The following is a 60,948-nucleotide window of genomic DNA, read 5'->3' as shown; positions in this document are numbered from 1 at the left end:
TTTCATGTGATTGCTTGGCAATCACACTGCTCAGGTATTTCATTAAGAAGTCTTGCGTACCTATAAGTTGCTGTTAAATCAGTATGGCTATGTGTTTGTCAGGCATTCAGCCTGATGTGAAGTTGAACCAAAAGTGACGGGAAACAAGTTCTTTAGAAATGCTCTCCACGGGAAAGGTGACCTCATGACTCTTGATGGGGAGGTATCTGGGGATTCCAAATCCACGCTTGGAAGAAGGGGGGAAGAATGTGGCAAACAGCAGCTGGGGAGGCCATAGCAGACCGGGGGGGGGGGGGGAGGAAGCAGTGCAAATGCAATACAAGAATGCATATCACAAACCACAACATTTTGGTGGCTATTTCAACCATACTGGTGGCAATTTATGTTTAGGTCATAAACAGATGATGACTTGGATAGCATCAGATCTAGGATTCAAAGCAAGGTTGGTCCTGGCTAGCATTTGGAATTGGAAGGGATGACCTCCAAGGAAATGCAGGGGACATAGGGGAAGGCAATGGCAAAGCCCCTCCAAATGTCTCTTGCCTGGCAGCCAGATAACCTTAGGATCTCCTGGCTATATTGCACACATGTCATATCCAGCCCTCGTCTGCCCCACTTGATCCAACTGCGAGCTGCGGCCCAAAGCCACCTTAAGCTGCCTGGCCAGGGACCAGGGGAGGGGACCCTTTCAGGGCCCGTTCTTAGGAATAGGCTTTGAAGCTAATGACTAATAATAATACCAGAACTGATGGGTGGACAAACATTCATACTTCTCACTTTAAAAGTAGCAGCTCCTAGCTATTGAGGGGAAGCAGCGAGGACACCTGGAGCCGGAGCACCTCTGCACAGCATGGTGGGCGCAGTCACAAAATGGCTGCCACAGGAAGTGGAGCCCAGCACAAGATGATTGTCACATGGCTGTAACCCTCAGTCACATGTCAAAGATCCTTGTGTTGTGACTGCAGCACCTGCTGTCAAGGCAATATTTTACAAAAGTCTACACAGCCCATCATAAACCTTGCTGAACTAAAGCCTTGCCCATCCATTGGACTGAAACACTGGTTAGCTTCTTCTGGAATGGGAGGGAATTAAGACGAGTCATTAACTGACATCAGTAGAGATGAACAATGTATTTATTAGTCAAGATTGATTTTACAGGCAAGAAAATCTCTAAGGCAAACAAGAAGACCATTTCCCCGCTATTGGCTATCTGAAGGAGTCTCAAAGACCCTAACAAAGACATTCCCTCCCTCTCCCCACAACGTCAGGAAGGTGTGGCTGATGAGAGCTCGGAATGAAATGTGACTAAGGATGGGCATAAAGCAGGAAAACGTGGTCTGGTTGGGTTTGTGGCATGCCTGGTTTGGAAACCAAACCATCACGAATGGTTCACGTTTGTGGTGTGGTAGAATAACCGATTGGCATGCTAGAGGCATGCTGCTCTCAGGAGTGGCAGGCTAAGAACCAAGCATAAACAAACAAGCAAATGTGCAAGGATCTGCAGTTGATTCTCCTCTAACTCCAAGTTTGGTGAGGATTGGATTTACGGGGCCAGAGGTAGGGCCTCCCAAGGAAGGTGCTCTCAGAATGGGCATTCTGGGGCAATGACCACCTCTTTTTGACAGGTGGTTATTTTGATAGGAAGGGGTCCTGGAGTATATAGAAAGGATCCTGTGCAAGCTAGAGATGTCAAAGTCAAAGGGAGTATCCCATGAATGCTGCTCTGCATGCCCTCCAAGTTCTGCCCTCCTGTTGCTTTGAAGTTTTAAAAATATTTATATTGACTGGAGACAGTCTGTCTGGAAATGTATCTTTCCATGAACTGCCACAGTCCTGTGATCAGTGCTGTTCCACAAACAGCTGGAAACGTTGTGGAAAGTTCCTGCCAGCTGACATGCCACGAACTTCACTTTGCAAACAACAAACCAGGCAAAATTTATGAAATTTAATTCAGGAGATAGTTTGTGCCCATCCCTAACCATGACTGCCCCAAGGTCACCCAGCAGGCTTCATGTGGAAGAACTGGGAATCAAACCTAGTTCTCCAGACTAGAACTTGTCACTCTTAACCACAACAACATGCTGGCTCTCAGCGAATGGAAGTTAATCAAGTTAAGCCAGTCGTTGCAAGGCAAATGGCATTGCAATGCAGGTCTGCAAGTTGCAAGTGTGTTGCCAAGTTCAGCATAACAACCTTGCTTTCCCCACCCATTGTTTCCCAGGTAACAGGAAAGAGGGGAGGTGGGATTTTGCAAAAGGATTTTAGGTTAGGGAGAAAACTGCTCTTTGGCCAGTCAAAGAAGTTGGCTCTTTTTTAAAATCCTTCTGTGCACAGGGCAGGGAGCATGCAAGCAAGGGTTTGGCTGTGCCTGACTCGGTTTGCTGTTTGCATTGGAGAGAGTTTGGCTACAGGGGCTGTCTCCTATGCAAACCTGGACAAAGAGACTTCTGATCAGTGCTGAAGATCATTTTTTAAAGTTTCCCTCTTTTCTTCTTTTACTGCCAGTGTTCTTTGGGCTTGGTTATGGATGGGGGGGGGGGGGGTGGGAGGCTAAAGCCAAAGGCCTCGAGCTTTTTAAAAATTGTTTTTCTTTCTGATTCTGTTCTGCATATTTCGAGTTACTGTCTGGGGCTGGTTTGGGGGCAGGGAGTTACGGCCAAGGCCACAGGACTTCTTTGTGAGTTTGGCTTTGGTCTCTAGTTTGATTATTTTCCACGGGGGGGGGGGGTGAGTTCTCCTGGTAGGGTGGCCAAAGTTCTGTTCCTGGTCATTAACATATTGATTGGACTGAGTCTGCTGTCCTTGCAGAATGCCCCCTACCCTTCATTTTCTACTGATTTGACCTTAGTCCTTTTGCGTTTGGCAACGTCGCAGTCCCTGGTTCTGTTGGGCACATTGCACTGATTCTGCTTTCCTTGTCACACCCTGCTCCCAGTCCACCAGGATCATGATTCTGAGCTACAGTCCTGTGGAGCTGGCATTTTCCACAATAGGGCTGCTGGGCATTAGAAGAAGAAGAGTTGGTTCTTATGTGCCGCTTTTCTCTACCCGAAGGAGGCTCAAAGCTGCTAACAGTCGCCTTCCCTTTCCTCTCCTCTCCCCACAACAGACACTTTGTGGGGTGGGTGAGGCTAAGAGAGCCCTGATATCACTGCTCGGTCAGAGCAGTTCTGTCAGTGCCTTGGCGAACCCAGGGTCACCCAGCTGGTTGCATGTGGGGGAGTGCAGAATCGAACCCGGCTCACCAGATTAAAAGTCCGCACTCCTAAACCACTAGACCAAGCTGGCATTGGGTTCTGCTGCCCTTGCAGAAATGCCCCCTCCCTCTCCGCTTTACTTAAGAAATCCCCAAATTTGGCCCTAGTCTTGTTGGGTCACAATGGCTCTGGTTCTGCTGAGCTGGGCTTACACAGCTGCCTGTTTATTTTCCCCCATTGGAAACAATGGAGGGATGGGGACACCTTCTTTGAGTTCCCATTAAGTTGGACCCCCCAATCCAATCTTTTTGAAACTTGGGCATTCTTTGGAGGAGAGGCTGCAGCAGGTATGACACAAATTTTGTGCCTGTACCTCTACCCATCCCCAGACCACTGAATAGAATTTGCTAGATTTGCCGTTGATTTTGATGGGCCCATAGGGCATAGTGGAACTGAAAAGATTCAGTTTCCTGAATATTGTCAGATCCGAATACCAACACAGGTATTGGTATTTGGGGATATCAGCCAATACCAATATTTTTGTGGTCCACTATACCTGAATTTTTTTTTAAATACAACATTTATTTTACTTTCGCGTTCCAATTTGTACATGTTTTGCTCCCTCTAGTGGCTGATTCAGCATTCCACCACTTCATGTCTAGCATATCTTCCTGCAGATTAAACTGCTGGTTTTCATGCCAGATATAAAAAGGTGTAATATCAAATTGACAGAGGGTGCAAAACACTTGCAGAGCAAAAAGAAATCCTGAATCAACAGGAATATATGAGTGAGGAAAGGGAGAATGTGGAAAGGCTAGGGCTACACATTTTGACTTATCACAAGTGGCTACCACAATCATTTTCTTGCCTTTCTATTTGTGCAAGACTTCTAATACAAGGATAATTTTTCCTCCTGCATTGACAAACTGATCATCTCTTTGCAAATACGTTCTGGAGATGGTCTTATTTTGCGATACGAATATATGACACAGTCAATATTGACCAGTTTTAGGGAGGAAATTGTGACTTGCCTTTTGATGCAAAGCCTTTGAGACTCTTCCACCAAGTACAGTTGTTGGAGGGTTGATCTTGTGATGTTCATGTGCATGCTATATAATTTCTGTTTTGCACCTACAGGTAGCCCTACATGATCTTTTAATGGATTTTGATTTGCAGGTGTACAGGTTTTTCAGTACTGTGCAGTTGGAGCCACGATTCCGATGCCGGCAGGGGTTGGCTGAAAAGGAACCCAACCAAAACAAAGTTAGGAAACTGACGTTTATTTAAATTACTCTCTTTAGGGTTACCGACCTTTAGGTGAAGCCTGGACACCTCTCCGAATTACAGTTGGTCTCCAGACTACTTTGGTGCTTTGGAGGTGGGCTTTATGATACTACTAGAAGTTAAGCCTGCTGTAGGCTAAATACAGCGGACGCTAGCATCCTCTCCACCCGTCTCCCTCACGGCCATATGGCTGGGCTCACCTGTTGGGCTGCTGCCGATAGAGAAGGAGGCATGCACGGAGGAGGAGGAGGAAGAGGAGGAGGAGGAGGAGGAGGAGGAGCTGTGGCAGGGACTGCGCGGGGAAACGCGCAGCAGGTGGCCTCGGAAAAGCAGAACAGTGCAACAAGTGCATTTCCTCCCCCCATCCCCTCCCTGTTCCTGGCATGCATTGCGCAGGGACGCAATGCATGCTGGGGCTGATAGTCCGGGTGCCGCCGGAGCACAGCAGGTGCTTGTGGGAACCCATGGCGAGCGCTGGGAGTGCTGGGAACTTTGTCCAGCCTGGAAGCTCGCCCAGCCACACCCCCCTCGTGGGTGATTTTCCGGATTCAGGCTGGGCACAGGAGCTGGGGCACTGTGTATCTGACGTGGCAGTGTGGCACCTCTGGCCGCCCTGAAGCCTCTCGCAGCCCTGCCGATTAAGTGGCTGCAGGGTGGGCACAGGAGCCAGGCCGGAGCGTCTCCAACACAGCAGCCAGGCTCCTGGGGGTAGAAGGAGCAGTTCAGAATGCGGTGGACAAGGCGGTGCGTGAAAGCGGCGGCAGAGGTGAGCAGCAATTGCGGGGGCGAGGAGTGGGTGGGTGGGTGGGGGAGGAGCGCGGTGGCTGTGTGGCTGTGTGTGTGTGTGTGTGTGTGTGTGTGTGGTTCTGGGCAGGGAAGCGCCGGTGGAGCGGTGGGAGATCTCAGGCCGCGGGGCCGATTCCAGGGATGTGTGAAGAGCACGTTGGGTGGGTGGGCATGGGGGCCAAGCTGCAGCTGAGCATGGTCCCCCTGAGGGATGAAGGGGACGTGAAGCTGTGTGGCTGCTTACCGCGGTGAGGCTGTCCCTTTAGCTGGCACGGGCTGGCTGCAGGCGGCTTCCAGCCTTCAGGAGCGGCAAAGGGACAGGCCCGGCGTGCCATTGATGCAGCGGGGCTGTTCCTTGGCCGTGGCCGATGGCTCCCGGTGCTGGGCTGGCTGCAGGCGAGCTGCGCAGCTCTGCCTGGTTGCGAGCATCCTCCTGTTGCTGCTTCCACCTGCTGCTGCCTCCAGCAGGCTGCTCCTGGCGGGCGGCTGGCTGGTGCGGCGGTCAGTGTGGTAATGGCGGCATGGGTGGCAGGCGGCAGAGTGGGGGGGCAGGGCGGGAGGTGCAAAGCACCTCCCAACCCGTCAGCTCGGTAACAAGGGGCTGATTGGCCCCTTGGGGCCGGAATGGCAAGCGGAGGGCCCAATCGGCAGGCGCCATTCCAGGGGGGAGGGGCCAATGGCTACCCTTCCTCATCCCAGACAGGGCCCACCTCAAGGGCTCTTAGCGTTTTATTTATACCACTTCCGTGGAGCGATTACAGATACCCCACTTAGATCCCTCCCTTCGCCAAACTCCATTTTCTCCAGGCTTCACCACTGAATTTCCAGGCATTTCCTAACCTGGAGTTGATGATCCTATTTCTGTGTGATTCCCCACTCCTCCTCTACATGCAGCCAGCTGATCTTGGGCCAATCACAGTTCTCTTAGGGCTGTTCTCACAGAGCAGTTCTCTTTAAAGCTCTCTCAGCCCCAGCTTCCTCACAAGGTGTCTCTTGTTGGGAGAGGAAGGGAAAGGTGTTTGTAAACCACTTTGGCATTCCTTCAGGTAGTGAACAGTGGGGTGTAATAAACATCAGCTCTCTTGAGTTAAGAGGAAGAAGAGTTGTTTTTTCTACCCCACTTTTCTCTACCCTAGGGAGTCCCAAAGCAGCTTACCATCCGCCTCCTTTCCTCTCCCCATAAGAAGCAGAGAACTGTAACTAGCCTAAGATCACCCAGCTGGCTCCATGTGGAGGAACAAGAAATAAACCCAGTTTCCAGATTAGACTCCCCTGTTTTGCAACCATTACATCAACCTGGCTCTTCTCTGAAGACCTTCTCAAAAGGCCTCGTTTCATTTTTGGGTTTTGAACCCACAGGATAAGATTGCTAAACAATGAAGGGCTTGGAGCTCTCCTGGAATTGCAACATCTCCAGACTACAAAAATCAGTTGCCTTGGAGAAAATGGCTGGCTATTCGGGAGGACGAAGTCTGGGCATTATACCAACATGAGGTCCCTCCCCTCCTTCAGCTCTACTCTCCCCTGGTTCTAATACCAAATCTCCAAGAGTTTCACCACTTAGAGTTGGCAGACCCATCACAGGGGGCTTCCTTCTGCAGATGCTCATATCACCGTCTAGTCTGAGATGGATCTGCTTGAAGAAATAGACTCCTTAAATCCTACGTAGAATCCCTGTAGGAGGAGGTAATTTTCACAGGTTCTTCCACTCGGGTGACTGTCCAAACATCCCAGAAATATTGATTCTGAGGAATGCTCCCCCCCCCCGCAATAGCTCATGAAAGAAATCAGTGGGGGAGGGGGGGGGGTGGCAGCAAAAGTTGCCCTGCTGCATAACCCCACAGAAATTCCAGGCAGGATTTAAGCTTCAGTTTCAGAGGATCACTTGTCATTAGTCAACAGTGAGCTTTGTGGTAAAAGAAATTTTGCTTTACAAGAAGCTTTTGAAAACTGCTACAGATTATTTATAAGATGTTCATTAGTAGCCAGTGATGCAAATTCAGAGCTTTGGTAACTTACTGCAGAGTCCATCCTCACAGGCCTTAGGGCAGTCTGCGCATGGCGGGCCTGATTTGTAAGGTTTAGCTATGAAGTCTTCTCGGTTCGCTCTGGAAGCACAGAGTAGTACAATAAGCTTCTGAGAACAGTTCTTTGACTGGACACAGTTACTTCTAGTGCTGTCATAGCTAGTTGGTGCTGGTTGTGTTCACATTTTAAAAACAAACTGGAGATCTAAAAACGCGATATGCCCAGTTGGTTCGGGATTATGGGCTAGGGTGCCACCAATATGCGGATGACACCCAGCTCTATCTCTTAATGGGCAGCCGGCCGGACTCCCCCCCAGATACATTCGCCAGTTTGTTTGGAAGCAGTGGCTGGATGGCTCAGGCAGAGTCGCCTGAAACTCAACCTCTCCAAGACGGAGGTCCTGTGGCTGGGCAGAAGAGGGCAGGACCAGGAAGCGCACCTCCCATGCCTGAATGGTGTACAATTAACATCTACACCAGTGGTCAGGAACTTGGGAGTGACTTTTGATGCCTCCCTGTCTATGGAGGCTCAAGTCACGAAAGTAGCCCAGACGGCTTTTTTTCATCTTCGCCAGGCCCGGGTACTAGCGCCCTCCTTGTCCTCGGAACACCTAGCCACTGTGATCCATGCAATGGTCACTTCCAGACTAGACTACTGTAACTCGCTCTATGCAGGCCTACCCTTGACTCTGATCCGGAAGTTACAGCTGGTACAAAATGCGGCAGCTAGGGTCCTCAGTAGGACACCTTGGAGGGCCCATATTCAGCCGGTACTCCGTCATCTTCATTGGTTACCAGTCTGTTTCCGGGTCAAGTTTAAGGTGTTGGTATTAACCTTTAAGGCCATACGCGGCTTGGGTCCTACTTACCTGCGGGACCGTTTGGTTGCTTATGCCCCCCGCAGGGCTCTCTGCTCTGCGGGTATGAATCTATTGACTGTCTCAGGCCCCCGGGATGTTCGCCTGGCCTCGACCAGGGCCAGGGCCTTTTCAGTCCTTGCCCCAACCTGGTGGAATGAGCTCCCGGAGGAACTAAGGGCCCTGTCGGAACTACCATCTTTCCGCAGGGCCTGTAAGACAGAGCTCTTCCGCCAGGCGTATGGTTGAGGCCAGGGCAGAGCCCGGGTTCCATCCAAGATCCCTAATCCATCAGCCAGCCTTTCTCTCCTATCTCTCTTACAGAATTAACGTCCGACCTCTCTCTGAACAAGCGGGGAAAATGGGGAAAGTTATAGAATAGAATGCCATCTTTTTACTGTAATAAGGGGGTATTTATGGGATTTTATGTGATTTTACTTTGATTTTATATTTTATAGTGAACCGCCGTGAGACCTTTTGGCGAACGGCGGTATATAAATCCAATTATAATTGAATGAATGAATGAATGAATGAATGAATGAATGAATGAATGAATGAATGAATGAATGAATGAATGAATGAATGAATAGTCACAGGGGTATCCCAGGGTTGTGTGCGGCGGCATCCAAATCGGCTGTTCAGGACACTGTCAACCTCCAAGTGGGGATATCCTGCCTTTTCAATGGACCTCCAAAGATCAGTTCCCTGGAGAAAGTGGCTCCTTTGAGGGGTGTGAGTGGAGAATCTCAAGGCTTCACAGCTCCATTCAACACCCTCCCTTGCCCAAATTTAGCCTTCCCCAGGCTCCATCCCCAAATCTCAAGGAATTTCCCAGTCCTGAGTTGACAGTCTTCAGTGGAAGCCAGGGGTTGGGATTTTTCAACAGTCTCCCGCCCCAAAGAAGTCCGACTGGCCTCACCAGGGCCAGGGATTTTTCAGCCCTTGCCCCCACCTGGCAGAATGAGCTCCCAGAGAACGTCAGGACCGTCGGGCCTGCAAGGTGGAGCTCTTCCACCAGGCTTATACCAGTTTGGACAAGTGAGTATGCTAAACATTAAAGGGCCTTTAATGAGAAGAACTGTAAGGGGGATGTCACCAATTGTTTGGTTGATTTAAATTGTGTAATGCTTTTATTGATTTTAACTGTTTACTGTATTTATTGAATGCCGTAAACCACCCGAAATGGCAGGTCCAATAGGGGCGGTCTATACGTGTGAGAGTGAATAAATGAATGAATGAATGAATGAATGAATGAATGAATGAATGAATGAATGAATGAATGAATGAATGAGTTTATTGAATGTGATAGCAACTGGGGTCCAGAGAAGTAAGTACTCTCATTCTAACTTAACTGCATTGGGGGCGTATAAGGGGCGACGGGGCGACCAATGCCTGCCCCAGTCCTGTTCTTTGCCCTGCGGAGTGGGCTGCTGGGCCATTTCTGTTGTTTGGGGGTGGGGACAATGGAGTGTGATGTCACATCCAGAGGGAGTGTTTGGGTGATGTCACTTCTTGTGACATGTGACTTCTGGAGGTGTGGCAGGGAGGTGTGGCTTGCTGACATCACTTCTGGGGTTTCTCAAAGCTTGAAGAATGTTTCACAAACCCAGCATGAACCGCCTGAAGGTGCTTGGGTCAGAGGCCTTCACTTACGTTCTCAAGGAGAAACAAAGCAAGATGAACATGAGAACTGAGCAAGGCATTTTTGCAAGATATGCCTTAGGATGTAAAGGATACAGGCTCCTTAACCCATAACTGGAACTATAATGATCTGTAACACAGTCTACATTGACAAGAAGGAAAAACCTACAAATGCAGAAAAGGTAAACTTTAAAGAATCCACACTGATGAAAGACAACAGCAGATAGAAGCAGTGACAGAGCATCACGAACCTTGTAGATGAAGCACCAGAAGAACCCCAAGAACCAGGAGAGGAGTGAACTAGAGCAAATAAGGAAGTACTACCAAGATGACTACCATCTTTTAACTAAATCAGAGGCCATAGTGGAACTTTCCACATGGGAAGACATAGAGAAGATGTCCAACAACCAAGCAAAAGAGTGGAAGAAGACTGTAGAAAGGGAAATTAGAGCTCTGATTGAAAACCAAACATAGACATTCATAGGCCTGCCTCCAGAGAACTGTGCAGCAGGATGCAGATGGGTTTTCTAAGAAGAATCTCAGAAGATTTTACAGAAAAAGATGAACCTGAAGGACTTTGCACAATAGATTTTGAGAAAGGCTGTTTAAATATGCAAAATCTGTAGTGTGCATTATTTAGCAGCATGAGAATATCCCGCAGGGGGAATTAAAGGAGCTGTGCATTTAGCATCATTAGATTAGGAACTTCCTGATGTTTTTCAGATAATCTCCTCTGCTATCTTGATTGATTAATTGACTTGAATACTTCCTGCTCCTTTGAGAACACCTCTTCCTTGCTTGCCTCCAGAACAATCAGAATGAGTGCAGAACAACAGTTAGATGGTTAGAGGGGTCTCTCTCTCTCTCTCTCCTCTCTTTCTATACAAAGATGCTTCTCTCTAAATAATACTATTTTATTTGTTGAAGCAACCTGGTGCTTTACACCTCTTTGCATATGTTAACTCTGCTAACAACAAGACATGTTTGATACTTACGGAGGACAGTATTGACAGACATAAAAAAAGAAAGCATGCTCGGGTCCAGGGCACAAAGAAATTCCACATCCAACCTGGTATGAATTATACCAAATAAGCTGTAAATGACAAACAAACATTAAAATGCTGGTTAATTGTGTCACAAAGTTCAAGACTATGGTCTGAACAGAAATTGTAATTGTAAAAAAAATTACACTTGGGAACTCATTTATTACTTCTTATCACCCTTAGTTAAGACTTTCTAATATCAACATTATTTATTGTTTGTTTCTTGTTTATATTATTTTTATACTGCCCTTCACAACAAGCAGGCTCGAGGCAGTTTATAATACTAAAATACTATAATAAAACACAGTTTTAAACCAATTATAAAAGTATAGAAAGAACCCAGAACATCCAGGAAAGGTGTCTCTCTCCCCTCCCTCCCTCCCTCCCTGCCTAAAAATCCTCCAGTGGCTACCTAGAAAGGAGATGGTGTAGAATGCAGGGAGATGGTGAGACGGAGGAAGGAGCTTCTTCAGTTGCCAAGAAAACACAACAAAATCAAAGTCCAGTGGCATGTTTAAGACCAACAAAGATTTATTCAAGGTGTGAGCTTTCGAATGCAAGCATTTTTCCTCAAAAAACACACTTGAAGCAAAAGATAGGTTTATTCTAGAGCAGTGGTCCCCAACCTCTGGTCCCAGGACCGGTTCCGGTCCGTGGATCAGTCGGTACTGGGCTGCGGCTCCTCCTCGTGTTCCTCCCTGGCTGCTGCCTCGGGGGCTGCCCTGCCACTTTGCCGCCGGCTCACTTTTGGTGCTCTCCAGCAGCCGCCATGGCTGGGGCTCTCCCTCGGTGTGTCACTGTGCAGCTGCTGCTGGCAGCGCCCCCCAGTGGGCAGCGGGAAGTCAGGGGTGCCGGTGGGAAAGGAGGAGGGGCTCAGGTGGCGACGACATCCCTCGGCAAAAGACTACCGCCCCTCCCCCTGGGCCTCAGTAAAATTGTCAAGTGTTGACTGGTCCCCGGTGATAAAAAGATTGGGGACCACTGTTCTAGAGCAAGAAAATGAACTCAACACAAGTTTTGAGGGAACTTGGTTGCAGGAAATTAAACACAGCATATATCCCCTTCTGCTACTTCCCCCCCCCCCACACCCGTGAGAACCCAAATAATGCAAGAAGCTTCAAAGGGAAGACAAACCCAGCAGCTGGATGATAAAAGGGGGCTCAAGGACAGGGAAGAGGGAGGAAGGGGGGAGGTGTGAATGGAGCAGGAAGGGAATGAACAGTACATTCTTTAGAGTCAATCTATACATCTAACCACAGTAAACCAAATAGCATAGGCATGCAGATGAAAAAGAACCAATATTCCACGTGGTTTAGAGACAGTGCCCATACCCAGGAATCTACAGGCGAGAACTGGAAATTTCAAAGCTCTTACAGTCCAATGCGTCAATGAATTCCAATCTGACTTACAACACAAATGCAGTTCTCCACAGGAAGGCAAGGCAATTAACACATCAGTTGGTCACTCTTCAAAGGCCAATAATAGTGATTACATGCAGAATAAAGTGGGTGGTGGGTGGAATGATATACATTGGAGCTACAATTTGACAGAACCAGACTGGTCCTGATGCTATCATTACCAGACATCCCTGACCTCAGCCATAGCCTGGAGGAAGAGTGACATTTTAGGCCCTTAGAACTTTGATAGTTCCATTGGAGGCCATATTTCAGCTGGCAACTCATCCCACCAGGCTGGGACTGTGGCTGAAATGGCCTTGGCTCTGGTCAAGGCCAGGCAGACATCTTTGGTGCCAGAAATGGCCAACAAATTGGTGTGGACAGAGGGCAATGCTCTCTGGGAAATATACTGAGCTAGTCCCTCAGGTACTCTTTCAATACGTTCTTTCTGGGTTCCTGTACTCTTTGCTCTTGTTTTCTTGAGCTAGATCATAGCACCTTAAAGATCAACAAGACTGGGGTGGTGGTGGAATAAGCTCCCTTTGAAAGTGTTGCTGGTGTGTAAGGTGCCACTGGGCTTGATTTTGGCTCTTCTACTGCAAATCAATATGGTTATCTAACACATGCTCTCTCGGTGTGTTCTTTTGGCTTCCGTGGGCTAATTCACAGGGCAGTGCTTTCATGAAGATTATATTTGTATTATTTATTCTTTCTCAAATGGGAAAGTATTTACAAATGGAGCAATGGAGGAAAATAATAGAGAGGAATAAAGCAGGGATTCGTGCTTGCCAACAAAATGTTTGAATTTATACGAGACCAAACTGTGAAATACAAGGCATCAACTGTAGATAAATATCAGACTTGGATTACTGTAACTCACTCTATGCAGGTCTACCCTTAACCTTGACCCGGAAATTGCAGCTGGTACAAAATACTACGCAGCTCCTCAACAGCAGTGGTCCACAACCTTTCTAAGGCTGCTTTCCGGTGTGGGGAGGGAGGGTGATCCGGCGGCTGCGAATGCACGGCAGGACCGCGCATGCGCATTTGCGCCATGCTTGGCCACAAACGTGCATGCGTGGCACTTCCGCGCATGCGTGCATGCGTGAAACTGCTGCACATGTGTGTTTGCGGCAGCGTATGGTGCAAACGCACATGACACCCATATCTCCACACCCATGCCCTCATTTGTCACCACTTCACATTCCAAGATGTCTGGCTCCAGGCCTGTTATCCCCATCATGGTTATCAGGAATGGTAAGCTCGCTCTTGAACAGTTCTTCTGTATAATTTTGCCAGCTTTTAAAAATATCTTCTGCTTCTGTGAGGTCCCGACCATTTTGGTGCTTTATCATACCCATCTTTGTATGAAATGTTTTCTTCATATCTCCAATTTTCTTGAAGAGATCTCTGGTCCTCCCTATTCTATTTTTGATAGAATCATAGAGTTGGAAGGGGCCATACAGGCCATCTAGTCCAACCCCCTGCTCAACGCAGGATTAGCCCTAAGCATCCTAAAGCATCCAAGAAAAGTGTGTATCCAACCTTTGCTTGAAGATTGCCAGTGAGGGGGAGCTCACCACCTCCTTAGGCAGCCTATTCCACTGCTGAACTACTCTGACTGTGAAAAACTTTTTCCTGATATCTAGCCTATATCGTTGTACTTGAAGTTTAAACCCATTACTGCGTGTCCTCTCCTCTGCAGCCAACAGAAACAGCATCCTGCCCTCCTCCAAGTGACAACCTTTCAAATACTTAAAGAGGGCTATCATGTCCCCTCTCAACCTCCTTTTCTCCAGGCTGAACATTCCCAAGTCCCTCAACCTATCTTCATAGGGCCTCCAGAACTGTACACAGTACTCCAAGTGTGGTCTGACCAGTGCCGTATACAATGGGACTATGACATCTTGTGATTTTGATGTGATGCCTCTGTTGATACAGCCCAAAATGGAATTTGCCTTTTTTACCGCTGCATCACACTGCCTGCTCATGTTTAGTTTACAATCCACAAGTACTCCAAGGTCTCGTTCACACACAGTGTTACCTAGAAGCGTATCCCCCATCCAGTAGGCATGCTTTTCATTTTTCTGACCCAGATGCAGAACTTTACACTTATCTTTATTAAATTGCATCTTGTTCTCATTTGCCCATTTTTCCATTGTGTTCAGATCTCGTTGACCTCTGTCTCTATCTTCCGGAGTATTTGCCAGTCCTCCCAATTTAGTGTCATCTGCAAACTTGATGAGTAGTCCCTCCACCCCCTTATCTAGATCATTAATAAATATGTTAAAAAGTACCGGGCCAAGCACCGAGCCCTGAGGTACCCCGCTACTCACCTCTCTCCAGTCTGATGAAACACCATTGACAACAACTCTTTGAGTGCGGTTCTCTAACCAATTCCCTATCCACCTGACTATCTGAAAATCCAGATTGCAGTCCTTCAATTTATCCATCAGAACATCATGGGGAACCTTGTCAAAAGCTTTACTAAAATCCAAGTAAATGACATCAACCAAATTTCCCCGATCCAGCAAACCTGTTACTTGGTCAGAAAAGGAAACCAGGTTGGTCTGGCAGGACCTGTTGGAGACAAATCCATGCTGACTTCCTTGGATCACCAAATTGTCCTCCAGATGTTTGCAGATCGCTCCCTTTAATATCTGCTCCATTATCTTCCCCACAACAGAGGTCAGACTCACTGGTCTGTAGTTTCCCGGGTCATCCTTCCTCCCTTTTTTGAAGATCGGAATAACATTTGCTCTCGTCCAGTCCTCCGGGACATCTCCAGTCCTTAAAGAGGTTCCGAAGATGATGGACAAGGGCTGTGCAAGTTCTCTGGAAAGTTCTTTGAGTACTCTCGGGTGCATTTCATCCGGACCAGGGGATTTGAACTCATCCAGTGCAGCTAAATGCCTCTCGACAACCTCTCTATCCATGTTAACCTGCCACCCAGACACTGTCCTTTGGCTATGGCCATCTCTAGATGTGCCTAAACACTTTGGCCTGTGGGAAAAAACATATGTAAAATAGGCACTAAGCCTTTCTGCTTTCTCTGCATCTTCCGTTAGAGTTTGTCCATCCGCACCCAACAGTGGGCCTATTGCCTCCTTTACTTTACGTTTGCTCCTCACATAACTGAAAAATCTTTTCTTGTTACAATGGGCTTCCCTGGCCAATCTTAGCTCACTCTCAGCTTTGGCCTTTCTGATGATTTTTCTTCTTCTACTTGTTTGCATTGTTCATTTAAGAAGGCATTCTTATCTAGCTTTTCTCTGGAATTCAGTGTTCAGTTGGGTGTATCTTTCTCTTTCTCCCTTGCCTTTCACTTCCCTTCTCTCCTCAGCTATTTGTAACGCTTCCTCAGACAGCCATTTTGATTTCTTGCATCTCTTTTTCTTTGGGATGGTTTTAGTTGCTACCTCTTGTACAATGTTGCAAACCTCTGTCCATTGATCTTCAGGCACTCTGTCTATCAGATCTAATTCCTTAAATCTATTTGTCACCTCTACTGTATATTCGTCGGGGATATGATTTAGTTCATACCTGAGTGGCCACGTGCTTTCCCCTACTTTCTTCAATTTAAGCCTAAATTTTGCAACAAGAAGCTGATGTTCTGAACCTGAATCAGCTTCTGGTCTTGTCTTTACTTGACTGTATAGAACTTCTCCATCTTTGGCTGCAGAGCACATAGTCAATCTGATTACTGTTTTGAGCTTCTAGTGTTGTCCATGTGTAGAGTCATCTCTTGGGTTGTTGGAAAAGATTGTTTGCTATGACCATTGTATTCTCTTGACAAAATTTTTCCAGCCTGTGCCCTACTTAACTTTGTACTCCAAGGCCAGACTTACCTGTTATCCCGGTCATCTTTTGGCTTCCTACTATAGCATTCCCCATGATGATAAGCACATCATTTTTGGTGTTGCTTCTAGAAGGTGTTGTAGGGCTTCATAGAACTTCATACAACTTCATCCTCTTCAGCAGCAGTGGTTGGGGCATAGACCTGGATTAATGTGATATTGAATGGCTTGCCTTGGATTCAAACTTGGATCATTCTGTTATTTTCGGCATTGTATCCCAAGACTGCTTTTCCTACTCTTTTATTGATTATGATGAAGGCTACTCCATTTCTTCTGAGAGATTCTTGCCCACAGTAGTATACCTGATGGTCATAGAATCATAGAATCATAGAATCATAGAGTTGGAAGGGGCCATACAGGCCATCTAGTCCAACCCCCTGCTCAACGCAGGATCAGCCCTAAGCATCCTAAAGCATCCAAGAAAAGTGTGTATCGAACCTTTGCTTGAAGACTGCCAGTCATCTGAATTAAATTCACCCATTCCTGTCCATTTTAGTTCATTGATTTCTAAAATGTGGATGTTCAGTCTTGTCATCTCTTGTTTGACCACATCCAGCTTTTGTTGATTCATGGATCTGACGTTCCAGGTTCCTATAGAATAAAAGTCTTTACAGCATCCAATTCCATCCACAACTGAGCATCCTTTCGGCTTTGGCCCAGTTGCTTCATTCATTCTGGTGCTCCTCATATTAGCCGTCTGCTCACCCCCAGTAGCATATTGGACACCTTCCGACCTCAAGGGCTCATCTTCTGACGTCATATCGTTTTGCCTTTTGGAACTGTCTATAGAGTTTTCATGGCAAAGATACTGGAGTGGTTTGCCATTTCCTTCTCCAGTGGATCACCTTTTGTCAGAACCCAATGCCCTGCACGCCATGGCTTCACTGAGCTACGCAAGCCCCTTCGGCACAACTAGGCAGCGATCCTTGGTTTAAAATGATACCCCCAAATATAAGATGACTGGCCAGATGTGGATAATGTTAGTGCTCATACCTGAGTGTAGCTAGAAATGAGTTTTCCTGGGTCGATAGCCCCGACACCATATTGGAAAAAAGCTTTTCTTTTCTCCCATACATCAATAGCTTTGGTCCAGGTGGTGAGGATATTTGTATAGAAAATATTCTCACTACACATTATTCCTGCAAGGAAAAGAAAATAAATAAGGCCAGTTATAAGGATCAGATTATTTGATGCAGATCCATGAAGACTGACTAGTACTCCGCATACTTTAAAAATACTTGTTTAAAAAGCTGAAGAAAGTTCAAAGCAACCCCTAGGCTGATTCTGCACTTTGTTTATTCCGTTGTTGATCCTGCTGAATCCAGATCGATTTGGACTTGGGTCTTTCCCCCACCCCCCATTGAAACAGAAAAGTGTTCTGCACTTGGTTTGGGAAGTTCAGAATGGGAGGGGGAGCCAAGCACATCTGGAGCCTCTTTCTTTTCTTGAAGGGGGGGGAGGAGAGGATTGGAAAATAGCAGATGAGGGAGGGAAAAAAAACAGCGAGGCAAATCTCTTCCCACAGAAGTTAGGGCTTCTAGAGCTTATGGTGAGAGAAATTTAGGGCTTCCTCTTTAAAAAAAAGCTTACAGTCTTGGCCAATGAGGGATTCTCTACCATGGAGCTTCGGCAACAAATGTGAAACAGCCGGAGATACACACGGTTTCTCATGCTTCCTCAATCCAATTCCTCAAATATTGAGGGTTGAAAGCACTCTAAGATATTGCAGGATAAAGTTAGGGTCACTCCGGATCAATCATGCTTGTTGCAGAGGGAAAATTTAAATTGGACAAAAGCAAAATGGAAATTGCATTCAGTGGCAATGAATCTACTTGGGATTGGGATAAAAGCTCCGTGCAGACTCCACCCTAAACTATAGCATCCTTTCTCTTTTTACCGTTACAAAACTCCTGAAACATTCTCAGGCTTCAAGAAACCCCAGAAGTGGTGCAATCCTGCAGAATATGGTTGGGACACAGAGCTGTGGACATGTCTACCTGGATCCCTTCCCTTCCCAGCCCCTCCTGGCCTATCATTGGCCAGTTTGAAGAAGACGAAAAATTGGTTCTTATATGTCACTTTTCTCTACCCAAAGGAGGCTCAAAGCAGCTTACAGTCGCCTTCCCTTTCTTCCCCCCACAACAGACACCCTGTGAGGTGGGTGAGGCTGAGAGAGCCCTGATATCACTGCCCAGTCAGAACAGTTTTATCAGTGCCGTGGCAAGCCCAAGGTCACCCAGCTGGCTGCATGTGGGGAAGCGCAGAATCGAACCTGGCATGCCAGATTAGAAGTCCGCACTCCTAACCACTACACCAAACTGGAAGGGGTGGGTAGGTGGACATGACCATATATGGTCATAAAGGTAAAGGTAAAGGTATCCCCTGTGCAAGCACCGAGTCATGTCTGACCCTTGGGGTGACGCCCTCCAGCGTTTTCATGGCAGACTCAATACGGGGTGGTTTGCCAGTGCCTTCCCCAGTCATTACCAGTTATATATGGTCATATCACTCAATAAATGTTGAACAAATTTTATTGTTGTTGTTGTTGTTGTTGTATTTATATCCCGCCTCCCCCCCGAAGGCTCGAGGGGGCTTACATAACCCCATCCCCTAAAAACCATAAAAACCATAAGATCCAATAAATTTACAATAGTGGCAACAATGATGGCTTAATCTTACTCATTTAGTCTCCGCATCCTCAACTACAGGAGGGGGGGGGGGTGTGACACTCTCTACCGCCAGTTTGTGAGGGGGGGGCTGATCTTCTTTCCACCCGGCCTCAGCTATAAGCCTGGCGGAAGAGCTCCGTCTTACAGGCCCTGCGGAATGCTGGTAATTCCCGCAGGGCCCTCAGCTATTACGGGAGCTCATTCCACCAGGTTGGGGCCAGGACCGAGAAGGCCCTGGCCCTGGTCGAGGCCAGGTGGGCTTCCTTGGGGCCAGGAACGACCAATAGGTTAGCCCCCGCAGAGCGTAAAGCCCTGCGGGGGATATAGGGCAAAAGGCGGTCCATCATATATTTATATTTATATTTATATTTATATTTATATTTATATTTATATTTATATTTATATTTATATTTATATTTATATTTATATTTATATTTATATTTATATTTATATTTATATTTATATTTATATTTATATTTATATTTATATTTATATTTATATTTATATTTATATTTATATTTATATTTATATTTATATTTATATTATTGAGTAATACAGCTCCAAGAGAGCTACAAAAACCTCACAACTTTCAAACTATAGTGTAGGAAATCATGGGAATGTATTAATGTCCAACAATTTTAAAAAAACTGCCCCACCAGTCTTTCAAGTCTGCCCTCACACTCTGGAGGGTGGGAGCAGCCTCAGAGACATAGTGGAGGTGGCCGCAGCCCAGCGATGCAAAGCGCTGTGTCACACTGGGCTGCCCCTGCCCCTGCCCATGCCCCTGCTCCTGCCCCTGCCCCTGCCAAGGCTCTCAGGTGGGCTGGAGCATCCTTGGAAGACTGGCAGCAGTGGTGACGATGCCAGAGCAATGAGTGTGCCTCAATGCTCTGGCACTGCTGCTGCAGTCCATCTAGTGGCGTGGTCCCTTGGGGTGGGACTGCGGACATCATGTCCATAGACTTCCATTGGAGGGAGCACACTAGTAGATGTTCTACATCAATAACACATGCAGAAAAACCCTCTGACCAAGAATCAGCTGAGGATATGTAGAACACAATTTAAGTTTTACTTTTTCTTCGATGCAAGAGGAGTCAGTGTAATAGACTATATCTTGATTTCTCCATCTTTACTTGACAGGACTCCTCAGTTTAATAGACACAACAGACCTGAGAATGACCATTTGCCTAAAGCTATAGCTTTGTCCCCTTATGTCGAATCAACTTATCTCAATCTCAAAATAGTATTTTCACCAACTAGGTCACACGTAGACCAACAGTATCTAAATCCATCTGATTGACTAAATCTGAGAGAACAGCTGATTGCTGACAGTTCAAATGCTACTAATATATTTTTAAAAACACTGCCTCCCTATTGAGTTGATATCTGACCCAATATGCAGAACAGGCTCATCAAAGATCTGCTGACTTGTACTTGGGGCTCAGTTGGACACAAGCATCCCTTTCCCTGTTCACTTACCTTTGAAAGTTCGATTCTCTGCGGGACTGATGGTTAGTTGACATTCAGAGGCCCATTTCATAGCGCTTTCAGCAGATTTCTCGTTCCATACCTTAGTAAACCCAAGAAAGAAACATCACATGAAACAAGGTATGTCATGCTCACGGGACATCAAATCCTTCTGCTCAGCCGTTTGGTGGGGACGGAGGGCAGAATCCAGACCACCATTCATCACCCCCTGAGGAACCTAACTTGTTAAGAACCAACTCTTCTTCTTCTTCTTCTTCTTCTTCTTCTTCTTCTTCTTCTTCTTCTTCTTCTTCTTCTTCTTCTTCTTCTTCTTCAAAAGTGCTCAGGATGCCCAGCTCCAACTGATGGAGTGGAGAAGATGAACCAACACCAGAAGCATGTTGGATGCAAATATGGTTCTTCATGCAGGTAAAGACAACTGCGGAAAGTGCTGTCAAGTTGCTGCTGACTTATGTCTACCCTGACTAGTTCTGAAGGCACGAAATGAACAGAGGTACTTTGCCATTAACTGCCTTTGCATATCAGCAATGGACTTTCCTGGATGTTCTCCCATCCAGGCCTGACCATGCTTAGCTTCCGAGCGCCGATGAAATCAGACCAACCTGGGTGATCTAGGTCAGGGTCTGAGAGAGATGCGCTTGTGGAAATCATAAGCAAATAACTGTTGCTGAATGCAGGATAGGTAATTACAAGCACTGTGCATACACTTCCCAAAACAATGCTACAAATTATGTATTTGCTTCCAAATTGTGAACATGGTTTTCGAAGCAGTTGTATTTGCTTACCAATCAATCCTATACATTTCAACCTGAAATAATTTTGCATTTGAAAGTTGTAAGTATGGATGAGGCCCTCTTCTGGGTTGTCATCTGCCAAATCTCAGAATCAAGACTTCTAAAGGTGAGTGCAGTGCTTGTGTGGGGGCATGTTTATGTATTTTATGCCTGTATGTTTTTAGATTATTGCTGACAAAAATAGTTCAAGACACAGCGTTGCTTGTCTGATATTGTATTTGTGTGTCAACCTACTGGTATTGCACTTGCATATTAATATTTACTGTTGAAATTTACAGTACTGATTAGTAAACAAATACCACTGTTTACTATTAGTAAACAAATACCAAATACCACATGCTTACAATTTTGCAGTCAATGTATAAATGTAAAGGTAAAGGTATCCCCTGTGCAAGCTGCGAGTCATGTCTGTTCCTTGGGGTGATGCCCTCCAGCGTTTTCATGGCAGACTCAATATGGGGTGGTTTGCCAGTGCCTTCCCCAGTCATTACCGTTTACCCCCCTGCAAGCAAGCTGGGTACTCATTTTACCAACCTCGGAAGGATGGAAGGCTGAGTCAACCTTGACCTGGCTGCTGGGATTGAACTCCCAGCCTCATGGGCAAAGCTTTCAGACAGCTGCCTTACCACTCTGCGCCACAAGAGGCTCAGTAAATGCATAGTTTGTAGCATTGTTTTGGACAGTAGTTTCCTTGAGCTTATAATGTATCTTACCTGTTACTACTGTGCTCTGTTGGTTTGAATGCAGAATAGAGACAGGAAGTCTGAAATGAGCAGGTTGCTCTTTAAGATGACTCAATCCTTCTGATTTTATCAGTTTACCATACTTGATCCAACCAAATGGATTACACGCTAATTTCTATGGGAGACCTTTGAGGATACACCTAAACCTTTTTTACGCTGAAATCTATGTGCCTTAAAATGTTTAGCTTTCCCACTTCATTGACTGCAGTCTGATAGGGACGCAGCATGTATCCTCGTCAACTGGTAGAGAATACTTTAGCCAGGATGTTGAGGTAGGGATTGTATCACTCCAATCTTAGCCCATCTGCACTGGCTTCTCAACCTTCAAAGCTTTATATGGTTTGGGACTCCTCTATCTGAAAGACTACCTACTCCCTTCTGAACCTACACAACTACTGTGAAACCTTTAGTGGCATGCCACATGGCAGTAACCTTCAGTGGCCTTGCTTCAGGTTCCCCCACCTTCTGAGTGTAGGCAGGTGACTGTCCAGGAGAGGGCCTTCTCAGCTGTGGCACCAAAATGCTGGAACTCTCCCACCAAGATAGATTCAAATGGGTCACGGTGTTCGTCTGAAGTAGCAAAATAAAATTTGAGTCCATTAGCAACTTTAAGACCAACAAAGATTTATTCAGGGCATGAGCACTCGAAAGCTCACGCCTTGAATAAATCATTGTTGGTCTTAAAGGCTACTGGACTCTGATTTTATTGTTCTCCCATCAAGGAGATTCACCAATCTCCTGCTGTCGCTATCTTCTTCCAGCATATGAAGACATCTTTATTTTACTTGGCATCCCTTCAGTGACATTGAATTGTTTTTTTTTAATTGTTTCTTTCTATGATTTTATTTATTCCACTTCTGGATTTATTTTAATGATTGCTAGGGTTAATGGCCTTTAAGATGAGATTGTATGTGTGTTTTAATTTGTTAGTTGCCTTGAAGGCAGAAAGATAGGGTAAAAAAATAGAATAAAGGAGGGAAAGTCATTCTAAACCCCTACAGGACTTCCTAAAGGGGCTGGAAGGACAAAGAGAATTACTTTATGCAAAGAGTGATTACATTATGGAATTTTTTGCCAGAGAATGAAGTCATGGTCTACAGCAGTGTTCCCCAACCCCCGGGTTATGGACCGGTAGCGGGCTGTGGACCCTTGGTACCAAGCCGTGGCGGGGGGGGGGGAGGAAGATGTGGGCACTGGCGCCCCAGCAGGGGTACCAGCGGGGGTGCCTCCCTCCCGCCCATGGTGCGGTGCTCACTGCGCCGGGAGCAATGGGCTGCTTCAGCGACTGAATCACTCATGCTGGGGGGAGGCTTGGGCGCAAATGCACAGGTGCAGCAGCTCTGTGCCTGCACCTTTGTGCCCACCAGTGAGTGCCACACTGCAGGGGGGAGGCGCGGGGGCAAACGGGCAATTTCCACCCCCCGGCGAGTGCTGCTCTCCCTCTCCCCCCCAGGTCCCCGGACCTCCCTCTCCCCAGTCCCCGGCCTGAAGAAGGTTGGGGACTACTGATCTACAGGGCATGTTCTCCTTCACTGTCCCTACCATAAAGAGACACTGTCCCTACCATAAAGAGTTTACTCAGCCTTTCCTAGGTAAGCTCCATAACTCCTGAGAAGAGACTCTATCTGAAGGAGTCTCAAAGCAGCTTACATTCGCCTTCCCTTCCTCTCCCCACAACAGATGCCCTGTGAGGTGGGTGAGGCTGAGAGAGTCCTGAGCTCGGTCAGGCTGAGCTTGGTCAAAACAGTTTTATCAGTGCCGTGGCGAGCCCAAGGTCACCCAGATGGCTGCATGTGGCGCAGTATAGAATCAAACCCGGCTTGCCAGATTAGAAGTCCGCACTCCTAACCACTACACCAAACCGATTTTATTTTTATAATTGATTTTAATGGTGGCTCGAGCATATTATGATGCCTAATATTTCATATTCTTTTATGTGATTTTTTTATTCTGGTGGCTTTTCACTGTTTTTACCTATACTTGATATTTAATGGTCTATGAGCATAATAATAAAATACATACATCTTACCATTTTCAACATATTCGCAGCAGTTGGTTTCACATTTCTCCTGATTTTATTGTGCTTGTCAAGGATTTCCTTCTGAACCTCTGGAGTGATACTGAACTCTGGAGTTCCCTCTTCCTCTTCCTCTTCCTCTTCCTCCTCATCCTCCTAAAGATAAAAACATATTTTACCACAGGTGTATTTGATTCTTTCTTTTTCTATCTACCAAGAGTCATTCATCTTGTATATTCAAATATAGGTGTTTCAGTACAGCTCTTCCAGATAATGGGGCATGCTACAGGGTTAATGAGACCAAGGACTGAGGGCAGGAGAGAAATATAGTGCCAGAGGAAGTGGCAGCCACTCTGGGCAGCCTCAGAACAACATGGAGGTTCACAAAGATTAATATTTCTTTCAGAAATCAATTTGTCTGTTCTGCTGTTGAGACCAAGCAACAACAATCTGTCTAGTCCCCTTTACTACATTCATGAGAGCTGCCTGAAAGAATGGACTTGTTCCCAGTTGCTTCAGAATCTGCCCTATTGTGGTACTGGGTGCTTCCTTTTACCCAAAGAGGTAGATGCCTAATTAGTGAGTAAATTAGCCTTAATGGACATATAGCTAGGGGGGGAGGGTTGGAATTTTTCTCCAATGGTTATGAGACACTTAAGACACTCAAAACAAACCAAGCAGATGTTCTACTCAAAAAGTTTTAATTAAAAGAGAATAAAAGGATAAAACTCACATATAAACATGCTGAAAACACATACAAAACTAGCTGAATTGTATGTATACCACGAACTGTAGTCTACCATGAGTGTCCTGCATAGTGCAGGGGGTTGGACTAGATGTTTCTGAGTTCACAAAGATTGGGACAATCCCATAATAAGATCAATCAAACAATCAGAGAGAAGAGAGGGGAAAGCAATTTCAGGAAAGACTATGATAATTTCCTCATGCAAGGGTAAAGCACGAGTGGCTTCCTGCTTGCAAACAGGGGATGGTAAATCTCACATTTGCAGCCCTCCTCACAGGGAGACCCCTCCCACATGTTTCCTCTGCCCCATTGCAGCTTTTTGCTTCCTGATGAGGCTGCAAGGGAAATGGAGAGGGGAGAGCAGGTATGAGGATGGGACAAAGCTGCTGAGACTATCACACATTTCCCCCTCCATACCATCTTATACCTGGTTGTTTACTGATGGTACATGTGATTTGGGTATTAAATCCAGTTTTGCCAGTTCTCAAAATCACGAGTTAAAAATGACCAAATCGCAACCTGGCTAGTAGACAGCCTCAGGATGCAGGCGACATCAGGTGGAGGGGACTCTAAAAGCCACTTTCAAAAGCTCTCCAGAAACATATTCCTCATGCGGAAATGGTCTATAATTACCCATCTCAAAGAAAGCAACGAACATTTCACAGTGAGAAGGATTGTGGGTGCATGAACACACAATGTACAGTTGGCTAAGGATTCTAGAAATGTTCCCTGGAGCAAGCTATTTGGCCCAAAAGTAATAGCTTGATTGGTTTTCCAGAGGTGAACAATGATTGAGAAGAAGCTTGATGCTTTTTTTCTGAGGTGGACTATAACTGTAAATGGAGCTTGATGACACTGTAAGTACTGGATGGGAAAAGCTACCAGGTTTCGTGAATTGAATTAAATGTTGCTTGATTAGGGTAAACGGATGAAGGGAAGTGAGGATCAAAGTTAATGAGATTAGTGCCTCTAAGTGAGAGGTGAGGCCTGACTGCTAACACATGGTTACTTGCCCCAAGTTTGATTCTGTTTGGAAGTAGTTGGGGTTTTCTCCCTGCTTCCCTATAGCAATGTCTTGCATTCATGCACCTCCTGGGGTTTCTCTGATCTCTCTCTGGTTTTCCCTAAACCTGTCCTGCTCTGAAGATTAGTAAAATATTATTATTATTATTATTATTATTATTATTATTATTATTATTATTATTATTATTATTATTATTTTGATTTATTTCCCGCCACTCCCAAATGGCTCACGGCGGGTTACAATGTCTTAAAAAAACCATTAAAACTCCCATTAAAAGACTTTAAAATGTCACAACATGGCAGCACAATAATAAGATCCCCTTCCTACCCCCCATTCCTAAAAAAAGGGGGGGTGGAGGAGAAGGAGGTCAACGATGTTCAAGAAGCCCGGGGGAGAGCAGTCGATGTACCCCGGCAGCCCCAGCCTCAACCATAGACCTGGCGGAAGAGCTCCGTCTTGCAGGCCCTGCGGAACGTTAAAGGGTCCCGCAGGGCCCGCAGCTCACCCGGGAGCTCATTTCACCAGGTGGGGGTCAGGACCGAAAAGGCCCTGGCCATGGTCGAGGCTAGGCGTGCTTCCCTAGGGCCGGGAACGACCAGAAGATTCTCACTCTCAGAGCGCAGAGCCCTGCGGGGGGCATAGGGCACTAGGCGGTCCCTCAGGTATGTGGGTCCCAGCCCGCGTAAAGCCTTAAAGGTTAGAACCAGAACCTTGAACCGGATCCGGACAGCAATTGGTAACCAGTGCAGCTGCCTCAGCACAGGCTGGATGTGGGCCCTCCAAGGTGTGCCGGTGAGGACCCTAGCGGCTGCATTTTGTACCAGCTGGAGTTTCCGGATCAGAGACAGGGATAGGCCCGCGTAGAGCGAGTTACAGAAATCTAATCTGGAGGTGACCGTTGCATGGATCACAGTGGCCAGGTGTTCGGGGGACAGGTAGGGCGCTAGTAGCCGAGCTTGGCGAAGATGGAAAAATGCCTGGCCGGCTACTTTCCTGACCTGCGCCTCCATAGTCAGGGAGGCATCAATGGTCACACCCAAGTTTCTGGCCTGGGACGCGATGGTAAGATGCGCCCCTGCCAGGGTGGGTAAATGCGTTTCCTGTTCCCGCCCCCTACTTCCCAGCCACAGGACCTCCGTCTTGGAGGGGTTGAGTTTCAGGCGACTCTGCTCAAACCATTCTGTCACTGCTTCCAAACATCTGGCGAATGGTTCCGGGGGGGGAGTCTGGGTGGCTGTCCATGAGGAGATAGAGCTGGGTGTCGTCAGCGTACTGATGGCAGCCCAACCCAAAGCTCCGTACCAGCTGGGCCAGAGGGCGCATGAAGATGTTAAATAGTGTGGGGGAGAGAACCGCGCCCTGTGGGACCCCACAAGGGAGTCCATAAGGGCGCGAGAGCTCATCCCCCACTGCAACCCTATGGGTCCGGTTCTGGAGGAAGGAGCGTATCCAGCGCAAGGCTGTACCCCGTATCCCCATACCGGCGAGGCGGTGGCCCAATATCTCATGGTCCACGGTGTCGAAAGCAGCCGACAGATCCAGAAGGACCAGCACAGCTGACCCGCCTCTATCCAGCTGGCGACGGAGATCATCCAGCAAAGCGACCAACACCGTCTCCACCCCGTGGCCAGGGCGGAAGCCAGACTGATATGGATAGAGTGCCGAAGTTTCATCCAAGAAAGCTAGGAGCTGGTCCGCCGCAGGCCTTTCCACCACCTTGCCCAGGAATGCTAGGTGCGACACCGGGCGGTAGTTGGCAGGGTCCTGCGGGCCCAGCGTTGGTTTTTTCAGGAGAGGGCGAACCACTGCCTCCTTCAGCCGCTCGGGGAATTCCCCGGAACTCAGGGAAAGGTTGATAATATCCCTGAGTTGGCCTCCTATCCCCTCTCCGCTCCCCTTGAGAAGCCAAGAGGGACAGGGATCAAGGGGGCAGGTGGTCGCCCTGACCGACCCCAGCAACTTGTCCACTTCGGAAGAAGAGAGCCGTCTGAAGCCATCAAACCTCGCTGCCAAAGACGGCCAACAGGTCTCCAGTTCGTTTACTGTATTAATTGTGACAGGAAAGTCATGGCGAAGCAACAAGACTTTATCCGCAAAAAAGCTCGCTAATGCCTCGCAGCCAAGTGCCAATTGACTAATATTTTGGTGCCCCTGAAGGGCGGTAAGGGATCTAACTACCCTAAATAATTGGGCCGGGTGAGAGCTTGCGGACGCGATTTCTGTGGTGAAGAACTCTTGCTTCGCCACTTTCAGCCCCATCTCATACACCCTCATAAGCGTGCGATAAGATGTTCTTGCAGCTTCATCGCGAGTCTTCCGCCACACTCGCTCTAGTCATCTCACCTCCCTCTTCTTTTCCCGGAGCACCCCCGTGTACCAGGGGGCCCGTTTGAGTCGAGGGCAGAGAGGACGCTTAGGGGCAATCTCATCTATAGTGGCTGTCAGACGGGACTGCCAGTCCTCTACTAACGCTGCCAGTGAGTTGCCAGGAGGCATCGGGTCCCGCAGAGCATTCCGGAAACCAATTGGATCCATGAGTCTCCGCGGGCGGGCAAAAGTGCGCCCGCCGCCCAACTCGGGAGGGGGTGGCATCCCAAGCCGGGCCCGCAGGGCATAGTGGTCTGACCATGGCACGGCCAAAGCTGGCTCCAGAACCACCTCTATCCCGGCACTGAAAATCAAGTCAAGCGTGTGGCCGGCGTGATGTGGGACCGGCAACAAATTGTGAGAGCCCTAGTGTCGCCATGGATGACACCAGGTCCCCACCAAGTCCTGAAGTGGGCGAGTCCGCGTGGACATTGAAGTCACCCAGGATTAAGAGCCTAGGGAACTGCAACGCCCAGGCGGCTGCCACCTCCAGCAGGCGGGGCAGGGCATCTGGTGGCGCGTTGGGCGGACGGTATACCAGCCAGATGGCCGCGCTCTCGACCGAGCCCCACCCAATACCGACACACTCCACTCCACTGATTTCCGGCACCGGGAGAGCCCTGCAGGCGAGAGTCTCCCGAGCCAGAATTGCCACCCCCCCTCACCTCTTATGGGTCCGAGATTGGTGTAGGACCGAGAATCCTGGGGGGGGGGCAGTTCTTTCAAGGCCACCGACTCCCCCTCCCTCACCCAGGTGTCGGTCACGCAAGCAAGGTCCGCCCCCGACTCTGCAAAGAAGTGCTGCAGAGTGGAGGTCTTGTTCTTAATCGACATTGTATTGCACAGGACCAAGTTCGGACCCTCCCTATCACAGTAACACCTGGATGACTGCTGTTTGGATGGAAGAGTCCAGATTTTCTTGTTTTCACCTGCATGGCAATCAATTTCCCTATGGTAACTGTTTCCTCTCCCTACTACAGAAGATTTTCACAGAAATGTAATAGCATTTTCGCCATGTTATACTTAAATATATAGATAGGGTTCTCTGAATTCCCAGCTTTCTTTTTTTTTTTTAAATAACATGAATATATGAAGCTGCCATATTGAATGGGATGATTGATCTATCAGTATTTTATGCTCAGACGGGCAGTGGCTATGCTGTGTCTCACCACAGACTATCTGCATACATAATAGGGTTGAACTGTAAAAAATAGTTTACAAACTTACTTGGACAAACGATTGGAACTGTGGTCTATACTGCAGTATACAGCTTGTAAATTGGATCCTCTTCATGTAATTTCTACACCACTTAATGTGTTGTGTGGATATTTATGCTATGTTTCAGTTCTTTCTAGTGTTTCCAGACATCTAAAATCCTAATGCATCGATTACTGAATGTTGCATTTTGTTGATTATACTGACTTGATATGTGTAATTTGCCTTGTGATAAAGGCGGACTATAAATAACATCTTTAAATAGGACAGGGTCCTAATAAATAAAAGAGTAAGGCCACCTGGGGAGGAATTAGGGCGGGTCCTGTCCAGGATAAAAACTCAGAGGGCCCAATCAGGAGCCGCAAAGCGGCTCCTGATTGGGCCCTCCGAGTGTCCATCCAGGGCCAAGCAGCCAATGGGGAAGTGTGCAAAGTGCGTTCCTATTGGCCCCTCACCAGGACCGACCAAAATTCCATTCGCCCAGCCCAGTCTGGCTGCCAGTCTGCTCCTGACCACTGCAGGGAGAGGAGGTCAGTAGGGGTGCCAAGGGGGATGAAAACAGAGGCTGTGCCAGCCCTTTTCGCCCCAAGGCTGTCCTAACTGCCATGTCCAACTGCAAATGGCCTCAGAACCCTGACAGAGCTGGCAGGAGGCTGCAGAGTGCTCCCCCTCCCTCCCTTCAGGCCTTTTGCAAAGAGCCTCTGACAGCCCCTGACTGAGGGGAGGAGGCCTTTCCAAGACTAACGCAGGGGAGACTGAGGGCCTTCCTTTTGAGGGGGGGGGACTTTCCCCTTCTGCCAAACAGGTGGCTGACAGTGAGGCCTCAGAAAAGCCCCTTCTCACTTAAAATACTGCTGTGGCCGGGGGTTAAACACAGCCAAGCCATGTGTCTTTCTTCTTTGCAACTCTCTGCAGATTTGAGGCCACTGCACAGCGTTATTCTGCAGAGGAAGCTGGCTCTTTTGTCTTCTGTTTCATCTGCACAACAACCCTGTGCAGTAGGCCTCAAGTCTTTCAATTCAACAACAACCTGTGTGGGAAGCCTTAAATGTTTCTTCTCTACCACAACCCTGTCCAAAGTAGCCCTTTCTGCCTGGGGAGCTGATCTTTATACTCTGCAGGTCAGCTGTAATTCCAGGAGCTCTCCAGGCCACACCTGTAGGTTGGCTACCCCTGGGTTGGAAATATTCCTGGAGGTTTGGAGGTGGGACTTCAAAATCGTACAATGCCTCAGAGTCCAGCCTTCAAAGGAGCCATTTTTGCCTGCAGTTGGTAGGGAGTGGTGCAGGAGTGTCCCTCCTGGCCTATGGGTTATGGCCACCCCTTATGGCCAACTGTTTGTATTCTGGGGCGCAGACAGGCAGACCAGCATCAGTCCTGTGAGTCTGGAAAGTGCAGGAAGATCTAAATAAATATTTACAGCCTGAAACTAAATAGAGAACAAGTAAATGTCTGGAGACACATTGTAACTGAAATAGTAACTGGCAAATAACCTTGCCTGGCAAATAAAAAAACAGTATTAAAAACCTTACTAAGGTCAAGACTGCTGTGCACAGAGAGTCTTCCTCTTAGGGTTGCCAGCTTCCCTGTGAGGCTCGCTACTCCACCTCCCTCATGGGGAGTCTGCTATGGGGAGAGAAGGGGAAGACGATTGGAAAATGCTTTGAGACACCTGAGGCCTTCTGGGTCACTGCAGCCCATTCCCAGTTCTCTCGGATCTCTCACAACCCTACATACCTCACAGGTTGACTATTGTGGAGAGACAAATGGAAAAGGTGTTTGTAAACCGCTTTGAGAATCCTTTGGGTAGTAAAGAACAGGGTACAAAAATCTGTTCTTCTAAGAAGCAACCATGAAAGAAGCATGTGGGCACATAACATTTTACCAACAGTGAAAATATGGGAGACAGAAGGAACAGGGTGGACACCTGTGTACTGTGACTACCCCATGTGTATTAGGGCAGAGGGGCATTTCGGTGAATGTGGCCTAATTCACACAAGAAGGGACATGACGCAGAACTGGGGGGAATTGGTTGCCATGTAATCTTCCCCTAAGAAGAGTCTCCAGTCTGATTTTCCCTTCACATATCTGAGGACATGGCTCTGGAAAGCTCATCTGTAACCACTATGCCACAATTCCCAAAGGTCAGTCCTCTCCCACAATCAACGAACATTCCACACCACAGGTTCTTGACACCCATATCTCAACACCCATGGCCTCATTTGCCACAATGCCACCACAACCTCCCACACAACACACATGACAACCCCATGCCCTTACAGATTGGACAACTCCTCCCCTTCCTCTTCCCACTGCCAAGCTCTAGCGCCCGTTGTATTCTTGGAGACAACGGGCTTTGCCCCTAGTACATAAATAAATTTTAAACTGGAGATGCTGGGGAACTGAACCTGGGTAGATGCTGTACAAGCAAGCTACAAGTAAGTCTCTAGCTTCTTCCTTTCAAGGATGTATAAGAAACAGCATATCTCTGCAATGAAATGGGATATAGACTAATTTTTGTTAATTACCAATTCAGAGAATGTGAAACATATTCTTGTATAATGGAAATTGTTGTGGGGAAATGAGCCTGCTCCAGCCTGCAGGCCCTATTCCACCCAGCCCACTCGAAGGTTTTTAATATCACCTAGACCCATTATGCATGGCAGAAGCCACGCCAGGCTGCTGCCAGGCATTGTGCTGGAGCACTGCCGGGCATTCCCGTGTACTCATGGGGGAGGAATCAATGCCAGGGCTGGAAAGCCCAACTCGCTGCCTGAAGGCAGCAATGGCGAGGAGGTATGTGGGGAGGAGTGGGGGGAATGGGGCTCCCATCACACAATGGGAAATTCGGTTGATGTCATTTACTTGGATTTTAGTAAAGCTTTTGACAAGGTTCCCCATGAAGGTTCCCCAGGAAACTACAGACCAGTGAATCTGACCTCTGTTGTGGGGAAGATAATGGAGCAGATATTAAAGGGAGCGATCTGCAAACATCTGGAGGACAATTTGGTGATCCAAGGAAGTCAGCATGGATTTGTCTCCAACAGGTCCTGCCAGACCAACCTAGTTTCTTTTTTTGACCAAGTAACAGGTTTGCTGGATCGGGGAAATTTGGTTGATGTCATTTACTTGGATTTTAGTAAAGCTTTTGACAAGGTTCCCCATGATGTTCTGATGGATAAATTGAAGGACTGCAATCTGGATTTTTAGATAGTTAAGTGGATAGGGAATTGGTTAGAGAACCGCACTCAAAGAGTTCTTGTCAATGGTGTTTCATCAGACTGGAGGGAGGTGAGTAGCGGGGTACCTCAGGGCTCGGTGCTCGGCCCGGAACTTTTTAACATATTTATTAATGATCTAGATGAGGGAGTGGAGGGACTACTCATCAAGTTTGCAGATGACACCAAATTGGGAGGACTGGCAAATACTCCGGAAGATAGAGACAGAGTTCATCGAGATCTGAACACAATGGAAAAATGGGCAAATGAGAACAAGATGCAATTTTATAAAGATAAGTGTAAAGTTCTGCATCTGGGTCAGAAAAATGAAAAGCATGCCTACTGGATGGGGGATACGCTTCTAGGCAACACTGTGTGTAACGAAACCTTGGGGTACTTGTGGATTGTAAACTAAACATGAGCAGGCAGTGTGATGCAGCGGTAAAAAAGGCAAATGTCATTTTGGGCTGTATCAACAGGAGCATCACATCAAAATCACAAGATGTCATAGTCCCATTGTATACGGCACTGGTCAGACCACACCTGGAGTACTGTGTGCAGTTCTGGAGGCCTCACTTCAAGAAGGACGTAGATAAAATTGAAAGGGTACAGAGGAGAGCGACGAAGATGATCTGAGGCCAAGGGACCAAGCCCTATGAAGATAGGTTGAGGGACTTGGGAATGTTTAGCCTGGAGAAAAGGAGGTTGAGAGGGGACATGATAGCCCTCTTTAAGTATTTGAAAGGTTGTCACTTGGAGGAGGGCAGGATGCTGTTTCTGTTGGCTGCAGAGGAGAGGACACGCAGTAATGGGTTTAAACTTCAAGTACAACGATATAGGCTAGATATCAGGAAAAAAAATCACAGTCAGAGTAGCTCAGCACTGGAATAGGCTGCCTAAGGAGGTGGTGAGCTCCCCCTCACTGGCAGTGTTCAAGCAAAGGTTGGATACACACTTTTCTTGGATGCTTTAGGATGCTTAGGGCTGATCCTGCGTTGAGCAGGGGGTTGGACTAGATGGCCTGTATGGCCCCTTCCAACTCTATGATTCTATGATTCTATAATGGTGGAGAGTGGCATGCCGACAGGGGCGTGCGGTGTCCCTCTATCTATGGGCCTGGCCTGACACAGCCCCTGCTGGCACCCGCGGCATCCAAGAATGTTAAAGTATAGGAAAGACTTCTTAAGCTTAGAAAATTACAGGTCTGTACATATTTTCCATCACAAAAAAGTTATCTCCAGGCAAGCACATGGTCAATGGTTGCCTCGGTCAAGACTTCTGATAGACCCAGTACAAAAAAGACCTCTTCCTTGCTGTAAGGAGTTTTTATCACATCTGTTTCTCTACCTACTGACCAGATTAGGCAAGATCAGAGAAGCATTTCCTCAGGAATCCTCTTCCTGGAGTGTCTCTAGCATTTAAAACCTTCAAATCTCCATTCCCTGCTTGAGGAAGATTGAGGGCTTGACCCATCCATTATCTCTTCTGCTAGCTCCTTGAAAGCACTTGCACTCCCCCCCTGCACCTAGAGGGGGCTTTTACCTCTAGTGAAAAAAGGCATTTTTTCACAATCACTATAATACTAATCAGTCACTGACTGAAAAATAATCAGCCAGAGAAACCTGCATAGGGTAAACCTGGAGGTATTCTGCATTATGGAAAACTCACAAAAAGACTGCTAAAAATGATGCCTTATTCCTCAGCTATGCATTTGTGAATGGTTTTGCAGCGCCGTTTTTGATTATGCACTGCAAACACTGCTGGGCATGCATTTAGCGTGTTATCACAAGGATTCTGAAACTTGCTAAACATCGACTTTTCCCATGTCACAGGGCTGAAGATGCTCATTTTGTGATGTAGAAATGCCAGCGTGTTTTTGGTCTCCTCCCCTTTTCTGCCTTTGTCTACCAATGGGAGCTCGAGTGCTCTGCCTTTTTTGTCAGCAATCACATGAACATGCTATTTGCCCTGGTGACCAAGCCATATTGCTATGTAAATGAGTAGAAATTGTGGTATTTATGGCAGTGGAATTCTCCTCAAACTACAAAGCTTGAGGCACCGACTGCTGATTTCTGCTTCCTCCAGCGTCAGTGATCATGTTGTAGTCTGAAAAATATTGCATGCACTCAAAAGCTCACACCTTGAATAAATGAGGGAGAGACTACAGATTTAGCATCTCAAAATGTAGAAGCATATATGACAGCTTTTCTGTGAGTGCTGTATAACCACTAACGTTTTAAAAACGAGCAACTTGAGGGGTGGGGTAAATTAAAACAGTGTTTAGTGTCACATGCATAAAGAGCCCTGGTCACCATTATGCTGCATTAGCATCTTTACCAGCATCTTTACCAGCAACAGGAAAACTACAGAGGGCTATCCCTGTTTGGATTTGTTGACCAGGAAGCTAACAGAAAAAATACAAAGTAGAAGAAAGATCAAAAGGAGGTTGTAGTGTCTCCTTCCGTCTCCCATAGAATCACTGGCTTACAGAGAAAAGGCTGTGCTTCATCATGGAGGTGTTTCCTCTAATGCAGACCAGCTCCTGCATGCAGTAATTGGCTGTGAATTTGTTCAGAGGAAAAGAGTAAAATCTGTGAAGTATCTGTAGCCATGATTTGCAGATGTAGAGTCTTCTTCTTCTGCCCTAGGCTTGAGGTAAAGGTACCCCCTGTGCAAGCACTGGGTCATGTCTGACCCTTGGGGTGACGCCCTCTAGCGTTTTCACTCTGCGCCACAAGAGGCTCTAGGCTTACCAAGTGTTTTATTTGAAGAGGCAACCCCTCCCACCTTCTTCTGACTTGAGCTATCAGGAGAAACAGTGGGGGGCAAAAATTATGTCAAACTACGTGCCAATGTCACATGTGGGCAAAACCCTAGAGGTAACATCAGCTGAGGGTAATACGTCCTTGGACTACAATTCCCAGCAAATGCTGGGAGGGGCTCATGCGAATTGTAGTCCATGGACATTTGGAGGGCCACAGTTTGCCTATCCGTGTTCTAGAGTGTCAGTCAACGTGCTGATGTTACATCCTGGTTTTCTCCAAGATCATTTCTATCACTTTTTAATAGAGAGTTCCAAGTTAAGAGGTACTATCACTTGAATTAGCTCTATTCTTCAGGGCCAATCCCTACAGTTGAGCTGGTCTTTGGAAAACATATATATAGAGGAGCACAGACTCATACCATGTGATTTTTTTGTTGGATAACCCAAGTTTTGTTTGGTTTGGTTTCTTTACTCAGCCAAACCTCTAGATTCATTACAGTCACCACCCCTTGTGGCTCAATGACAAATGCAGTTTCATATTACCATCTTAAGGTGGGTTGTCAAATTAATAAGAGGGGAAGGTTGAGCTGGTGACTAGTTGTGTAAACACTCCAGCATATGTCATGACAAAGACTCCAAAAGACTCCATATGCATGGCTACCAAGTTAAACACAAACTTTCCCTCCTCAAACACAAGCTTCTCAAGTCTCAGGGGTATTTGATAAGACAAAAAGAACCACAAATTTACTTTGCTGATAAATGCAAATATGGCTTGTTTGATGTAATTCAGGTTTCCTTCAGCAATGGGACACCATTCTGTGATTCTGTGATTCTATGCCAGGGATGACCAAACTGTAGCTCTCCAGATGTCACAGAATCACAGAATCACAGAATCATAGAGTTGGAAGGGGCTGTTCACCCCACCCAGAGGCATTCTTAAGTGATTCTGGGCAAAAGTCTAGGTTAGGACCCCATTATCTCTGCACACCTCATGCTCCCTGCTTGAACCAAACAAGGGGCAAGTCTTGACTTAGAATCATAGAATCATAGAGTTGGAAGGGGCCATACAGGCCATCTAGTCCAACCCCCTGCTCAATGCAGGATCAGCCCAAAGCATCCTAAAGCATCCAAGAAAAGTGTGTATCCAACCTTTGCTTGAAGACTGCCAGTGAGGGGGAGCTCACCACTTCCTTAGGCAGCCTATTCCACTGCTGGACTACTCTGACTGAGAAAAAATTTTTTCCTGACATCCAGCCTATATCATTGTACCTGTAGTTTACACCCATTACTGCGCGTCTTTTCCTCTGCAGCCAACGGAAACAGCATCCTGCCCTCTTCCAAATACTTAAAGAGGGCTATCATGTCCTCTCTCAACCTCCTTTTCTCCAGGCTGAACATTCCCAAGTCCCTTAACCTATCTTCATAGGGCTTGGTCCCTTGGTCCCAGATCATCCTCATCGCTCTCCTCTGAAACCCTTTCAATTTTATCTACATCCTTCTTTAAGTGAGGCCTCCAGAACTGCACACAGTACTCCAGGTGTGGTCTGACAAGTGCCGTATACAATGGGACTATGACATCTTGTGATTTTGATGATGATACAGCCCAAAATGGCCATCCAGTAGGTATGCTTTTCATTTTTCTGACCCAGAACTTTACACTTATCTTTATTAAATTGCATCTTGTTCTCATTTGCCCATTTTTCCATTGTGTTCAGATCTCATTGAACTCTGTCTCTATCTTCCGGAGTATTTGCCAGTCCTCCCAATTTGGTGTCATTTGCAAACTTGATGAGTAGTCCCTCCACCTCCTCATCTAGATCATTAATAAATATGTTAAAAATATGTCCATTGCCTACAATTCCCATGAGCCTCTGCCAGCACCATGTATCTGGGGAGCCACAGTTTGGCTACCCCTGATTTATGCTGAGGTTGCCCCTAGTCCACCACCCCCCTTCCCAGGCTCCTCTCCCAGGGCCAGGGCCTTTTCGGTCCTGGCCCCCACCTGGTGGAATGAGCTCCCGGGTGAGCTGCGGGCCCTGCGGGACCCTTTAACGTTCCGCAGGGCCTGCAAGACGGAGCTCTTCCGCCAGGTCTATGGTTGAGGCTGGGGCTGCCGGGGTACATCGACTGCTCTCCCCCGGGCTTCTTGAACATCGTTGACCTCCTTCTCCTCCACCCCCCCTTTTTTTAGGAATGGGGGTAGGAAGGGGATCTTATTATTGTGCTGCCATGTTGTGACATTTTAAAGTCTTTTAATGGGAGTTTTAATGGGTTTTTTAAGACATTGTAACCCGCTGCGAGCCATTTGGGAGTGGCGGGAAATAAATTGAAATAATAATAATAATAATAATAATAATAATAATAATAATAATAATAATAATAATAATAATAATAATAATAATAATAATAATAATAATAATAATATCTCCTGGTATAATATCTCCTGGTATTTCCCAACTAGGACAAAGCACTGTGTTGATGCACTGAATGAATGTCACCTTCTGAACATGAACTACATGGAAAAACAAACAGATGGAAAAATACTCTCTGGGCTACCTTCATGATCTGAGCCTTCATAGAAAGGAAGGCATCAAAGATCACACCCAAATTCCTGATGGATGTTGTCCCAATGTTAATTGCACCCCATCCAGGCATAGGAAGCGCACTGGCTGCTCCTGCCCCTTCCCACCCAGCCACAGGATCTTCTTGGAGGGTTTAAGTTTCAGATGACTCTGCCTGAGCCATCCAGTCACTGCTTCCAAACAACTGGCAAATGTAAAGGGGGGGGGAGTCCATCCGTCCAACAGAAGATAGAGCTGGGTGTCATCTGCTTATGTAGATGTTAAAGAGCAAGGAGTCTGTGGCCTTAAAAGGACCCCAGTATCCTCTATAACAGGATTCCGGAAACCCTGGGTTCACATGGCCAGGGGTTACACAGTTCCCCAGGGGCTATGTGGGACATTTGCATGGCCACTGACACCACGAGATATCACTGGGGCCTACTTTCCTCATTGCTGTTCAGGCCTAATCTCTTTCTCCACAAAGGAAACAGTAAATGATTGATCGATTGATTGATTGACTGGCTCCTGCACCTTACTTCTGCACCTACTTTTCTGAAGGGGCATGGGACCACTTCTGGGGTTCCTCAAAACCTGAAAAATATTTCAGGGATTCCTTCATGGTCAAAAGGTTTTTAAAGGCTGCTCTATAACCTACCTCAAGAGCCTCTTGTGGCGCAGAGTGGTAAGGCAGCAGACATGCAGTCTGAAAGCTCTGCCCATGAGGCTGGGAGTTCGATCCCAGCAGCCGGCTCAAGGTTGACTCAGCCTTCCATCCTTCCGAGGTCGGTAAAATGAGGACCCAGCTTGCTGGGGGGTAAACGGTAATGACTGGGGAAGGCACTGGCAAACCACCCCGTATTGAGTCTGCCATGAAAACGCTAGAGGGCGTCACCCCAAGAGTCAGATATAACTCGGTGCTTGCACAGGGGATACCTTTATCTTTACCTATAACCTACCTCAGTTATGTGATGTGGAGACAATTTCTTGAGCTGTGTATTTTGAAATGTTCTACTTTGGGCATGACAGGAGCCCCACCCCCACCATGAGTTGGCAGGTCCGGATTGGGAAATCCCAGGAGGTTGTGGAGGTGTAGCCTGAGGGCAGTAGGGTCAGGGGAGGGACTTCAGTGGGGTCCAATGCCATTCAGTCCATGTTCTGAAGCGGCCATTATTTCCATGGGAACTGATTTCTGTTGGCTGGAGACCAGTTGTAATAGCAGGATCTCTTCAGCCAATACCTGGAGGTCAACAACCCAATTTGCACTGACTGCTAAGGTTGCCAGATCCAGGTGGGCAAATCCTGGAGATTTTGGTGGTGGAGCACTGAGGACTGCAGTGTTTGGGGTGGGGAGGGGCTTCAGTGGGGCATGATGCAACAGAGGTCACCTTCCAAATGTTGTGGATCTGTACATGATTGAACAGAATATGGGGAATGCCCTGCAGGGGGCATCAGAGGAGACAAATAATGAACATATTTAGAGGCAGTTATGCATTCACAGTTTTTCATCAATTTAATGCTATTAAATTGCCCTTTTTTAAAATGTGTTTTGGGGGTTTTTTTACATGCAATACCAGATTGCAGTAAAGGATTCTGCCTTTGAACGAGCCTTCGTCAAGAGGGAGAGTACTTCATCCATTGTACTCAGAGCTCATTGGTAGGGTGTGGTCAGCAGCAATGTCACCTGACTGACATGCTACTGACAGAGCCTCATGGGAATTGTAGTTAATGGACTTTCCGTTCAGCCATTGGTGTAAGACAGCTCAAGGGAGGAGACAGAAAACAAAGTAATGTTTATACATGCCATAAATAGCGTCCCTGGCCTACAGGAAAGCAGTGTAGCAAATCAAGTTTAAAGGTAAAGGTATCCCCTGTTGAAGCACCGAGTCATGTCTGACCCTTGGGGTGAAGCCCTCTAGCGTTTTCATGGCAGACTCAGTACGGGGTGGTTTGCCAGTGCCTTCCCCAGTCATTTTTGTGGCGAAATCACTGCCACGTGCAGGATCAAAAAAGGAAGCACCTTTTTTCCACAGTCTTTTTGTGAGTTTTCCTGTTGTGCATAATAAACCTAGGTCAGGAATTTCCTGATTTTTTAAAAATAATTTACTTTATGTCCTGATTGGCTCAATTAGAGCTTACTGCATATACTTCCTCCCTGCTTGCCTCTAGAACAGAAAAATTACTGCACACAACATTTAGGCAGCTCACTGCCTCGTTTGTACACAAAGTTGTTTCTCTTCTGGATAAAACCATTTTATTCTGTTAAGCCTCTTGGTGCTTTGGGCCTCCTTGAAAATTTAAACTCTGCCAACACCAAAGGGGCCAGAATTGATCTCTGTCAGGTGAATTGATCTCTCAGTTGGAGATCAGTTGTAATACCATGACATTCCCAGACACCCTACCAAGAGACCTCTGTCCACTACCACTCTGAGTAGTGGAAGGAGAAAAAACCAAATATATGGTAAGAGTTTCTGGAGATCCCTAATTTCCCACTGGGGGTTAGAATGGCTGGGCAACGCTACTTCTGTTTTGGAATCCATACAACGAAACTCTCGTACAAGTTCTGAATACAGCTTGGGGCTTTCCAGGGCCTCCTTACTACATGCTTTTCATTCTTTCCCCTGTGAAGTCGTGTGTGTGTGTACATGTGCACAGTGCTGTCAAGTTGCAGCCAAGTGATGGCCACCCTGGCAGCGGGCCTTCAAGGCGAGTGAGAAACAGAGGTGGTTTGGTATGATCTTTCTCTGCAGAGCTTTCCTTGGTGGTCTCCCTTCCAAGTATCAATCCCGCTCAGCTTTTGAGATCTGCCAAGATTCAGCTCTGCCATCCCACCTTCCCTTCCCTGTGTAACATCCTGGCCCTTGGAAATTTGGTGTCAAATACTGTTGCAAATGAAGGTCAGGAGTCCTAGTGGGAAAATATTTCCATGAACCGTAAGGAATGTTCCAAGTTGCCATAGATTCTTGAAAATGTTCCTAAACATCATAGGTTCTTGATATACATTTCTCTCATAGGCCTGATATATAGGGCTGGGACAGCCATGTTCTATATTCTCAGTGCTGGGGAGGGGCAATAGTGAGAAGGTTTCTGGAGTTCTAGCCTTGCTGGTGGACCCCCTGATGGCAGGAAGACACAGAATGTTGGACTGGATGGGGCAATGGCATGAAACAACATAGCTTTTCTTATGTTCTTATGAGGGGGTTGTAAAAACATACGGAGCACAGATCCATCAGTGGTTATTAGCCACAAAGTCTAGATGAAACATTCTGTCTTGAGCACTGCTGCTTTATATTCTTGGTGCTTGGGGGTAACAGTGGGAGGACTTCTGGACTGGCTGGTGGACTGTCTATTGGTACCTGGGTTTTGATCCCTGTGTGACACAGACTGGATGGGCCCTTGTTCTCATCCAACATGACTTCTCTTATGTTCTCAGGTTCTCATATTCAGCTCATACCTGTCCTAAAGATTGGTCTGGAACAGCAGCCAAGAGCAGAACTATGGTCAGAAGAAGCATTTCTGGGGGGTCTAAGTGGGGGAGAAACAACAAGCAAATAAGATTAGGATATTTATTTGTATAATCTGTTTGAGCACTATTCATGCAACAGTCTGTGCTTTGCAAGTTCCTCATGACAAGCGCCTTACTCTCAGCAGAACTGGGCAAAACTGAAACATGGCTGCTAAGCATACATTCACACCACCGCAATGCCCATGTACCATCACCACTGTCCTTCCCACCCTTTCAAACATTTTCCTGCATTTTCCCTCAGAGGGTTAATATCAGTGTGCGTGTGGGGGGGGGCAGTTATGACTAAGGAAAATGCACTCTTTCCCACAAGCAAAGTAGAGTGACCATTCAATTGCAGGAAAGTCATCTTCTCATAGGAATGGGGTCTACTCCAAGGGCTTTCTACCCAAGTCTCAGAGTGGAAGGGCTTGTTGTTGTTGTTAGGTGCGAAGTCGTGTCTGACCCATCGCGACCCCATGGACAATGATCCTCCAGGCCTTCCTGTCCTCTACCATTTCCCGGAGTCCATTTAAGTTTGTACCTACTGCTTCAGTGACTCCATCCAGCCACCTCATTCTCTGTCGTCCCCTTCTTCTTTTGCCCTCGATCGCTCCCAGCATTAGGCTTTCCTCCAGGGAGTCCTTCCTTCTCATGAGGTGGCCAAAGTATTTGAGTTTCATCTTCAGGATATGGCCTTCTAAGGAGTAGTCAGGGCTGATCTCCTCTAGGACTGACCGGTTTGTTCGCCTTGCAGTCCAAGGGACTCGCAAGAGTGGAAGGGCTAGAGTTGCCAAATTCAGGTTGGGATATTCCTAGAAATTTGGGGGCAAAGCCAAGGGAGTGAGAGTTTGGGAAACAGAAGAGACCTCAACAGAATACAATGCTATAGAGTCCATTCTCCAAAGTACTTGCTTTCTCCAGAGGAACTGATCTGCGTAGTTGGAGATCAGTTGTAATTCTGGGAGATCTTCAAACCTGCCTGCAGGTTGTGTAAAGACCCACCAGCCAAAGGAAATCACAGGTGAGAAGAAAGCTGGCAAACTGGCTAAGTGCAAACAAAGAATCTTCTTTATTCTTAAACAGAAACAACAACTCTAAAACAAGATCCGGTATTAAACTCATTTTCAAGGAGAAAGTTCTTCCTCAGTGGCTATGTTTCCGAGGTAGGCTGTAGACATGCTGATCCCCCACTAAAAATACTGCAATCAAAGTGGATACTTTTTAGATATGGATACTCGTGGGGTCTGATTTAAAATATCCTGTAAAAACCCTGGAACTATAGAAATACAGTCACTGAGGAAGAACTTCCTGCATTCTGCAGGGGGTTGGACTATATGAACTTGGTGATCCCTTCCAATTCTATGATTCTATGAATCTATAAAAACAAGTTTAATACCAGAAATTGTTTTTGTGTTGCTGTTTCTGTGTACAAGCCTCTTGTGGCGCAGAGTGGTAAGGCAGCAGACATGCAGTCTGAAAACTCTGCCCATGAGGTTGGGAGTTCAATCCCAGCAGCCTTCCATCCTTCCGAGGTCGGTGAAATGAGTACCCAGTTAGCTGGGGGGTAAATGGTAATGACTGGGGAAGGCACTGGCAAACCACCCCGTATTGAGTTTGCCATGAAAACGCTAGAGGGCATCACCCCAAGGGTCAGACATGACCCGGTGCTTGCACAGGAGATACCTTTACCTTCTGCGTAAGAATAAAAATTCTTTGTTTGCACTTCGCCTGTTCGTCAGCTTTCTTCTCATCTGTGGGAAATTCTTGAGAGTTTTGGGGTGCAGGGTCAGAGTGTGGGGAGGGGAAGGAGCTTGGTAGGGTCTAAGAGTCCACCCCCCCCCACACACACACACCCTGGAGCTGCCATTTCCGCCATGGAAATTGATCTCTGTAGTCAGGAGTTCAGTTGTAATTCAGGGACATCTCCTGGCCCCATATGGAGATTGGCAACCAAAGTTGATCATCAAGCACCCACAATGTCTGTAGAGAATTAATGGACCCTAAGGAAGATGGATAGCAGGGCACAGAAATGCCACTGGCCTCAATGAAGCCAATCTGAACAATCCTTGTATGGGGACCTCTATTTTATGTTATAAAACCTGCCTAATAGAAGGGCACAAACCTTCTATTGGGCACAAACATAACATCCCACATTACTGATTCTGTGTGAACATTAACCTCAGTTACCTGTTTCTTTGTGAATAAACTTTGTTAACCTTTTTAAAAAGCAAACCAACTTGTTCCTGTTGGTTTGTCTCATCATTCGTGAGACACTGAACCAGGCCTGATGGGTTTTAATATCCAGGCCTGGGTTTTATCCCCCTTTTAAAACCCTTCCTAGAAGGATTCCCCTGTATGGTATTCCTGTAAGTTGGTGTCTAGTTCCCAGAAAATCTCTCACAGACCCCTTTGCTGTCATTTTCCTAGTTCATCCTTTTGTGTAAGATTGCCAACCTCCAAGTTAAGGCTGGAGTCCCATCCCCGCCCCTCCTCCCCGAATTATAACTGATCTCCAAACAACAGAGATCAACTCCACTTGAAGAAAATGGCAAGTTTGGAGGCAGATTCTATGGCATCAGGTCCCTCCTGAACTTTCTTCCCGAATTCTAGCCTCCTCCGTCAATATCTGAACCCTTGCCACCAGGGGATGCCAACCTCCAGGTGGGACCTAGGTGTTTTCCCTGGAGAAAATGGATGCTTTGAACAAATACTTGTCAAATTAAGGTCACTGAGTTCAAGAGAATCAGAGTCTAGTAGCACCTTTAAGACCAACCAAGATTTACTCAAGACACTCACGCCTTGAATATATCTTTGTTGGTCTTAAAGGTGCTACTGAACTCTGATTTTATTGTGCTACTTCAGACCAACATGGCTACTCATTTAAGTTCAAGGGAGCTTGTGAAAGTAACATATTCATGCGAAGGGGGGGAGACCACTTGGAATGTTCCCTGGGGCACAACAAAACAATCCAAACTGGGCCTTTTTTTGAATTTTTTTTATAGCATATTTCTAAAGCCCTTCTGCCAGTGACAGAGGACAACAGAAACTCCCCACACCTTTTCAACACAGACAGCATTTGAGAACATCCCTTATGGAAAACATCTCCCTCGGCCCCTGGCATAGTAATGTTTCTTTCTCTTTTAAGGAGGTTTCATAGAAACAAAGTGTGCACAGCTATATTTTGGGCTTGGGTATATTTGACTGTTAATTTAGATGACGTTTTTCAATCATGGTTTTCCAAGATTTCAGTTAGGACTGGCTTTGAAGGCTGTGGGCTGATAACTATAGGGATGCCGGTGACACAGAATTACAGTTCACCTCCAGAGTACAGAGAGAATGGGTGCTTTGAAAAGTGGACTCTGTGGCCTTGTAGCCCCCTGAGATCCCTGTCCTCCTCGGGCTTCATCTCCAAATCTTCAGGAGTTTCCCAACCTGGATCTGGTAGCCCTATGCCCCCATCCCGTGTGGGTGACCAGGAGGAGTCCTGGCGACCCTACTTGGCCAGCAGGATTTTTTACACTTAAATGAAAGACTTTTTCTACATTACCTTTCCCAGCGTGGTCCTGTCTGTCTTTTCTGAATAGCTGAAGGAGGCAAAACTATAAAAGCACGGGAGGTTTATATATAGCAGGAACACTTCCTGCTTTGGGAAGGACAGAGAAATACCAAGCCAGAAGCAGTAGGCTGTATTATTTTAAAAGGTCCTGAATGTTTTCAGAAAAGATCTTGGTGACTCAAGAGGCTAGTGCAAGTGTTATGTTGTGGGTAGATAGGTCGCCAGCTAATTCCAGACTTGTAGTTCAGGTCATTTCCGCATGGAGACCTACCTTGTCTTAGCCTCACCTTGGGTTTCTTTTCATTTGGGCTTTCCCCCCTTATTCTGCAACCTGAAATTCATGACGTTTCTGCACAGAGTCTGATGGAGACAGCCTCCCAGCAACCTTTTTTTGCAAAACGATGCCTGCTTGTACCTTTGTTTGGGTTGTGCCCCTTAGTCCCACCATTCTGCACTGTTGATCACCTTCCCCCCTTCCCTCCAGTGTCCCATATGACATTTAAAAAAAAACAAAAACATCTGAAGTATAACATTATAACACCATAACACTGCTGTGTAAGACTGGAACTTCTCATACTTCTCATGCTGATGGAAAGGTATGATCTAGTAGGCATCACAGAAACTTGGTGGAATGATTCTCATGACTGGAATGTAATGGTGGATGGATATGAACTGTTCAGAAAAAACAGAATAGATCGAAGAGGTGGAAGAGTGGCACTGTATGTGAGGAAAGGGCTTACCTGTCAGGAAATGCTAGTGAAGGAGAGCATATCTGCAGTGGAAAGCATCTGGGTGAAAATAAGCGAGGGGAAAACAAACGGCAGGACCTTGTCATCATGGGTGACTTCAATTTCCCAGATGTGTGCTGGGAAACTAACTCTGCGAAGCGTCCTCAGTCATGCAAGTTTCTGACCTGCCTGGCTGACAATTTCATTTATCAAATGGTAGATGAACCCACAAGAGGTTCAGCCATACTGGACTTAATACTGACCAACGGGCAAGAGTTGGTGGATGAGGTGAAGGAGGTGGAGACCCTAGAGGGAAGTGACCATGTCCTCATAGAATTCCTTTTGAGATGGGGAGCCAAGGAAGCTTGTAGCCAGACACGGATGTTGGATTTTCATAGGGCAAATTTTAATAAACTCAGAGACATGATGAGTGTCATACCATGGACGAGAATGCTGGAAGGGAAGGGAGCATGTGAAGGGTGGGCGCTACTCAAACAAGAGCTATTGCATGGACTATTCCAGAAATACGAAAACACTGCAGGAGCTCTAAGAAGCCTATTTGGATGAACAGAGAACTTCAAGAGGAACTAAGAAAGAAAAGGAAAATGTTCAGGAAATGGAAGGAGGGACAGAGCTCTAAAGAAGAGTACCTACAGGTTACTAGGCACTGTAGATCAATCATCAGAAAGGCCAAAGCTGAGAGTGAGCTAAGATTGGCCAGGGAAGCCCATTGTAACAAGAAAAGATTTTTCAGTTATGTGAGGAGCAAACGTAAAGTCAAGGAGGCAATAGGCCCACTGTTGGGTGCAAACTCTAACGAAAGATGCAGAGAAAGCAGAAAGGCTTAGTGCCTATTTTACATCAGTTTTTTCCCACAGGTCAAAGTGTTTAGGCACATCTAGAGATGGCTATAGCCAAAGGATAGTGTCTGGGTGGCAGGTTAACATGGATAGAGAGGTTGTCGAGAGGCATTTAGCTGCACTGGATGAGTTCAAATCCCCTGGTCCAGATGAAATGTACCCGAGAGTACTCAAAGAACTTTCCAGAGAACTTGCACAGCCCTTGTCCATCATCTTCGGAACCTCTTTAAGGACTGGAGATGTCCCGGAGGACTGGAAAAGAGCAAACGTTATTCCGATCTTCAAAAAAGGGAGGAAGGATGACCCAGGAAACTACAGACCAGTGAATCTGACCTCTGTTGTGGGGAAGATAATGGAGCAGATATTAAAGGGAGCGATCTGCAAACATGTGGAGGACAATTTGGTGATCCAAGGAAGTCAGCATGGATTTGTCTCCAACAGGTCCTGCCAGACCAACCTAGTTTCCTTTTTTGACCAAGTAACAGGTTTGCTGGATCGGGGAAATTCGGTTGATGTCATTTACTTGGATTTTAGTAAAGCTTTTGACAAGGTTCCCCATGATGTTCTGATGGATAAGTTGAAGGACTGCAATCTGGATTTTCAGATAGTTAGGTGGATAGGGAATTGGTAAGAGAACCACACTCAAAGAGTTGTTGTCAATGGTGTTTCATCAGACTGGAGAGAGGTGAGTAGCGGGGTACCTCAGGGCTCGGGGCTCGGCCCGGTACTTTTTAACATATTTATTAATGATCTAGATGAGGGGGTGGAGGGACTACTCATCAAGTTTGCAGATGACACCAAATTGGGAGGACTGGCAAATACTCCGGAAGATAGAGACAGAGTTCAACGAGTTCTGAACACAATGGAAAAATGGGCAAATGAGAACAAGATGCAATTTAATAAAGATAAGTGTAAAGTTCTGCATCTGGGTCAGAAAAATGAAAAGCATGCCTACTGGATGGGGGATACGCTTCTAGGTAGCACTGTGTGTGAACGAGACCTTGGGGTACTTGTGGATTGTAAACTAAACATGAGCAGGCAGTGTGATGCAGCGGTAAAAAAGGCAAATGCCATTTTGGGCTGTATCAACAGAGGCATCACATCAAAATCACAAGATGTCATAGTCCCATTGTATACGGCACTGGTCAGACCACACCTGGAGTACTGTGTGCAGTTCTGGAGGCCTCACTTCAAGAAGGACGTCGATAAAATTGAAAGGGTACAGAGGAGAGCGACGAAGATGATCTGGGGCCAAGGGACCAAGCCCTATGAAGATAGGTTGAGGGACTTGGGAATGTTCAGCCTGGAGAAAAGGAGGTTGAGAGGGGACATGATAGCCCTCTTTAAGTATTTGAAAGGTTGTCACTTGGAGGAGGGCAGGATGCTGTTTCTGCTGGCTGCAGAGGAGAGGACACGCAGTAATGGGTTTAAACTTCAAGTACAACGATATAGGCTAGATATCAGGAAAAAGTTTTTCACAGTCAAAGTAGTTCAGCAGTGGAATAGGCTGCCTAAGGAGGTGGTGAGCTCCCCCTCACTGGAAGTCTTCAAGCAAAGGTTGGATACACACTTTTCTTGGATGCTTTAGGATGCTTAGGGCTAATCCTGCGTTGAGCAGGGGGTTGGACTAGATGGCCTGTATGGCCCCTTCCAACTCTATGATTCTATGTTTCTATGATTCTATGATTCTATGACTGTAAGAATGCTTTTTTAAAACTCAGAAACAGTGCTGTAACGCTGTCACCACCTTTTAAAACTATGCGGTTTATGATGAGCCCAAGGTCACCCAGCTGGCTGCATGTGGGGGAGTGCAGAATCAAACCTGGTATGCCAGATTAGAAGTCCGCATTCCTACACCAAACTGGCTCCTATCCACTACACCAAACTGGTGGGATTGAGGAGCATGAAAACAAAGGTGCAAAAAAAATCCAAACAATATCCTTAATGCAGAAACAGCCCCATATTCACCCAACAGAGTTGTCCAAAGTGAACTGAATTGCAAATTAGCATAAGTGGAAGATAGGGCACCTGACGGCAACAGTTAGGAAGAAAAGGTATCTTGAACCAGTTTGGCAGCTCACAGCCTTGCTGAAAAGCCAAAATTCTCATCACAGAATTCTCATCATTGACTGAGCTTTGCTCAGTTGTGGATAATGAGGAGTTTCTTGGCCTTTCCAGCCTTGGCCCTGGCCTGGTGGAACATTCTGCTTGGCGAAGATCAGGACCCTTCGGGTTCCCTCACAATTCTGGAGCCAATGGTTGAGGCGAGTTAAAGACACCAAGAATTGTTGGCCTCCCCACCAGAAACATCCACCAACAGGGTGCTTCTCCAAGATTTGATCAATCCTCATAAGGAGACAATAATAGCAAGTGGTTTTTATAGGATCTATTATTTTATTGTTTTACTGTTCTGTTTTTTTAAAAGGCGTTTTAAAGGATAGGACCTTCAGTAATGTGATTAAACTATGGGCAGAACAATATCATCTAGATATGAGAGGAGAAAATCACAGTTTACCAGTGGAACTGACTGCCTAAGGAGATGCTTCCCCTGGATGCTTTGGGCTGATCCTGCATTGAGCAGGGGGTGGGACTAGATGGCCTGCATGGCCCCTTCCAACTCTATGGTTCTATGAAAGTCCTAATAACTGCCTCGAGCTGACAGGGAGGGGTAATACACAAATAAAACATTTATTTATTATTTCCGTCTGCATGGCCAGCCTCCAGCTGGAACTGGCATTCTCCTGGAATTTCCCCGATAGCAATATTATATTAGCAGAGTGCTCAAAGCACACAGCACAGAGGAATAATCTGGTGGGCGTATGTGCTTCTATAGGGAATACAGTTACACATGGAGGCTTTTTAACCTGAGCAATCTGATAGGAGCCCTCTATTGTAAGGAACTCTGTTCTAGACACAATGGTTTAACTAGGTAATTTGGTTTAACTAGGTTTAACTAGGGCCCATTCCGCACACACATGATAATGCACTTTCAATGTGCTTTGGCAGCTGGATTTTCCTGTGTAGAACAGGATAATCGACTTCTAAAGTGCATTGAAATTGCATTATCTAATGTGTGCAGAATAGGCCTAGGTAAGACAGATGATTTAACTAGGTAAGACGGATGGAGTTGCAGGAAGCATGTCTTGCTCTTATGGTTACAAGGAGAGAGAGAATGTGATAAAAGAGATCTGATAAAAGAGATCAGTTCTCCTGGAGCACATGGCTACTTTGGAAGGCAGACTGAATGACAGTAGACCCCTCTGAGGGGTCTCATCTCCTGAAATCCCACCCTCCCCATGCTCAACCCACAAATCTTAAGGAATTTCACAACCCAGCTCCCCCAAGCTTGAGATATATTCGAGCCCCAGCTGAATACCTTTGTTACCTGGAAATAAAAAAATTACAGGAGGGCATTCATGTTGGTGAGATGTTCGGCTCTCCCCTCTGCTGTTTTAGAGGGTCAATATAAGAAAATCCCCAGAGCGGAAAGAATTTGCCCCTGTAATTCTGGAGAGTTGGCAACTGTAGATCAAGTGTTAATCAGATGTCCATTCTATATACTAGCTAGAATTCATCTTATCTCCCCTTTGCTTAGTAAGACTGGTGCTACCTCAGAAAAAGTCGAACAAGTTCGTCCTGTGGTAAGGGAAAGAATCTACTTTCAGGCAGGTTGCTAAATGTTCTGTCTTTGTATACAGAGCACGCGCAAGGATAATGAGCAGTCAGTAATGGGATTGCATTATTTAAAACTATCTTCGATGCATTTCCATTGTTTTTATGCATTTTAAATGTTTTTAATTTTTAATTAATAATTTATGCATATAAATTACATTCTGGCTAATGCTTTTTTAAATAAAATTCATTCACAACCCAGAGCTGGCAACCTTATATCAGTCATGATGAAGATTCCCTGGGAACAAAAACATATGCCTCAAAGTGATGGCATCAGAACAGTAGAAAGGAAGAGATAGTCGGACTCTTTGCTTCGCCCCCGGAGTTATGCTGCAAGGAAACAGGAGGCCGTGCCAATGCTGATGGTTTTAATGGAGTCCTCCAGCGGCCTATCGAGTCTGAAGATACACAGCCATGTTTGTTGACCTTGATTTCAAAACTTGTAGCTTTCCACATTTCTCAGTCAAGCCCAATGTTTCCTGAACTACCTGGAGTTTGCAACTTCTTGAAAGAATCATGTCAAGAGGGCAATGCGGTGGTAGAAGGTTTAAGTGCTGGTTAAGTGCTGCATTGGATAAAAAGTCAAGGAACAGATCTAGCAGCCGTCCTACACAGTTCCATCACTTGGAAGTCAGACTGTGTCACTGTACTTGATCAAAGTTATGCTAGATACCTGGACGCACTCTTGTCCTCGCACATGCTAAAGGGAGACCCATCAATGAATGTCATGTTCTCCGTACTTTTTCTTCTGGAGAATAACGTGCTTGGAGTGGGATAAAAATCTGTTGATATTCAAAATGCATCCCTCCGCTTTCTGCCCTCATTAGGGCCTGCAAGGTTGCTTAGATTTAAAAACTTGCATAATAAAGCCTTGTCTTAACCATCATCAAAACACAACCCAGCTAACATATACATATAAAAACATGAAGACTATGATTAAGATATTGGGCAAGGAGGAGAGGGTCCTTGAGGGAACCCTGAATGAAACAAAGCCTTCTCCTGATGGAAGACGGCAACCTGCCAACTTTTCATTCGAATTGTTCTCCCATAGGGAACTATGACGGTTCTCCGTGAGATTCATAGCATTCTCTCCAGTTGTCTACCTCTCCTGGAACCTCCTCAGTGAAGTGTGATGGGTCCCCTCTGGTGCCCTCTAGAAGATGGTTTGGAAACATTTCCTCTGGCCGACAGGCACTTCCAGGATTTATAAAAGCTTTCATCAGTAGGTCAGGATTTATTCTACAGATCTTGGCCTTCACGACCTCAGGGATCCTGTCAACACTGCTCAAAGAGCAAGCCATCCAAAGATGTTCCTAGAAATGTGACCGGTTCTAAGGACAGATTAGACCAGGGGTAGTCAAACTGCGGCCATCCAGATGCCCATGGACTACAATTCCCAGGAGCCCCCTGCCAGCGAATGCTGGCAGGGGGCTCCTGGGAATTGTAGTCCATGGACATCTGGAGGGCCGCAGTTTGACTACCCCTGGATTAGACAATAGATAGTACATGAGCCAACCTGTCATAACTATTAGCAAATAAACTGTCATTTGGAAAGGGCAAAGATGTCAAATCCCAAAACAGCCAAAATAGTCATGCGGAGTCCAATTCAGCCGGTTTTATGGTTGCCAAACTAGATCGAAATTACGGAGGTTTTTTTTTGAAGTCACTCACAATGAAAAATATAACATAATGGGAAGCAAACAATTAATGATATCCGAATCCCAAGAGTGAATGTATTTCTTTGTTTTATATTTATTGCTTGAAGAAGAAACCTTCATCAGTTTGGTAAATTGATTCGTTTGCCCCATCAAAAACAATTATAATTCAAACACTGGTTACCCAGAACTTTTTCTGTAGAATTTCCATTGCAACAATGAGCTTCACATTTCCAACTGGGCTACACTGATGAGAACAGAACTTTGGAAAGTCTACAATGAGATCAGGATGACTGATCTCCTTGCAGCCTAGCTGGGAATATGAATTTCATTGTTGCAGTGAAAATTTTACATAAAAGGTTCCAGGTAAACAGTGATTGAATTATAATTGTTTTTAAAGTATGGGGTGAATGGGGTGAATGAATTAATGCGATATAAACCAATGGAGCTTTTGAAAGGCAGATAAAAGCATATTAAAAAATATTCACTGTCCCTAATATAGACGGTTATCTGGCACTGGTGCAGTACTTGTGCTACTATTAAAACCCAGCCAATGAAGACAAAACTGATAAAATAAAGGCCAAACTTCCTACAAATTCTTTGGCAAGATGACCTCAGTGGTTAATCATAAAATCATAGACTCATAGAGTTGGAAGGAGCATCTAGTCCAACCCCCTGCTTAACGCAGGATCAGCCCAAAGCATTCTAAAGCATCCAAGAAAAATGTGTATCCAATCTTTGCTTGAGGACTGCCAGTGAGGGGGAGTTCAGCACCACCTATTCCACTGCTGAACTACTCTGACTGTGAAAATTTTTTTCCTGATATCTAGCCTATATCGTTGTACTTGTAGTTTAAACTGCGTGTCCTCTCCTCTGCAGCCAACAGAAACAGCATCCTGCCTTCCTCCAAGTGACAACCTTTCAAATACTTAAAGAGGGCTATCATGTCCCCTCTCAACCTCCTTTTCTCCAGGCTGAACATTCCCAAGTCCCTCAACCTATCTTCATAGGGCTTGGTCCCTTGGCCCCAGATCATCCTCGTCGCTCTCCTCTGTACCCTTTCAATTGTATCTACCTCCTTCTTGAAGTGAGGCCTCCAGAACTGCACACAGTACTCCAGGTTCTCAACCTTCCTAATGCCTTGACCCTCTAATACAGTTCCTCATGTTGTGGTGACCCCCGACCATGAAATTATGCAAGGGTTCTTTCACAGAAATTAAACCAAAACTGGCCAATGGCGTGAAGATCCATTGTTCATGATTGTGTATAAATTGTTTTTTCCCGGGTTTCTCAGTTCAGTTCTGCTTGTTGTCCCCCATGCCAATCTCGCAGCAACAGTGGCGGCAGTGCCCCCCCCCCCGCCAAGGTGCTTGCCCTGCCGCAACCCCCGTAAAAAGATTGCGTGCCCCACAAAGGGGTCCCGATCACCAGGTTGAGGGTCTAGGAGAATATAACAATATCTTTTCCCCTAAAGTATTGTCAGAAGACAATTGCAAATAATTTGGCTTGGTTCGGCTGAACCAAGCCAAACCGCTCAACCCTGCCATTAGGAAGTTGCCATTAGGAAGTTTAAGTTTTTAGCATTCCTGGAAACATTTTTAACATCTCTTTTCTAAGCAGCAAAGGCCGAAAACAGAGGAAGGCACGCTGGTGCCTCATACTTCTCAGACTACAGGCTGCAGAGGCAGTTAAACTAATGCCCAAAGTATTCTTTTTTAAATGCTGAAATGACACAGTCATTTAATGACTAGCCTAGCAGTTCAATCTTATACCTGAGATTCTTCAGTCTAATCAATGGACTTAATCTGTAAGGTTTTTTTGCATTCTCAGTTTCCTTGCTTGTAAGGTCCTATTTCTTGGCGAGTGTGTGTGTCTGTTCTGCATACATTTTGTGCTCTGTAGGGGTTGGTTTTATATTACATCAGTTAATTTCCAGGAAATTTCCTTGCAGGTTTTATTTCAGGCTTTTATATTGAAATTAATCCATGGTAGTATTGAATGAGCCACTAGAGGGAGCAAAATGCATGCAGAACAAGGAAAAGATGAAGCAGGAAATATGGTGCACCGATATGTCTTACTTCCACTGTCTCCACTTGCTACTGAGAAACCACAATTAGCACTTTCAGAGCACTTCTGCATGGAGGGGTAAAATGTGTGTGGATGGTAAGCCTCGCGTTTGCAGCCCTCCATAAGGGAGACCCCCTCCAGAGTTTTCCCTCTGCCCCATCACAGCTTTTTGCCTCCCAATGAGGCTGCAAGGGAAAGCAAAACAAACTTCTCCCACTTTTTGGATTGTCACAAGTCTTCAATCACAGCACAGCACATTATGATGACAGCACAGTCCTGAAGCTGATCACTAAAAGACTAGAAGACCAGGATATTCAGACAATAGGCACATCAACCCACAGGATCTGTTCACCAGGCCACTGGAACATCCCCTGGCCTTATAAATCAATGCCCCTATATCTGCAAGTGTTAGATGACTATTCCCTTAAAAGGGCCTTTCTCCTTGCGCGCCTAAACATCTTCCCTTCAAACCTATCAAGAGGAAGCTTCCTTCAAATCCCTCGAAATGAGAGAAGCTGCCTGCACGGGTGCAATGTACCAGATTCCCTTAGCCACCTATTATTCAACTGCCCAAATTTTAGATGTTCCACCATTATCTGGGGGGGGGGGGGTTATGGGAAAACTGAAGTATCTGTGCATCGATGAGAAACATCCAGTGAAGATGTTGCTGAGTGTAAAGGGGCCCTCTCAGACAGTGGACCCTGCAAGAATCCTGTCAACCATCTCGAGAACTAATCTATCTCTGCTGCAGATCGGCTATACGGCATAAGGCCTTACTACTGTTGTCCATATGTCTATGCCCGGAATTTGTTTCTGTTTTAAATTTTGATTTATGTATATCAAATCTTATGCCAATAAAGGAATCTGAATCTGAATCACAGCACAGCAGTTCTCTCGTGGACTAAAACATTCTTCCTCCACCCAAGCCCCCCAATTGATTTGTTTTTTAAAAAGGCAATTCCACGTTGCTATGTGGTAATGCCACAACACAGACACATTTTTAATACAAAAGTAAGACTTCCGCATTGCTATGGAGAAACCAGAATGATACAGCATTCCCCCTCCTTTTGGGGATTCGTGGTGTTTTGGACTCTATGTATGAGTGGATGCAAATCCACCTTTTTTTCTATTTCCCTCATCCTGAGGCAAATGTGGGCAAATTACAAGCCAGCACCTGGACAGCCTTAGGATGCAGATGTCATATGGAGACATTGGTTGCTGGTTGAATTCCAGATCAAGTTTAAGGGGTTGATTCTAACCTTTAAAGCTATACGCAGTGTGTGCCCTGCATATCTAAGGGACCACTTCTTCCAGGATGGCCCTAGAAGAACTTGAAGAACTTAAAGAAGAAAAAGAAGAAGACTTGGTTCTTCTATGCTGCTTTTCTCTACCCAAAGGAGTCTCAAAGCAGACACCCTGTGAGGTAGGGGAGGCTGAGAAAGCCCTGATATTACTGAAGAAGAAGAAGTTGGTTCTTATATGCCGCTTTTCTTTACCCAAAGGAGGCTCAAAGTGGCTGACAATTGCCTTCCCTTTCCTCTCCCCACAACAGACGCCGTGTGTGGTGGGATGATGCTGAGATCTTCTAGTACCAACATATTGGTGCTCCCCAGCCTGGAGAAAGTGCCAGGGCCCTGTGTGAGGGCCAGGGCCTTTCTTGCCATGGCCCCAGCCTGTTGGACTGAGCTGCCAGGTGAGACCTGGACCCTGATGGAACTACCTAAGTTCTACATGGCCTGCAAAATGGAGCTTTCCCACTAGGCCTTTGGTTGAGGCCAGACCAAGCTTGCCGTGAAGAAAATCTATGGGACTCACTCCATTCACCTCTGGGTTATTTCTTTCACTTATCCAAAACCCGCTTAAAATGGATTGGGATGGATCAATGAGCCAATCAGGAGAAACACTATTAGTTTTAATGCTGTTTTAACTGTGATTTTATAAAGGTTGGATATGCATGTTGTGAGCTGTTCCTAGCCTGCTCATGGGAAGGGGGGTATATCAAAACTAATAAATAGCAATAATAATAAGACTGCCTCCACCAAGTTTGTAGACAAGATGAAATTTGAGCCAGTATCCTTCCGTACTGTAAGACATGAGATGTCAGCTCCCATAGGATTTTGAACACCACAATATTGAAGCGGGCTGTTAAAAAATCCATATCTATCCTGTTTTCAGTCAATAAGTTCAACCATCCCAAGATCCTTTTCCTTGGGACACTGCCAAAAGTATTTTTTGGGGGGTGGGGGGCATGTTTGTGGTCAGTACTCAACGATCTGATGGCAAGAATGAGCAGCTAATGGAGCACAGGGTGGACATGAAGTTCCCGTCACTGGACAGTGTACTGAATACATCAGGCATGAAGAAGGGTTTGTGATAAACAGCTAAATGTTTGCCCACACTTCCTGATGATACTTTTAAATGAAATCAGGGCTCATTCCAGCATGAGAAGTAATTACCATTGTACAGTATAGTAAGGTACAATGAGCCACATTAACTTTATTCAGATTTGTTCAGCAGGAAGAGTGCCTTGCAAATGCAGTCTTCCAGAACTCAGTACAGCTCAGTCTCCTCTCTTTTGACATCCTTGGCCCACCCCCATGCAGAGAGCAATCCTAAACAGGTCTAATCAAAAGTAATTCCCATGGCATTCAATTTGGCTTAGTCCCAAGGAAACATTCTTACAATTGCAGTGCAGTTTATGTATATCCTATCCAAATTTGCCCCCTTCAAGGATCGCTGCCTTGTTGTGGCAAGGGGGCTTGCGTAGTTCAGTGAAGCTATGAGCTATACCGTGCAGGGCCACCCAAGATGGACAGGTCATAGCTGAGAGCTCTGACAAAAGGTGATTCACTGGAGAAGGAAATGGCAAACCACTCTAGTATCTTTGCCATGAAAACTCTATGGACAGTTCCAATAGGCAAAACGTTATGACGCTGGAAGATGAGCCCCTCAGGTCGGAAGGTGTCCAATATGCTACTGGGGATGAGCAGACGGCTAGTACGAGTAGCGCCAGAATGAATGAAGCGACTGGGCCAAAGCCGAAAGGACGCTCAGTTGTGGAAGTAACTGATGGCGAAAAGACAGTCCGATGCTGTAAAGATTTTTATTCCATAGGAACCTGGAACGTCAGATCCATGAATCAAGGCAAGCTGGACATGGTTAAACAAGAAATGACAAGACTGAACATCGACATTTTAGGAATCAGTGAACTAAAATGGACAGGAATGGGTGAATTTAATTCAGATGACCATCAGGTATACTACTGTGGACAAGAATCTCGCAGAAGAAATGGAGTAGCCTTCATAATCAATAAGAGAGTAGGAAAAGCAGTCTTGGGATACAATCCCCAAAATGACAAAATGATCTCAGTTCGAATCCAAGGCAAACCATTCAATATCACAGTGATCCAGGTCTATGCCCCAACCACTGCTGCTGAAGAGGATGAAGTTGATCAGTTCTATGAAGCCCTACAACACCTTCTAGAAGCAACGCCAAAAAATGATGTGCTTATCATCATGGGGGATTGGAATGCTAAAGTAGGAAGCCAAAAGATAACCGGGATAACAGGCAAGTTTGGCCTTGGAGTACAAAATGAAGCAGGGCACAGGCTGGTAGAATTTTGTCAAGAGAATACAATGGTCATAGCAAACACTCTTTTCCAACAACCCAAGAGACGACTACACATGGACATCACCAGACGGTCAACACAGAAATCAGATTGACTATGTGCTCTGCAACCAAAGATGGAAAAGTTCTATCCAGTCAATAAAAACAAGACCAGGAGCTGATTGTAGTTCAGATCATGAGCTTCTTGTTGCAAAATTTAGGCTTAAATTGAAGAAAGTAGGGTAAACCACTAGGCCACTCAGGTATGAACTAAATCATATCCCCAACGAATACACAGTAGAGGTGACAAATAGATTTAAGGAATTAGATCTGATAGACAGAGTGCCTGAAGAACTATGGACGGAGGTTCGCGACATTGTACAAGAGGTAGCAACTAAAACCATCCCAAAGAAAAAGAAATGCAAGAAATAAAAATGGCTGTCTGAGGAATCTTTACAAATAGCTAAGGAGAGAAGGGAAGTGAAAGGCAAGGGAGAAAGAGAAAGATACACCCAATTGAATGCAGAATTCCAGAGAAAAGCTAGAAGAGATAAGAATGCGTTCTTAAATGAACAGTGCAAACAAATAGAAGAAAACAATAGAATGGGGAGGACCAGAGATCTTTTCAAGAAAATTGGAGATATGAAGAGAACGTTTCATGCAAAGATGGGTATGATAAGGGACCAAAATGGTAGGGACCTCACAGAAGCAGAAGAGATTAAACAAAGGTGGCAAAATTATACAGAAGAACTATACAAGAGCGAGCTTAACATCCCTGATGACCACAATGGGGTAGTTACTGACCTGGAGCCAGACATCCTGGAATGTGAAGTCAAATGGGCCTTAGGAAGTCTGAGCAACAATAAAGCTAGTGGTGGTGACAGCATTCCAGTTGAACTATTTAAAATCTTAAAGGACGATGCAGTAAAAGTGCTACACTCAATATGCCAGCAAATTTGGAAAACTCAACAATGGCCACAGGATTGGAAAAGGTCAGTTTACATTCCAATCCCAAAGAAGGGCAATGCCAAAGAATGTTCAAACTACCGCACCATTGCACTAATTTCTCATGCTAGCAAAGTTATGCTCAAAATCCTACAAGCTAGGCTCCAGCAATATGTGGACCAAGAACTTCCAGAAGTACAGGCAGGATTTCGAAGAGGCAGAGGAACTAGAGATCAAATTGCCATCATACGCTGGATCATGGAGAAAGCTAGGGAGTACCAGAAGAACGTCTACTTCTGCTTCATTGACTATGCTAAAGCCTTTGATTGTGTGGAGCACAACAAATTGTGGCAAGTTCTTAAAGAGATGGGAATACCAGAGCATCTTATTTGTCTCTTGAGAAATTTATATGCAGGTCAAGAAGCAACAGTGAGAACTGAACATGGAATCACTAACTGGGTCAAAATTGAGAAAGGAGTTCGGCAAGGCTGTATACTGTCGCCTTGCCTATTTAACTTGTATGCAGAGCACATCATGAGAAATGCGGGATTAGAGGAGTCACAAATTGGGATCAAGATTGCAGGGAGAAATATCAACAACCTCAGATATGCAGATGATACCACTCTAATGGCAGAAAGTGAAGAGGAACTAAAGAGCCTGTTGATGCGGGTGAAGGAGGAGAGTGCAAAAGTTGGCTTGAAACTCAACATCAAGAAAACAAAGATCATGGCATCCGGCCCTCTCAATTCATGGCAAATAGATGGGGAAGAAATGGAGATAGTGACAGATTTTATTTTCCTGGGCTCCAAGATCACTGCAGATGGGGACTGCAGCAAAGAAATTAAAAGACGCTTGCTCCTGGGGAGGAAAGCTATGGCAAATCTAGACAGCATCCTAAAAAGCAGAGACATCACCCTACCAACAAAAGTGCGTTTAGTCATGGCTATGGTATTCCCAGTTGCAATGTATGGCTGCGAAATTTGGACCATAAGGAAGGCCGAGCGTCAAAGAATTACGGCTTTTGAACTCTGGTGCTGGAGAAGACTCTTGCGAGTCCCTTGGACTGCAAGGCGAACAAACCGGTCAGTCCTAGAGGAGATCAGCCCTGACTGCTCTTTAGAAGGCCAGATCCTGAAGATGAAACTCAAATACTTTGGCCACCTCATGAGAAGGAAGGACTCCCTGGAGAAGAGCCTAATGCTGGGAGCGATCGAGGGCAAAAGAAGAAGGGGACGACAGAGAATGAGGTGGCTGGATGGAGTCACTGAAGCAGTAGGTGCAAACTTAAATGGACTCCGGGGAATGGTGGAGGACAGGAAGGCCTGGAGGATAGTTGTCCATGGGGTCGCGATGGGTCGGACACGACTTCGCACATAACAACAACAACAAATCCAAATTTGCTGTGTTTGTTAACTTTGGAAAGGCAGCGTGTGGTGAAAAATGCTGCCATATCTAGGGATCCCAACCTCCTGGTGGGACTTGTGAATCCCCTGGAATTATAGGTCATCTCCAGGCAACAGAGGTCAGTTTCCCTGGAGAAAATGGCTGCTTGGGTGGGTGGACTTCTTAGTATTCTATTCTACTGAGGTCCTGCCCTAATTCACCCACTCCTGGCTCTTCCCCCTGAAGACTTCAGGTATTTCTCAATCCAGAGCTGGCAACCCTAGAGAAGTCACAACTTTGTGATGACCCTGCAGGGTTTCCAAGACAAGAGGCATTCAAAGATAGCTTGCCATTGTCTGTCTTCGTGTCCTGACCCCAGTATTGTTTGGAAGTCTCCCATTCAAATACTAGCGAGGGTCATCCCTGCTTAACTTCCAAGGTCTGACATGATCAGGGTTTCTTGGGCTATCCAGGTCACGTCAAGGACGGCAAATCTGACCAGAATTGTCTCCAGCTTTTGGCAAGACATGGAAACGGTCAAACCCAAACATGATTCTTGGTGGTGATATGTCTGTGACCACCCTGTGCTTCTCTGTTTTCAGTTTCCTGCAGTATCTTTAATTATTATTTTCTGAGAGGAGTGAGGTAGACAGGAAAGGAGGGGAAGGATGTCTCAGTCCTTGTCAAAACACTTTGGTATATTTCCACCTCATAGTTTGGCATTTCTGTGCACATCTTCCCCACTCCCATGACAGTCTTGGTGGGGTGGTGGTGGATCATCTCACTCTATGGCAGAGGTGGCTAAATGGTGGTTCTCCAGATTGGGCCTGAAGACCTCCTGAAATGACAGCTCATTTCCAGACTATACAGATCAGTTCTGCAGGAAACTGCCTTATACTGAACCAGATCATTGGCCCACTAAAGTCAGGATTGTCTACTAAAGCTGCCTCCTTTAGTTTTCATACTGGTGACTTTGGGGGAACCAGACAAGTGGTAGGGGTTGAAGATCCAGGGAGGGTTGCACTTGGACTTTGTTAAATCCTGAAACAGTCTGGAACTTGGGGCTGGGATTCATTTTGCCCAGATGGACAGCCGCTTAGCCCGTGGGGGCAGCCACTCACCTCACTCACCACTTGATTAAACTTGGACTTTGGGAAACACCAAGAACTGGCACAGCCAGTGGTGGCAGTAGGGGCAGTTTTCCCTTTCATGCTGGGGTTGGACTGGCTTTGGTAGCACAAACCAGAAGTGAACTGGAGGGTCAATGTAATGGCTTTCTG

The 60,948-nt window shown here is 46.1% G+C and overlaps 1 protein-coding gene across 1 annotated transcript; it reads right to left on the bottom strand.

Moving 5' to 3' along the window:
* Positions 1 to 1,115: 1,115 nt before the first annotated feature.
* LOC143826971 (serotriflin-like) lies at positions 1,116 to 44,911 on the bottom strand. Its single transcript, XM_077316048.1, has 8 exons — positions 44,744 to 44,911; positions 41,146 to 41,216; positions 23,813 to 23,956; positions 20,238 to 20,328; positions 17,083 to 17,228; positions 10,788 to 10,885; positions 7,287 to 7,375; positions 1,116 to 4,434 (listed from the first exon to the last, which is right to left on the bottom strand). Exons 2-8 carry the CDS (start codon positions 41,203 to 41,205, stop codon positions 4,307 to 4,309), a joined length of 756 nt encoding a protein of 251 aa, XP_077172163.1. The 5' UTR covers positions 41,206 to 41,216; positions 44,744 to 44,911; the 3' UTR covers positions 1,116 to 4,306.
* Positions 44,912 to 60,948: the final 16,037 nt, after the last annotated feature.

The sequence above is a fragment of the Paroedura picta genome, chromosome 1, assembly GCF_049243985.1.
Source record: "Paroedura picta isolate Pp20150507F chromosome 1, Ppicta_v3.0, whole genome shotgun sequence".
Taxonomy (NCBI): Eukaryota; Metazoa; Chordata; class Lepidosauria; order Squamata; family Gekkonidae; genus Paroedura; species Paroedura picta.
This window is presented reverse-complemented; position numbering and strand designations above follow the sequence as displayed.

Coding starts and splice junctions, on each gene's coding strand:
- LOC143826971 (XM_077316048.1), bottom strand. CDS start 41,205: ATGCTTCTTCTGACCATAGTTCTGCTCTTGGCTGCTGTTCCAGACCAA. Junction 23,957..41,145: donor CAGACCAATCTTTAGGACAG/GTATGAGCTGAA, acceptor TTTTATCTTTAG/GAGGATGAGGAGGAAGAGGA. Junction 10,886..17,082: donor TCATTTCTAGCTACACTCAG/GTATGAGCACTA, acceptor TGTCATTTACAG/CTTATTTGGTATAATTCATA.